The sequence below is a fragment of the Triticum aestivum genome, chromosome 6B (genome assembly GCF_018294505.1).
Source record: "Triticum aestivum cultivar Chinese Spring chromosome 6B, IWGSC CS RefSeq v2.1, whole genome shotgun sequence".
NCBI classification, from domain to species: Eukaryota; Viridiplantae; Streptophyta; class Magnoliopsida; order Poales; family Poaceae; genus Triticum; species Triticum aestivum.
The window spans coordinates 566,803,940-566,876,028 of record NC_057810.1 but is presented as its reverse complement, the minus strand read 5'-3'; the positions used below and the strand labels follow the sequence as shown (position 1 = coordinate 566,876,028).

At 44.6% G+C, this 72,089-nt stretch overlaps 2 protein-coding genes and 1 long non-coding RNA gene across 3 annotated transcripts; all 3 read right to left on the bottom strand.

Moving 5' to 3' along the window:
- Positions 1–40,122: 40,122 nt before the first annotated feature.
- Positions 40,123–40,914, bottom strand: LOC123134427 (protein FAR-RED IMPAIRED RESPONSE 1-like). The gene is made up of 2 exons (XM_044553684.1): positions 40,640–40,914; positions 40,123–40,543 (listed from the first exon to the last, which is right to left on the bottom strand). The coding sequence occupies exons 1-2, from the start codon at positions 40,859–40,861 to the stop codon at positions 40,247–40,249; spliced, it is 519 nt and encodes a 172-aa protein (XP_044409619.1). The 5' UTR covers positions 40,862–40,914; the 3' UTR covers positions 40,123–40,246.
- Positions 40,915–42,396: 1,482 nt separating this feature from the next.
- Positions 42,397–43,989, bottom strand: LOC123134426 (uncharacterized). The gene is made up of 3 exons (XR_006465643.1): positions 43,691–43,989; positions 43,347–43,574; positions 42,397–42,616 (listed from the first exon to the last, which is right to left on the bottom strand). It is a non-coding gene; the product is annotated as an uncharacterized lncRNA (long non-coding RNA).
- A 10,359-nt stretch (positions 43,990–54,348) lies between these two features.
- On the bottom strand, positions 54,349–55,179 carry LOC123139384 (ubiquitin-conjugating enzyme E2 11-like). Its single transcript, XM_044559191.1, has 2 exons — positions 54,946–55,179; positions 54,349–54,809 (listed from the first exon to the last, which is right to left on the bottom strand). Exons 1-2 carry the CDS (start codon positions 55,177–55,179, stop codon positions 54,435–54,437), a joined length of 609 nt encoding a protein of 202 aa, XP_044415126.1. The 3' UTR covers positions 54,349–54,434.
- Positions 55,180–72,089: the final 16,910 nt, after the last annotated feature.

Here is a 72,089-nt window from a genome sequence, read left to right as displayed (position 1 = left end):
CAAACTATGACACCGGAGGAATACATAAGAGAGACCTTCCAGAACACTCCAGAACCCTAAAAGGAATAGGTATGTGATTACAGTAAGTAAACCGACTCCAAAAATTCCATAAAAATATTTTCTGTCAGTTTTGGAATATTAGAAAAAAATACAAAAATAAGAAACAACCGAGGGAACCCACGAGCTGCCTAGGAGGCACCACGGCGCACCCACCACCCTGGGCACACCATGGTGGCTCTTGGGCCCCTCATGAGCCTTCCCGACTCCATTTTATTCTGGAATACTTGTTTTGCAAGATAAAAATTCTTTATATATACTCCGAGACGTTTTGACCACCATATCGCAAAAATACCCTCTGTTGTTGTTTTGTGCTATTTTCTGTTAGATTTCCTAGGCTAGGCATCATGTCTTCTTCCTCCTCCAAGAACGTAGAATACAATGCTTGGGTGTTGTATATGGACTTAAGGCGAGAGGGAACTGAGGAGGTTGCCATGGAAGACGGGGGACAAGCCTACACCACCATCATCACCGAAGAAAGAAACTTGAGTACGAGGTTATGGGCACTCTCCTTGGCTTGTGCCAAGCTTGGGGGCGGTGCCCTGGTATCGTATCACCATCACTTTTATTATCTTTACCTTTTTTAGTTTGATCCTTAGCTATTTCATGATTCAGTTGAATAAAATTTTAGTATGATCTATTTTCGAGTGCTAGTTTCTTGATCTATCTATCTACGTAATCGAGTTGAGAGTTATATAATAAAGAGTAGTTTGAGTTTTTGCTTCTTTACTTTTATGTTTCAATTTTAGCAATAAAAATAATGGAAAGATCATATGCTAATCTTATGGAAAGTAATGACATTACATAAGGAAAAGTGTAAGTGGTAAAATTTGTTGGAAGTTAACAAACATAACATTGGTCAATGATGCAATTCATGAAAGAATTAATAAGGAAGAGAAGATTCACATATAAATATACTATCTTGGACATCTTTTATGATTGTGAGCCCTCATTAAGTATTTTATGTCAAATTGTTGACGTTGGACAAGGAAGACAATGTAATGCGTGTGTTTGCTTATATTCACATAGAAGTTATATTGTTATAGATACTCCAACATGTGGTGCTTGCTCAATACCTTTGCTAGCCAAACATTTGCACCAAATAGAGATACTACTTGTGCATCCAAAAACCCTTAAACCGAGTTTCATGTCATGAGAGTCTACGATACCTACTTATGGATTGAATAGAAATTGCTTCTAAATATGTATGAACTTTTATTGTAAGGGAAAATAAGCTTTGTATGATCTTGTGATGGTAAAGAAATAAAAGCGATGGGCTACATAATAAAGGTTGCTATCACAAGGGCAATATAAAGTGACATTCCTTTACATTGAGAGCTTGCACATACAAAAATCAAAAGCGCATGACAACCTCTGCTTCCCTCTGCGAAGGGACTATCTTTAACTTTTGATTTATTTACTTTTCATGCAAGAGTCAATAATTTTCTCCTCTATTCCTTTTTATTTTTCTCTTTTGCAAGCATCATGTGTTGGGGAAAGATCTAGGCATATATATCTAGTTGAATATGAGTGATCATGAGTGATTATTGTTGACATTACACTTGAGGTAAATGAGTTGGGAGGCAAAATTATAAGCCCCTATCTTTCTATCTATCTGGCTGAAACTTTTGCTCGATGTATGTATGTCGTGAGTGTCAGCAATCATATAATACTAAATGATAGTTGAGTATGTGGACTTGCTAAACAAAAGCTCCCACATGAGACCCTTCCTGAAAAGATGATGAATTGTAATTGCCTTGTTGACTGAGAACATAGTTTGTTAGTTTTACCAAATAAACCAACGAGCATCAACTACAAGATGTAATCAACACTACTAGCAACCAGGGGCAAAGCCAAGATTTGGGCATGAGGGGGGCGAGCAAGATGTAATCAACACTACTAGCAACCAGGGGCAAAGCCAAGATTTGGGCATGAGGGGGTCGAGCAAGATAATTTTCGTTTTAGAGACACAATACAAAATATAGTCTCGAAACTGTACCATGATTTCTCTTATATTTTGTGCTTCCAATTCTAGTTTGTCATGAAATTTCTAGTGGTACCACAATATGCTGATCATCTGTTTGCGTAGCAACTGGATTGTGGTTAGAAATATCATCTACAATAGGTTGCCCCTCAAGTTGGCTTGCATACTCAGTAATATTTGAGCCGCTTGAAAAAATGTTTCTTTTTTTTGTTTTTGTTCTTCCTCCTCATCCGCCAGTTATTGAAACATTAAAGAATAAGTGAAATTAGATTTCTAAATCACAATCTCCCTGCATCTAATTATTAAACTAAGCATTGCTTCAAACAAAGCGTACTAATTCATAAAGATTTAACAGTCACGTACCTTGATTCTTTGAAGTTAACAGGTTGATGTATATGATGCCAAAGCGGATAAGCAGGTATGGTCTCTCTTGTGGATTCAATTACGGCTGGCGTAGAGCATTGGACCCCTCCGCGGCTCATCCCCACGACGGCGGTAGCAGCGAGAGGCGACGAGCAATGGCGCAGGACGTTCGGAGCCAACAGACCTAGAAGCCACGAACGTGATTACGGGAAGGATAGAAAATTTTCCTACTTGATCTAACAGATGCACATAATTTGGGCCTTTGGGATGGAAAGTCCAGATGTCATTAGCGTGACTACTTCCCCTTTGGGCTAGAGTAGTAATACTACCTGGCAACAAAACTTTACAAGGGGGCGAGGCGATGGGGGGTGTCTGACCCCTGCTCGCACCCCCTGTCTCCGCCCCTGCTAGCAACCCACAAGTACCAATCTGGGGTTTTGATACAAAGATTGAATACAAAAGATGAACTAGGGTTTGAGATGAGATGGTGTTGGTGAAGATGTTGATGAAGATTGGTTCTCCCATGATGAGAGGGTTGGTGGTGATGATAATGGCTGATGTCTACTAAACAACTTTATTCTTTTAGAGTCATGTTGAGCCTCCAAATACAGACTTTTGTAGGACAATAGCAATTTCCCTCAAGTGGATGATCTAAGATTTATCAATACGTGGGAGGCGTAGGATGAATATGGTCTCTCTCAAACAACCTGCAATCAAATAACAAAAAGTCTCTTGTGTCCCCAACACACCAAATACAATGGTAAATTGTATAGGTGCACTAGTTCGGCGAAGAGATGACTGAGCCATTTTTATACCTCGGCATTTGATGATGTAGTATAAACCCAAGAAGGTTTGAGGATCGATCACTTCGAGGTTGTAGATGACCACATAGAAGTCGCAAGTTAGTAACCCAACTGAAGGTTCGAGCCAGCAGTAGAAGCCGATTTTTTTTGGCAAAACTGGAATTTTTCGGAGGCCAAGCTGGTACTTTTAGAAGGCAAGCTGGCACTTTTTGAAGGCGAAGTCAGATTTTTCGAAGGCAAAGCTGGCACTTTCCGAAGGTGAAGCCGACATTTTTTGAAGGCAAAGTCGACACTTTTCGAAGGCGAAGCCAAAATTTTCAAAGGCAAAGCCGACACTTTTCGAAGGCAAAGGCGGAATTTTTCAGAGGTGAAGTTGCAATTTTTCGTAGGCGAAGCCAAAACTTTTTGGAGGTGAAGCCAGATTTTTTGAAGGCAAAGCTAACACTTTTCAAAGGGGAAGCCAGTTTATTTAATTTTTTTCTCTCCTCCAGGTCCAACTCCTCTATGGCCGTCTCTCCTTATGCCGCATTTCCTCCGATGAAGCCTACAAAGTTATTGATTTTGCTGAAGGGTGACCCGGAATCCTAACTCTGGCGAGTCGGTCTTGGGACCCCAAGTTGAGTCGTCAATTGGCTCTTCCTCACCCGGATGTCTACGAGCTTTCTCAATCCCTGGGAGGTCTCCCTCTAAGAAGACAACACCTTTGTACGCAAGGCACATGGTGGGCGCCAACTGGCATGATTTTGTCACGGCAGATGTTGTCATAGGAGAACTAAGTTGTGATGGCATAGCTGCTAGGTGAAAGGTTGGACGGTTTGATCGTAATGAGAGACACGAGTTTACCCAGGTTCGACCCCTTTGGTGAGGTAAAAGCCTACTCCTTCTAGATTGCTATTGATGATGATGATCTCAATTACAAGGGTGCTATTTCGCTACCTAAGTCCCAAGAGCTATCAAAATTTATGTCCTTTTGATGACCCAAGAACCCCCTTTTATATAATAGGCCGGGTCCCCTTGTTTACAACAGTTTTTGGGTTCTACTCGCCTAAGGAGTCCTAAACTAGACCTTATGTGTCTTTTACGTTTAGTTGTATCCAACTTAAGCATGACCTCCGATAAGCCGACCTTTGACCACCTGGGCCGGGTTTTCTTCTGGCCCATCACAAGCCGGCTTTGGTGATTCCAGAGATAATTTATCTCGAGCACTGACTTGTCTCTAGAGCTGACTTATCACGAGAGCCGACTTATCTCGAGAGCCAACTTATCTCCAGAGCCGACTTACCACTAGAGCCGACTTATCTCCAGGTCGGGTATTCTCCTCAAGCGAGGTCTTCAGGCACCTGCTGGTTTCTCTTTGTCTTGTTGGTCTACCCGGTTGGGTATTCCCCGACACTAACCACTAAATTAATATCACTAGCTTGCATGTGGTTTGCAAGGGGCATACATATTCTAGTGATCCTTCCATCCACCGTTTGATGATATTTTTCCATAATAAATGTGATCCTTTGGTCCAACAGTCGATGATACTTATCATAATTAATCAGATTCTCCCATCCAAAGAATAATAATTTTCATAATTATCGTGATCCTTCTTCCAAAGAATGATACTCTTCATAATTAACATGATTAACATGATCCTCCCATTCACCGCTTGATGACACTTTCCATAATTAACATGGTCCTTCCTAATAAACTACACATATAATTAAATTTCTAGGTAATTAACACACACAATTAATAGCCTAGATAATTAATTGCATGTAGTTGTGCACGAGGCAGAGATTGGGAAAAAGATAGTTGGACAATTTTTGGCATCAATGCATGTCTGTCAAATGTACGAAACAAATACAGACCCCCCTTTAATAGTAGATATTAAGTATGAAACTATAGTTAAAGAAAATCATGAAACTACTGATTTTAAAATCCAAAATCCGCAAGAGCAAGTTCGTACCATGAGCCAATAGTATGTAGGAACAACTTAGTCTGATAGGTGACAATGAGTGTAGTTAGTCCACCCACGTCCGTGTTTAGTTTCGTGTAATATCTTTTATATTAGAAATTGTCATAAAAAGAAATCATGTATTCAGAAGAGCATATCTAAGGAAAAATTTATACGTATTTAAAATTAAATCGATGACATGTTATACTTGTCGGTAGTTGGTGTTATTTCAGTGTTATGTATGGAGCATGCACATATTGGCAAAATATTACTGAACCTAACCTAACATGTAACACATTTACACATGGTTCAATTTTATAGTCTGGAAGATTCTATAAATAAACCAAACAGTACACTAGAAAACACTTTTCAGATACTAGTTAGACATTAAGCTTTAGATATCTCTATCTTTATAGTTAATGATATTAAAATATACATGAAAAAAAACACACACACACACACACACACACACACACACTTTATGAAATTTACATAAGTTATTCAAAGATAATTTTGCTACAACACACAATTTAAATTTATTCAAATCAAAGTTTCAATTGATTTATATTACAATTTTGTTTTGCATGAATATATAAGAGAGAACAATAAAATTAACAAAAAACATTGCTATGTGGTTCTACCACACAAAGAACTTCGTTATGTGGTTAACTATGTCAACTAAATAATAGAAATTATACTCAATAGATTTTAACACAATAAAAACACATTTTAATAAGTAAAAATGTTTGGTATAAAAATATGAACAAAATAGGGTGACATGGTGTCTGTCAAAATAAATATGATCAACAAATATGTGTTGATTTTTAGAAATAAGACATGATCTGAAAATGTAACACTATGATGCTTGCACTTGGAGTGTTTATTACTATGTTAAAGAATGACATTCCAAACCAAGCAGTCATCGCATAGACCTGCACATGGGATGTTGTATGATTCAAGCCATGCTGGGAGTATTACAGGCATAAAAAAAGAATATATGTAGCTCTAACATGTAATGTTGTCTGGAAAAGAATTCCTCCTAAGTTTGCCCCTCCCACACCCAGCCATGTCGAGGACACCGTATGCGAAATATTTGCATTAAAGAGATCAATTACAGACACCCACGGCATTTTGCATTCCTATGGTATGGATTTATCAGGCAAGAATAGGTTCAATCTCGTTCAGTATCACGTGCTCCAGGGGCTGGGGTGCTCCCAGGCTAGGGAGCAACAAGGATTAGACATCCAATCCAATGGTGGCTTATGGACCCCCTCAGCATGCATGTAATTTTAGAACTCATGAGTATGTTTCAAGTTGGGATTTGTCAATCTAAAATAGACTACTACACACAACTATTTAGTTTTTTTGCCGCTCCAATTGCAAGATTGATAGTATTATTGACACTATGAAAGATATGTGGCCCTGAAGTGAAAAGATAAACTAGTTTTTGAAAGGCCAAATATGCGAGCAAGCCGCACTTTGGAATATCGGGCTATTCCTGAAGATCATATTGTAAGGATAACAGAAAGGTATGTTATTGTCGATGATACGGTACATGGTGAGGCCATCGACAAAATTATTCAAATACTTGAATAATTTGACCCTAAGAAAAGGGTCTTCTCGTTCAAATTTATGCATGGTAACTGAAAAGGCAATGGGTATAGATTCGGCGAGATGTTAAAACACATATTCTTGGTCAAGAAAATGCATATTTACATGATAGAGAATGCAAATTTTAGTTAACAAAGGTACACACACTACAACGAAAACACCACGTACAATCGATTTTCTGGGCGCTATTTCATTCGTCTCTATGTCCATAAATACTGGCAACCTAAAGACATTTCTCAAGACGTTTACATAATGCCACAATTTTTTGTTATTAGCCTTTTAGAAAATAACTATGTAATTTTAATTAACTTAGAGACAATTTGTGAGAGTGTGCGACTCTATTTTTATCTTATATTTAAAACCTTAAATAATCATATTTTCAACTTGAATAATTATTAAAATAGTTGTGCTAAACTTTGGATAATCATACTACGTTATTTTTTTTGCAGGGGGAAAGCATTTCATTTCATTTAATCAATAGCGGGAGTACATTCATTTGAAATGACAGTGCTAATCTCCTGGGGGGAATTTGCTAACCAATAAGTCGTACGATGTTGACCACGACCCATCGCTGCCATAGCATGTGCAACCTTATTATTTGATCTACCTATTTTTGTGACTTGCGTTGAACTTTTTTGCAACATCTTCGAGACGGCCGCCACTTGAAACATATTCCTTGATCTTTCCTTGGAATCTAATTCAAGGAGCTTCAAGATCTCTACATAGTCTTTCTCCACCTGGATAGGCAAGGGAGTCCAGTGCAACGCCAGCTTTAGGCCCTCCTCATATGCCGATATCTCTGCCTCCAGTGTGCCCGGATAGTTCCGGATCCATCTGCATGCCACGTAGATAACCGCACATGTGTGATCACGTAGGATCATACCGGCACCGACCGTTCCATCTGCCTATACAAACGAACCGTCAAAATTGAGATTTGCAACACCGCATGGGGGAGGAATCCAACTGGGTTGTACACTAGGCTCCAGCTTATGTTGAGCACCATTGTTGGATAAAAGAGCTGGTTGCTTCTCCTTGATGATGTCCACCTCTGGCCCCTGTTTGATGAGTAGCAAGGAATCGACATAACTATATAGAAATTTCTTTGATGCCTCGACCGGGATCAGTGGTTTGTCATGGGTAAGTTCGTTTCGAACATGCCATACACGCCATAGTAGCATAAGCAGGAGCATACACTGGGTCTCATCTAATTGCTGGAGGCAAAGAAGGAGCCATTCCGGTTCCACACCTTTGAGTGAGTCATCAGCAGGAAGGTCCCGAACTAATCTCATCACAGTCCAGAGATTACATACATGTGGGCATTGAACGAGTGCGTGAAGTCGTCTCACTCTCTTGCCCACAGATGGTACAGATCGCATCATGATCAAGGTGATGGCGCAACTTAGGGGCTGTTTGGTTTGAGACTAAGGTTGCCATACCTAAGCTTAGGCAAGTTTGACCAGCTTATGTGTGTGTTTGGTTCAAACCACATCTTAGGCAAGCCACACTAGGATCCCACATCACATGCACTCAAAAAGTGTGGCAAGATTCCCTTAGGCTTGCCAACTTGTGGCTCTCATTTTAAAGAATTAACCTTGGGCAAGTTTGGCAACATTGTATGGCAAAGTGTGGCACTCCTAGGCCTAGAACCAAACAACCCCTTATTTTCCCTGGTGGCCAAGGCCCCTCTGGCAGCCTTCCACGCGAACACCCGAACTTTAGGTGGGGCGCCACAACTCCACATCAACTTCCAAGCCAGTCTTGACCCATCTGGATGGCCACTCGACTCGCCAATCTCCTGTGTTGCCATGAGACGATCTTGAGCCATTCTATATGCTGATCTGACAGAGAACATTCCATGCTTGTCTGGCTGCGAAGCAACACAGTCTTTTTCCGTTCTACTAGAGGGTTTGGTTTTCAGTATTTCATCAACGTCGACCGGAAAGAAATGTTGTCAAAGGAGCGTGATGTTCCATGAACCGTCAGTTTGCATAAAATCAACAACCCACTTCGGTCTGCACCTTCTCTTTGGAGTGATCGGCCTGAACGCCAGCCCTCTTAGGATCCATGGGTCTCGACACACGCGTATGCTAGCGCCGTCGCCCACTCGCCATATATATCTTTGCTTTAGCAGTTCCAAGCCATGCTCGATAGCTGCCAAGAAGTTGGTCTGTTTCCAGTGAACGCCGTGCCAGTGATATCTCCTTGGGGATCATACTTTGTTATTTGATTGTGACCATAGTCATGCCCTCTATAATATTCACATATGTAATATTCATCTATGTATATTATATGGCAGCCGCTAGGCGTCATCCGGATGCCATGCAACGAAACAACATCCGCCTAGTCAGCCGTTGCATGCACGCCATCTCAGCCATCCGTTCAAGCTCCTACACCCACGAGCCCATGACTAAGTCGTCTTTTCTCTAGCTAAGTTTGTTCACAACAAACAGCACGACAGCATCCCAGCGGCACCAGATCGAAGCTTCGTCGGAGCCTCGCCGGAGTGTCGCCGCACGGTTTGCAGCATCGGCCTTGCGGCACGGCGGCACCGTCGCAGCACTGCCCCACAACACGCCGCCGGTTGTCGAAGGCTCGCAACATCGGCTTGAAGCACGACGGCGTTGTTGCAGCACATCGCCGGTCCTCGCAGCACCATGTCCGGTCACAACATCGCTGGAGTATCTCGAACCGCCGTCGCAGCACTGTCGTGCTGCTTGTTGAGTCGCTGTCGCAGCACTGGTTCGCAACATGGTGGCTCTGTCACAGCATCGTCGAACCAGCCCGAGCCACCATCGCAAACATCGCAGTCGCTGCCAAAGCCACCGTCGCAGCATCCATCGCGTAGTTGAGCCCCACCGTCGCAACATTATTTTACGACTCGGCGGCGCCGTCGCAGCAACGCCGGACGAGCCTCATGCTGCCACCGCGACAGTATCCTGGCTGCATTGATGATTCTACAATGACATGCTTTGACGACTGCAGTGATGCTACGAGACATGTTACGAAGACCGTGGCGATGGCACGACGACATGCTTTGAACGCCCGTGGTGTGCTTCGACGACCGTGGCGATGCAGTAATGACATGCTTTGATGGCCGCGGTGATGGTACGATGCGTGTTCTGACGGTCGCAACAACCCCATGGTGACATGCTTTGAATACCCGTGGTCTGCTTCGACGATCGTGGCGATGCAGTGACAACATGCTTCGATGGCCGCGGCGATGCTATGATGCGTGTTGTGACGGCCGCGACGACGGCACGGTGACATGTTCGAATGCCCGTGGTGTGCTTCGACGACTGATGAATGCTACGACGTCATGCTCTGACGAACAACAATCATGGCGATGCTGCGATGTCGTGCTTTGACGACCTCGGCGATGCTACGACGGAGGCCCGACTACTTCCGCGGTGTTGAGATGGCATTCTTCGTGATCACGACAGTGTTGCGACGACAACATGGCTGCTTCGACGATGTTGCGACGCCATTCTTTGACGACCGTGACGATGTGGCAATGACGACCCGCCTGCCTCTAGTGATGTTGCGATGGCAATGACGGCCCACGGGCGGCAGCGTTAGGACGCTGCTCTGAGTATTGCTAGAGGGGTGGGGATGTAAGAAAGGAGCCACAAATTTATGCGGAATTGTGGTAGCGCTAAATCCAAACAACCTTACTACATGAGCTTGCTAGTATCAGGTCAAACCAACACCTGTGAAGATGGCGTTCTACAATCCTCATTTGGTGCTTGCTATGCGCCCCTCTTGAGATTATTTGTTTCATTATATGTACTAGTAGAATGCCCGTGCGTTGCCACGGACTTTTCAAATATTTTAAAGAGTTATGTAAACAATTATTATGTACAATTTCACATGTAGAGAAAAGATAGTACGACCACAATCGTATAGGAGTTTAAACCACTTCCCTTGCAACGTAAATTGATAACAAAAAGGCAATTTGACAATGAATACAATATAGAATGATGATCCAATTAAAAATCGGTTACAAATTAAGATCTATTTGATGCTCTTAAAAAAATTCTTGCACAATATCAGAAATGTTGACTTTATTCATTGGCACAATATTTGAGCAAGTATAATAAAAAACGACTTCCTCAACTCATACATGTCATGCACAAGCAATATATGCAGTTGGCACGAATAATTCACGTCGAAGGTCTTAAAATGTATAACAGAGAATACTCGTCGTACAAATTGGGTTTACTAATTCTTTACCATTCCACGTGAGCATAAAAAAGGAGCCAGAAAAATCTCTCCAATTTTGTAAATTAATGTTATCTCGAATATACTGATAGTACAAATAAAATGTATTATTATGGTCCCAATGCATGGAAATTTGAAAGGAGTGCCTAAGCGAACTAAAAGAAATTTATGTTTTAGTCAAACTCGCTTGCCGCTGTTCTTCCTCCAAATGTTTTCCTTCTTTCTTCATCCGTTGATCCAACCACCTCCACTACACCCCACCTGAGAGTATCTACATCCCGAGCACCCCAAACCGCCCTTATAAGACTGGTTGCATGGCTCGGTCACTAACGGGTCAAAAAGACGACGCTGACCGATGCCTCATAACAACCCTATACGCCTGGCAGTCCCGCATCCATCATATCCAACCCAAATCTGGAAAAAATATAGGGAGGCCTGGGCGCACCCAGACGTGTACACCACATCAGCCCAGTCCATGTTGGCCCACATCGACTCCACTCCGTCCCACTAAAATCCCCACCCGGAACAAATCCTAGTTCCACTTCACTTTCGATCCACACTCCATTGATTCCCCTCCAGCCCATGTCCATCCTGTTGTCCTTCCTAATGTCGAGCAGCGGTATTGGAGGCGACAGATCTGCCAAAGAGGACGACTGGGAACGCCTTCATTCGCGAGACGGAGGGCGACATGGGCGGCAGCTCGGGCTCAACTCCACCACCTGTAACCTGCCATTTTAGCGTGGATGCCAGCACGGGCTCGTTCGGCACCACGCAGAGTTTCGCGCGCTCATCCAGCTCCGCGCCATTGGACCGTCGCCCTCCTAACCCTCATCTCCATAGCTCCTAAAGGTTATCAGTGGGTGCTCGTTCTCGCCCCACCGGCGACACGCACGCGGATGTCCAAAAAAGAGGCACCAGCAGCCCGCCGCGAGAGGCAACGTGCAAAGGAGAGGCCGCCGACATAGGAGGCGGTCGCGTAGTCCTCTCAGTGTCGTCGCCGATTGTCAGTGATGACCGATGAGTAGCTCCTGATAGATATCTACAGACAGCTCCCTGATGACGACAGAGATAGACACCCGTCGGATCCATCAGAAGAACGCCAAGGCCCTCCGCCTCGGGCTCGATCAGTCGGTGCGCGAGGCGGAGAAGAGCGCGGCAACAGATGCGAAAGTGGCGAAGCTCGTGAGGCAGCAAAACAGCGTCGTTCGAAGGATGGTTGGCTAGATTGACTCCCCCAATATCATCGACGGCTGCGAGGCCCCCTCTCCTACCATGGACGCCTACATTGACGGCTACATCCATAGCAACGAGGAAGTGGCGAAGAAGTGCGTCCTTCTCTTCGACTTTGTTACAATTTTTAGTAACATTTGTTTAGAACTATGTTCATCGGCTAACTGTGGTGCTCTTTTGATCTATGTCAGATTATGTGGATATCTATGTCCCGATTATGTAGAATTATATGTCTGTTTGTTTCGTTGATGGTCAAAGTAGTTTGTTTCATGTTGCATGCATAGTATGGATTTGGGGTATCATATATGAAGATCGAGGCTATGGACGCGACGATTCGAGAGGTGACCTGTCATTGTCCGGGACACGCCCACGAACGTATAGCGTGCCTAATTTGATGACCCCTGCAACCCATAGTTGAACCCACCAACCCCCTGCATTGCTTCTCCTCCACTCGGCATTTCCAGAATCTTCTTGATAAATGTTGATCTCGTTAATCATTGATGGTTTTAATTGAAGAGCTAAAGATGCAAAGTTCACGAACTAATCTTTCCTCAAGAAGTCTTGAACCAAGTATCGAGAGCACTCATAATTGTAAATGTATGTTATACTATATCAATGCCAACATCGTCCTTCAGAACATTGGGAAGAACAAAACATATTTGATCCTCTTAGAAGAAATGAAAAATATTACAAAATATGTATGTCCCATGTAGTCAAGAACTGCAAATTTTGAATAAGCTTATGCTTGTACTCATCTTTCACTACTATATGATGAGCCATGATAACTAACCATCCTCCATCACCTCTTGCAAATCTCAGAACCTCCCATCCTTGATGCACTAAACTGACTTTCAACATGACCAGTTCTGTCCCTCACCACCCTGCTCAGATGAAATGGAGACTAAAAAGAACACGATATAAGTACATCAAGCAATCAAATGAGGCTATTGACAATCCATAAATCCCGAGTCCTACTGGTGTTATACATGAACGACCAAATGCCATTTACAATTATCCTGAAGGTGGCTAGATAGAAGGGCTACTGGTGGTACTAATTATTCTGTTGTTAGTAGAAAATCCTTTTGGAGATCATGGATGACTAACACGATGTTGCAATAAATTTAGGCTGGCGTATATGGAAAATCAAAGCTAAAAATGACTCGTTAAGTTAGGGATACATAAAAAATATTGTAAAAAGTGATAAAAACAAATCTGCAGCAACTCGCGACCCCACGAACTCGTATTCGCAGTGGGCAAGTTAGTGAGGCCGCCACGGTAGGCTAGCACCAAGGGACAAGGGCAACAACCGCCTTCCCATCCAACCTACTGATTCTATTGGCGCTACTTTCCTCCTAAGCCCATCAGTACCGCTAGTGTGTTGGCACATACAGAGAAACTATGAATTGAAATTTTCATCCAAAGCATGAAAAATGTTAATGTTCCTCTCCTCTCCCATCCCTCGTGTGAACATACCCAATTCGTGGTTGCCTCGCTACATTCAGCGTACCTCTGATGTGCAATGTTGTCTCCTCCAACTTCTTAACAAATTCATTGTAGCTCACAACTGGATGGGCCTTGCGGGTTGAAGAAAATCCAAACCTAAATAGAAGCAACAAAATGAGGACAACTTATAAGAAAGGGAAAAGCGAGGAAGCACACACCTACATGCCCAAACAAAATATAAGATGCAACTACACTATGATTTACTCATTAAAGAGAGTTAAAAAAGCACACCAATCAGTTAAAAGAGGCATCATTCCCTGTTCAAGTCTACACTGTAATTTAGATTCGACAATAATAATGCAAACCGTTACATTGAATTTATGGTATCGAGACAAAATAATATGCACTAATAACTGGTAATTATATCCATCTATATTGTATTATTAGCATGCAAAAGCAAAATCACTCGACTATACGGAAGCCTCGAGTAACATCCTCCGGGACTCGACCTTCAAAAAAGATTACTACACCAACAAACATAAGCATCAAACAGTAAGCTATTTAGTAATAGGATTTTCATACTATACCGGTGTTGGGGGTGGGAGAGAAGTAGAGCTCCAGGAGGCATCCTTTGTGGAGAAACCATTAGAGTGTTGCCCTAGGTTGGCATAATTCGTACTTACACAACTCCTGATAAAGCACACGATAATGTGTAATCCAATCCAATTCATTTCATAATGGGCGGTGGCTCTATCAAACAATATCGTCCCCGTTCCAGGTGTGCCATAGAGCACATGAATGAGTATAGTAGTTAGGAGGACATCTCAGGATGGTGATAACTGTATCGTTGTATCCCTGAGCTAACTGCATAATATGGTACTTCAAAGCACATTTTTCTTGAAACTTCCATGGCGGCTTAATACTAACACGAAGAAACAGTTACAGATAAAGTAGAGGCGTAAATTCACCTTCTCCGGCGATGATCCTTCACCATAAAAGGTTCAGTTTTTACTTCCCGGACTCTAGCACCATTAAAAAACATTTCTTGAATCTAGGTACTATGACAATCGCATACATGTAGCAGAGAGGTATATTCTCAATGATCGGTACCAATGCTCCTATGAAACACCATATAAGCTTGACTATCTTTTGTACGGAAGATTCAGACACTTGAAATCTGAAAAGTAGTGTAGTCCAGAAAAGAAAGACACTGAAATGTACATCTATATATGATATCCAGAGAGCTCAAAAATAGTAAATTACTGCATGGTTGGTTGCAGGAGGTTGATATTTTCCTCACTGTACTCTAAATAGAGAAATAGGCGGCAGTGTGATTAAAAAGACAATATATCAAGTCACCAGTACAACATGGACATGATAAATCTGATAAAAATGCATGTTTATCCACTTAGAAAACAATCTATTTTCACCCAGAAAAGACAATATATCAAGTCACCGGTACAACATGGACATGATAAATCTGATAAAAATGCATGTTTATCCACTTAGAAAACAATCTATTTTCACCCAGAAAAGGCAAACCATCCAATAAACATTTATTGTTTTAGGAATAAAGGTCAACGCCGGATGGAAAAATGTATGGCGGTGCGATCAATAACAAAACAGAAGGGCAAACAATACTAAAATGAAAACAAATATCAAGAGTAGAAGTAAACATTATAATAAACTACATGCATCGACTCATGAAAGCACACACGCGTCCTTGGAAAGGTAACAATGATGTAAAACTGAGATGAAAAAAGCTCACCGGCGATCTTTATGCCGCTGGCCTCCTGCTTTGCCTCAGTGCCATCACATCCACACTTCTCCTATACACGAGATGGAAACAAGTAAAAAGGTAAGAGGGGGAGGAAGGAGGTTGTGATCCCTGGTGGCCGAAATTCAAATCATAGAGCCCCAAAAGAGGAGCATTAGCTTACTATGTACATTGTTCCCTGTCGTCGTCGCTGTCGTCGTCCTTGTCGGTGTTGAATTAGACCACGTACCCCAATGAATTTGTCACCGGCATTAGCTTACTATGTATCTTAATCTCACTCAAATAGCAGTGCAATTTCAATGCTGAAGTACACCACGTACCACAGTGAATTTGTCACCGGCATACACAAAACCGAGCGAAACCCGGAACAACAAGGGCCAAGCCCACTCCAAAGACTGCAACACACAGGGCAAAGCACACCCTCAACAACATGTTGAATACCACAGCAAATGTCAACCAACCAAAGCACACACCAACATGGGGAGGAGGGGAGCTCCACCGATCAAGCTGACCTTTCATCACTGCCGAAAAGAAGTCATGACTGCTAAGGGAGGAGCAGACCGGGGACTCACCCGCAGAGATGAAAAGGCAAGCACTCCATAGCCCTGCGGTAGGTGCAACAACCAACATGCTGACGACCAACACCGATGGCAACCACGTCGCCCACACGACACAAGGTCCATGCCCTCGAAGCTGAAAATCTCTCAAGGCTGCCGCCTCGACATCCACTGCTTCGCCACGGCCTACGCACTCTACCGACGCCACCTTTCGGCACCACAACCCCAACATGCCACCACTCTTCCTGGAGCAGCAACACTGCATGATACAACTAACCGTAGCCCACGCTGCTCATGACAGCCGCACATAGACCACGAATGCCGCACCACCTTCCGGCGCCGCCACCCGGACATGCCACCGCTGTCCCTCGAGCACTAACGCCGAACGATACAGTTACCCGCAGCTCATGCTGCTCAGGCCAACCCCACGTAGACCACGAACGCTACACCACATCCTGGGCCGCTGCCCTGACATGTCGTCCGACAGTCCCCACTCCCCACTGGGGCGCATCGACGGAGCTGACAGCCTTGCTGCTTCCGCACCTCAAGGTCCTCCCCCAAGCCATGCCAACAAGCAGCCCTACCTCCTGGAGCTGTCGTCGCACTACTGCCCGAGGCCGTAGCCTCGACACGTAATAGAAGATCCCGGAGCCGCAGCCCCGACATACACCGCCCTTGAAAACGGAAGAGCCCCACACGACATCCAAAGGCTGGCCCTCCAAGGCGACGCCTCCGAAGATGGTTACGACGTAAATGCCGCCGCCACCCACTCTAGAAAGCTGGAGTTTAGGTTCTCACCTAGAGAGCCCAAGCACATGAAAGGATAGGAAGATGTCTACGACTATGCCTCTAAGAAGGTCACGGAGATTTCGCCCAAGTCCTTGATCTCCTATCAGTGAGCTTGCTTGCAGATCTGGTCATGCAACGATACCCAGGCCATCAGAGCTAAGCACATTGTGTAGGGCACCCCCTGCCGTCAGCCGGCATGGCCCTCACGCGACGACCGCTGCAACAACTCATGCTATATAGAAACGACGCGGTTGCCAGTGCATCGCTCCAAATCCACCATCTTGAGCCGCTGCAGCAGCCCATGCCATAGCATCCATCAGCCCGAGGCCGCTGCCCCAGCATTCTATGGCACCGCAGCCACCGGCTGCCCCGCTGCAGATCCACGAAACGAGGAGGACAATGTCATCAATCTACAGAGCAGCACAGTCACACCTCCCGCCAAGAAGAAACGCACCAACGCCCATCTGTCCTCCCTCGCGCATGCTAGGCGCCAGATCCACACCCACCTCGCACCTCCGCCACGGACCAACGCACCCAGCCGGCCGGAGCACCTCTGCGCCTTACTTCGCCAGCAAACATTCCAGATCCGCTCGCACCCTGGCCGAACCCGCGGTTGCGCGCACCAACGCGCCATGCCGCCGCCAGCTCGCCCTCACCAATAAATATAAATCAAAAGTGAAATTATGTAGTCTTAATTGCACAATCAAATCATCCTCAAGCAAATAAAGAGGTAGTTGTTCATCTAAGGCTGCATACCTAGTAGTTGGAACTTGGAAGCACTTAGAAATAAGCATAACATATCAGAAACACCATTTTCTTTTCTATCAGTGATCTCCACCACATGAGAAGAAGATAGTATGCTCAAAAATCATTATTCGTCACAAAGGATGTATTTAACTAAAATGCATAAGACCAAACAATGCACAAAAATGGTAATAGTAGGCATAATTGTTATCCGAGTAGTGCTAACCAGAAACTACGTACGTCCATTGTGTCGATCATCCATACGCTCGGATAAAATATAATTTGGTCAAACCAAGAAATAAAATGAAAAACATTTTTTACTTATGCTAACAGACTACCTTGAGTTTCCATATTCCTGCAAACTCATGAATAATGATTCCTTTTCTCTTCTCTTTGTAAGATTAATTCCCAAATTCCATCTGGTACTAATTAAAACATATAAAAGTACCTTGAGAATACTCGTACATGTCTAGAATACCAGTTGCAAACTGTCCAAAGGCCTAGTAGCGCAAGTATGTAAATTGGTATCAAGGAGAACTTATGCAGCAATTGGTGCAGACTAATCCTATATAATGAAAACAGTTAACTTCCCGTGTCTAGTACAGTCAATAAAGTATCACGTTCAAGACAAATCTGATATAGTGTGAATAAATCAATAAGTAAATCAATATGGTGCATACTCTAAAAGGTCAGATCTTTGATGTCGTAGAAGTTACTAATCTTCTGCTCGTTTCGAAAATCCCTACAGAAAAAGGAATACATTTCAAGCTCCAGCATGAACCAGCAATATATTAAGTGAAATAGTTCTTATCGGCAATATATATTTTCAGATCAAAAAATAGTATCCAATCTTATAAGTAACTCTATATTATGAAGCTCCCACTCATAGGTGTTAATACGAGACCTTCATGAAATAGATCTAAACCGAGGGAGTATTTCATATCAGTTATTTTACCATATGAACTTGATACTATTACTATCATCGACGGCAAAACTGACACAATTTATTTTTATAAAAAATAACCATAAGGAAGGCCATACATCAGTGCCAGCAAAAATATGATCATATATCCAGCACAAACTTATATGCCCAACAAAACCGCAACCCCAATCAAACAAAAGATCAGATGTGCTGATCCCTGAGATCGTGAAGATATCCTATTCTTCGCAGCTGCAATTGTTGGCCATCCAAACTGGCGGGACTGGACTAATTATAGGCATGTAAATAGTCCTAACATGTATTTTTCAGAGCAGCATCAGGTATGACTGAACTTTCTTAAAAATAGCTCTGCAGCATGCTAAGTTTACCAAACCAACATACAAATGAAATATTAGAAAAGACTACGGGAATTTTTTTACCTTGATGATTAGTGTGGCCTCTCATGGTTTTTGCTTTTTGGCGATGTAATTGGACATGGATATTCTTCACATCTGCAAATGCCTTGGGCCGTGGGTGGAGGCTGACTGACCCTTGAGGAGCTTGTGGCGGGTCTTGCACTCCAGGCAGTTCCCTCGTGGTGCTCGTACTTGTAGCATGTTTGGTAGACGGAGAAGGCCACACCCATTGCAGGTGAAGTGCTCGACGTGAGCCTCACGTCGTCCCCGCAAATGAAATATTTGATTTACAGAAGGGGTTGAGTTCATACTGTTTGGTAACGTTCAGTGCCCATCTCCATATTAAAGACAAAGAGGAATTATTTCAGTTTGAAGTAGAAAGGCAATAACTTCGGAATTGCCAACCTGCAAATATAAAATCCAAAGCAAAGGAAATATTCTTATGATTTGGAAAACCGACATCCTATACAAGAAACAATATAAGTTCTAATAAATCGCTGGTTCGGTCCAAACATAAACACACATAACAGTGGCACTGATTCGCCATGAAACTGTGCTATTGAGTATTGAGAGATATGGCAGCAGATGCATTTAGATATATCTAGGCACAACCGCACAAGGATTCACAATAGTGATTATACGGGGAGTAAAAAAACATTTAAGCTACATCTGGAGCTATCTATGTATGTCCAAATTTTGATCTAGCGACAGTAAGTTTAAAGATACACATACACACATGTTACTACCAATAATTATGAATGGATTGTACCTTACAAATACACCATACTAAAACATTATATTCAAGCTATCAAGGTCTATATAGAGTTTCTTGAAAATAAAGGAACACATCAGCTGAGTTCTGGACAACAACTTTCCCGAAAAGGAGATGCTCTAGAAAAGAAATGTTGATCCTAGCATTTGGCAATTTGTTTCAGACCAAGCTTCCTTTTCTATGTGCCACCACGGTCGTAAATGTGCAATCTCAGAAGTGGTGCTGACTGCTGACTACTGAGATAATCCTACTTGTTGCTCGGAGCTTGACACCATTCATCCTTCTATAGGCTAGTGTTACAGAAAAGGGAAAAGAGCTAACAAAGGGCATACTCATAGTGCAGTGTTCCTTCCTACAACCCCTCATTCGTAGTCAGTAAAAGGCTTACAACAATTTATCTTGGCTCCGCATTTACTTTAGCTTGTCTGTCGAGTAAAACAAGGATTGAGCTGCAGGTGGTTGTCACCTACTTTGGTAGTTTTGTACAACTCAAGGCCTAAAGCTATCATGGCACAGTCAACAAATAGAACTTGCAAGTATTAATGTACATTTAAGTAGCAGATGTTTCTCAACACAAAATGCAAGCAACTGTGCAAGTAGGATCTAAAATTCATGCAAGTAGTCAGAATATTTCTGAAGCAAATCGTGCATGTAGCAGGAAGAAACAAATAAATGTAAATAAAGAATAGTTACATTTAGTAAATTAAATTGGTTTCTCCTAAGAAGGCAGGCAAGATGAATAGACTATGTAGCCGCAATAATGGGCCTGATGAATTAACAACTTAGCAACAATGGGCAACGTCGCGTGGACAGAGGAAGGGAACTATGAGTCGAGCAAATTGGTGAAACAATCACTGGTGCCCTGCTCCGCCAGTCTGTCATGCATCCTCGGGACGGTGATCGGTGAGAGGTCGATGCAAGTGATGCCGCAGGTGATGCCCTCCCGCCGAAGCTCTTCCCGGAGTTGCAAAATCGCTGCAGCCAATATTAACACAGCAGGATGCAATAAACATTGGAATTCAGGAACTTGCAGATCAGGTGTCAATCTCCTCTACCTTTTTCCTTGTTGCTTCCTTTTCCTCGTCTGTTAATTAGATCCCCATATAGGAGGCTGACATGTGGCACATATGCTGCAATGGTGTGAAAAAACCATGAACTGATTTTCATCAATTTGTCAAAGTTTTGGAATCAAAATACATGTAGTCAGGTACTACACTCACGGGTTGATGCCGGAAACCAAAGTGGACGCAGAAGTAGTCTTTTTTTTGAAAGATCGATGCAGACGCAGAAGTGGTCGATCATGTAGATCACCCACGACATTCATATAACTTGTATAAGCAGAAGTGTAGAGCAAATAATCCAATCGTTGAGGAAACCAAACCCCTCTCAGAACTCAGAACTCATCAACCTCTTGATTCGCACTTGGGGAGGAGGGATTAAAGCTAGGGCTGACCTCAGGGGTGGGTTTGAGCAGGAGGCGTCGTCCTTGAGGGTAGGGTTTGGGGCGTCTCCGTCCGTCCATGGCTGCTGCCGGGCCGGGTCGTGAAGGAAATATGCCCTAGGCAATAATAAAGTTATTATTTATTTCCTCATATCATGATAAATGTTTATTATTCATGCTAGAATTGTATTAACCGAAAACATGATACATGTGTGAATACATAGACAAACTTACTGTCACTAGTATGCCTTTACTTGACTAGCTCATTAATCAAAGATGGTTATGTTTCCTAACCATAGACATGAGTTGTCATTTGATTAACGGGATCACATCATTAGGAGAATGATGTGATTGACATGACCCATTCCGTTAGCTTAGCACTTGATCGTTTAGTATGTTGCTATTGCTTTCTTCATGACTTATACATGTTCCTACAACTATGAGATTATGAAACTCCCGTTTACCGAAGGAACACTTTGTGTGCTACCAAACGTCACAATGTAACTGGGTGATTAAAAAGGAGCTCTACAGGTGTCTCCAAAGGTACATGTTGAGTTGGCGTATTTCGAGATTAGGTTTTGTCACTCCGATTGTCGGAGAGGTATCTCTGGGCCCTCTCGGTAATGCACATCACTATAAGCCTTGCAAGCAATGTAGCTAAAGAGTTAGTTACGGAATGATGCATTACGTAACGAGTAAAGAGACTTGCCGGTAACGAGATTGAACTAGGTATTGAGATACCGACGATCAAACCTCGGGCAAGTAACAAACTGATGACAAAGGGAACAACGTATGTTGTTATGCGGTTTGACCGATAAAGATCTTCGTAGAATATGTGGGAGCCAATATGGGCATCCAGGTCCCGCTATTGGTTATTGACCGGAAACGTGTCTTGGTCATGTCTACATAGTTCTCAAACCTGTAGGGTCAGCATGCTTAACGTTTCATTGACGATATAGTATTATATGAGTTATGTATGTTGGTAACCGATTGTTGCTCGGAGTCCCGGATGAGATCATGGACATGATGAGGAACTCCGGAATGGTCCAGAGATAAAGTTTGATATATGGGATAATAGTGTTTGATCTCCGGAAGGGTTTCGAAATTCACCGGAAGGGGTTCCGGGTGTTTCCCGAAATGTTTGGGTACGAGAACACGTTATTTGGGCCAAAGGGGAAAGCCCACAAGGTTTTTGGAAAGCGCAAAAAGGAAGTTTTGCGGAGTCCAGGGGCCAGACGCCAGGGTCCCTGGCGTCTGGGTCTAGACGCCGGGAACCCTGGCGTCTGGCCCTGGAGTCCGAGAAGGACTCTTGCCTTTGGGTGAAACCGACTTTATGGAGGCTTTTACTCCAAGTTTCGACCCCAAGGCTCAACATATAAATAGAGGGGCAGATCTAGCACCAAAGACACATCAAGAAACACCAAGCTGTGTGCCGTCAATCCCGTCCCCTCTAGTTTATCCTCCATCATAGTTTCCGTAGTGCTTAGGCGAAGCCCTGCAGAGATTGTTCTTCACCAACACCGTCATCACGCTGTCATGCTGCCGGAACTCATCTACTACTTTGCTTGTCTTGCTGGAGCAAGAAGGCGAGGACGTCATCGAGTAGAACGTGTGCAGAACTCGGAGGTGCCATGTGTTCGGTACTTGGATCGGTCGGATCATGAAGACGTACGACTACATCAACCTCGTTGATAAACGCTTCCGCTTAGCGATCTTCAAGGGTATGAAGATACACTTCCCCTCTCGTTGCTATGCATCACCATGATCTTGAATGTGCGTAGGATTTTTTTTGAAATTACAACATTCCCCAACAGTGGCATCCGAGCCAGGTTTTATGTGTAGATGTCATATGCACGAGTAGAACACAAGTGAGTTGTGGGTGATATAAGTCATACTGCTTACCAGCATGTCATACTTTGGTTCAGCGGCATTGTGAGATGATGCGGCCCGGACCGACATTACGCGTACGCTTACACGAGACTGGTTTCACCGCTACGAGCACTCGTTGCTTAAAGGTGACCGGCGGGTGTCTGTCTCCCTCACTTTAGTTGAACCGAGTGTGGCTACACCCGGTCCTTGCGAAGGTTAAAACAGCATCAACTTGACAAACTATCATTGTGGTTTTGATGCGTAGGTAAGAACGGTTCTTGCTAAGCCCGTAGCAGCCACGTAAAATTTGCAACAACAAAGTAGAGGACGTCTAACTTGTTTTAGCAGGGCATGTTGTGATGTGATATGGTCAAGACGTGATGCTATATTTTATTGTATGAGATGATCATGTTTTGTAACCGAGTTATCGGCAACTGGCAGGAGCCATATGGTTGTCGCTTTATTATATGAAATGCAAATGTGTTGTTAATTGCTTTACTTTATCACTAAGCGGTAGCGATAGTCGTAGAAGCAATAGATGGCGTAACGACAACGATGCTACGATGGAGATCAAGGTGTCGCGCCGGTGACGATGGTGATCACGACGGTGCTTCGGAGATGGAGATCACAAGCACAAGATGATGATGGCCATATCATATCACTTATATTGATTGCATGTGATGTTTATCCTTTATGCATCTTATCTTGCTTTGATTGACGGTAGCATTTTAAGATGATCTCTCACTAAATTATCAAGAAGTGTTCTCCCTGAGTATGCACCATTGTGAAAGTTCTTCGTGCTGAGATACCACGTGATGATCGGGTGTGATAGGATCTACGTTCAAATACAACGGGTGCAAAACAGTTGCACACGCGGAATACTCAGGTTAAACTTGACGAGCCTAGCATATACATATATGGCCTCGGAACACGGAGACCGAAAGGTCGAACGTGAATCATATAGTGGATATGATCAACATAGTGATGTTCACCATTGAAACTACTCCATCTCACGTGATGATCGGACATGGTTTAGTTGATTTGGATCACGTGATCAGTTAGATGACTAGAGAGATGTCTGTCTAAGTGGGGGTTCTTAAGTAATATGATTAATTGAACTTAAATTTATCATGAACTTAGTACCTGATAGTATTTTGCTTTTCTATGTTTGTTGTAGATAGATGGCTTGTGCTGTTGTCCCGTTGAATTTTAATGCGTTCCTTGAGAAAGCTAAGTTGAAAGATGATGGTAGCAATTACACAGACTGGGTCCGTAACCTTAGGATTATCCTCATTGCTGCACAAAAGAATTACGTCCTGGAAGCACCGCTGGGTGCCAGGCCTGCTGTAGATGCAACTGACGACGTTAAGAACGTCTGGCAGAGCAAAGCTGATGACTACTCGATAGTTTAGTGTGCCATGCTTTACGCCTTGGAACCGGGTCTTCAACGATGTTTTGAATGTCATGGAGCATATGAGATGTTCCAGGAGTTGAAGTTAATATTTCAAGCAAATGCCGGGATTGAGAGACATGAAGTCTCCAATAAGTTCTATAGCTGTAAGATGGAGGAGAATAGTTCTGTTAGTGAACATATACTCAAAATGTCTGGGTATAATAATCACTTGATTCAACTGGGAGTTAATCTTCCTGATGATAGTGTCATTGACAGAATTCTTCAATCACTGCCACCAAGCTATAAGAGCTTCATGATGAACTATAATATGCAAGGGATGGACAAGACTATTCCCGAGCTCTTCGCAATGCTAAAAGCCACGGAGGTAGAAATCAAGAAGGAGCATCAAGTGTTGATGGTCAATAAGACCACCAGTTTCAAGAAGAAGGGCAAAGGGAAGAAGAAGGGGAACTTCAAGAAGAATAGCAAGCAAGTTGCTGCTCAAGAGAAGAAACCCAAGTTTGGACCTAAGCCTGAGACTGAGTGCTTCTACTGCAAGCAGACTGGACACTGGAAGCGGAACTGCCCCAAGTATTTGGCGGATAAGAAGGATGGCAAAGTGAACAAAGGTATATGTGATATACATGTTATTGATGTGTACCTTACTAATGCTCGCAGTAGCACCTGGGTATTTGATACTGGTTCTGTTGCTAATATTTACAACTCGAAATAGGGACTATGGATTAAGCGAAGACTGGCTAAGGACGAGATGACGATGCGCGTGGAAAATGGTTCCAAAGTCGATGTGATCGCGGTCGGCACGCTACCTCTACATCTACCAACAGGATTAGTTTTAGACCTAAATAATTGTTATTTGGTGCCAGCGTTAAGCATGAACATTATATCTGGATCTTGTTTGATGCGAGACGGTTATTCATTTAAATCAGAGAATAATGGTTGTTCTATTTATATGAGTAATATCTTTTATGGTCATGCATCCTTGAAGAGTGGTCTATTTTAATTGAATCTCGATAGTAGTGATACACATATTCATAATGTTGAAACCAAAAGATGCAGAGTTGATAATGATAGTGCAACTTATTTGTGGCACTGCCGTTTGGGTCATATTTGTATAAAGCGCATGAAGAAACTCCATACTGATGGACTTCTGGAATCACTTGATTATGAATCACTTGGTACTTGCGAACCGTGCCTCATGGGCAAGATGACTAAAACGCCGTTCTCCGGAACTATGGAGCGAGCAACTAATTTGTTGGAAATCATACATACTGATGTATGTGGTCCAATGAATATTGAGGCTCGTGGCGGGTATCATTATTTTCTCACCTTCACAGATGATTTGAGCAGATATGGGTATATCTAATTGATGAAACACAAGTCTGAAACATTTGAAAAGTTCAAAGAATTTCAGAGTGAAGTGGAAAATCATCGTAACAAGCTCTGTTGGAAAAGGCAGTGCCTAGGAGGCGCTTAGGCACGCCTAGGCGCTAGGCAATGGCCAAACGCCTCGCCTAGGGCATAAATGGAGGTCTAGGCAGGGCAAGCAAGGAATTGCCTACGCAAGCAAGAAATCATGCCACAGACTGCACTAGTATGCCAAACGGGTTATATTCCAATGGTAGTAGATGGTAATTAACTTACTTATATGCCCTAAACAAATATCAACACCCATATAATAATCACGAATACACTACGAGTAAAAACTATATTATCGCCTAGGCCACGCCTAGGGCGCTTAGGCACCGCCTAGGCACTAGGCGAAAGCCAACCGCCTCGCGTACGCCTACCTCTTTTTCCAATCTTGTAACAAGAAAATAAAATTTCTACGATCTGATCGTGGAGGAGAATATTTGAGTTACGAGTTCGGTTTACATTTGAAGCAATGCGGAATAGTTTCGCAACTCACGCCACCCGGAACACCGCAACGAAATGGTGTGTCCAAACGTCGTAATCGCACTTTACTAGATATGGTGCGATCTATGATGTCTCTTACTGATTTACCGCTATCATTTTGGGGTTATGCTTTAGAGACGGCCGCATTCACATTAAATAGGGCACCATCAAAATCCGTTGAGACGACGCCTTATGACTATGGTTTGGCAAGAAACCAAAGTTGTCGTTTCTTAAAGTTTGGGGCTGCGATGCTTATGTAAATAAACTTCAATCAGATAAGCTCGAACCCAAATCGGAGAAATGTATCTTCATAGGATACCCAAAAGAGATTATTGGGTACACGTTCTATCATAGATCTGAGGGCAAAATTTTTGTTGCTAAATTCGGATCCTTTCTAGAGAAGGAGTTTCTCTCGAAAGAAGTGAGTGGGAGGAAAGTAGAACTTGATGAGGTAACTGTACCTGCTCCCTTATTGGAAAGTAGTTCATCACAAGAACCAGTTCCTATGACAACTACACCAATCAGTGAGGAAGCAAGTGATATTGATCATGAAACTTCAGATCAAGTTACTACCGAACCTCGTAGGTCTACCAGAGTAAGATCCGCACCAGAGTGGTACGGTAATCCTATTCTAGAAGTCATGTTACTTGACCATGGCGAACCTACGAAATATGAGGAAGCGATGATGAGCCCAGATTCCGCAAAATGGCTTGAGGCCATGAAATCCGAGATGGGATCCATGTATGGGAAAAAAGTATGGACTTTGGTTGACTTGCCCGATGATCGGCAAGCCATCGAGAATAAATGGATCTTCAAGAAGAAGACTGACGCTGATGGTAATATAACTGTCTACAAAGCTCTACTTGTTGTGAAAGGTTTTCGACAAGTTCAAGGGGTTGACTACGATGAGACTTGCTCACCCGTAGCGATGCTTAAGTCTGTCCGAATCATGTTAGCAATTGCCGCATTTTATGATTATGAAATTTGGCAAATGGATGTCAAAACTACATTCCTGAATGGATTTCTAGAAGAAGAGTTGTATATGATGCAGCCGGAAGGTTTTGTCAATCCAAAAGGTGCTAACAAAGTGTGCAAGCTCCAGCGATCCATTTATGGACTGGTGCAAGCATCTCGGAGTTGGAATAAACGCTTTGATAGTGTGATCAAAGCATATGGTTTTATAGAGACTTTTGGAGAAGCCTGTATTTACAAGAAAGTGAGTGGGAGCTCTGTAGCATTTCTGATATTATATGTAGATGACATATTATTAATTGGAAATGATATAGAATTTCTGTATAGCATAAAGGGATACTTGAATAAAAGTTTTTCGATGAAAGACCTCGGTGAAGCTGCTTACATATTGGGCATCAAGATCTATAGAGATAGATCAAGACGCTTAATTGGACTTTCACAAAGCACATACCTTGATAAAGTTTTGAAAAAGTTCAAAATGGATCAGGCAAAGAAAGGGTTCTTGCCTGTATTACAAGGTGTGAAGTTGAGTCAGACTCAATGCCCGACCACAACAGAAGATAGAGAGAAAAAGAAAGATGTTCCCTATGCTTCAGCCATAGGCTCTATCATGTTTGCAATGTTGTGTACCAGACCTGATGTATGCTTAGCAATAAGTTTAGCGGGGAGGTACCAAAGTGATCCAGGAGTGGATCACTGGGTAGTGGTCAAGAATATCCTGAAATACCTGAAAAGGACTAAGGATATGTTTCTCGTTTATGGAGGTGACAAAGAGCTAGTCGTAAATGGTTACGTCGATGCAAGTTTTGACACTGATCCGGACGATTCTAAATCGCAAACCGGATACGTGTTTATATTGAACGGTGGAGCTGTCAGTTGGTGCAGTTCTAAACGAAGCGTCGTGGCGGGATCTACATGCGAAGTGGAGTACATAGCTGCTTCGGAAGCAGCAAATGAAGGAGTCTGGATGAAAGAGTCCATTTCCGATCTAGGTGTCGTACCTAGTGCATCGGGACCAATGAAGATCTTCTGTGACAATACTGGTGCAATTGCCTTGGCAAAGGAATCCAAATTTCACAAGAGGACCAAGCACATCAAGAGACGCTTCAATTCCATCCGGGACCAAGTCCAGGTGGGAGACATAGAGATTTGCAAGATACATACGGATCTGAATGTTGCAGACCCGTTGACTAAGCCTCTTCCACGAGCAAAACATGATCAGCACCAAGACTCCATGGGTGTTAGAATCATTACTGTGTAATCTAGATTACTGACTCTAGTGCAAGTGGGAGACTGAAGGAAATATGCCCTCTAGGCAACAATAAAGTTATTATTTATTTCCTCATATCATGATAAATGTTTATTATTCATGCTAGAATTGTATTAACCGGAAACATGATGCATGTGTGAATACATAGACAAACTTAATGTCACTAGTATGCCTCTACTTGACTAGCTCATTAATCAAAGATGGTTATGTTTCCTAACCATAGACATGAGTTGTCATTTGATTAACGGGATCACATCATTAGGAGAATGATGTGATTGACATGACCCATTCCGTTAGCTTAGCACTTGATCGTTTAGTATGTTGCTATTGCTTTCTTCATGACTTATACATGTTCCTACAACTATGAGATTATGCAACTCCCGTTTACCGGAGGAACACTGTGTGTGCTACCAAACGTCACAACGTAACTGGGTGATTATAAAGGAGCGCTACAGGTGTCTCCAAAGGTACATGTTGAGTTGGCGTATTTCGAGATTAGGTTTTGTCACTTTGATTGTCGGAGAGGTATCTCTGGGCCCTCTCAGTAATGCACATCACTATAAGCCTTGCAAGCAATGTAGCTAAAGAGTTAGTTACAGAATGATGCATTACATAACGAGTAAAGAGACTTGCCGGTAACGAGATTGAACTAGGTATTGAGATACCGATGATCAAATCTCGGGCAAGTAACATACTGATGACAAAGGGAACAACGTATGTTGTTATGCGGTTTGACCGATAAAGATCTTCGTAGAATATGTGGGAGCCAATATGGGCATCCAGGTCCCGCTATTGGTTATTGACCGGAAACGTGTCTCGGTCATGTCTACATAGTTCTCGAACCCGTAGGGTCATCATGCTTAACGTTTCATTGACGATATAGTATTATATGAGTTATGTATGTTGGTAACCGAATGTTGTTCGGAGTCCGGGATGAGATCATGGACATGAAGAGGAACTCCGGAATGGTCCGAAGATAAAGTTTGATATATGGGATAATAGTGTTTGATCTCCGGAAGGGTTCCGGAATTCACCGGAAGGGGTTCCGGATGTTTCTCAAAATTCTTGGGTACGAGAACACGTTATTTGGGCCAAAGGGGAAAGCCCACAAGGTTTTTGGTAAGTGCAAAAAGGAAGTTTTGCGGAGTCCAGGGGCTAGACGCCAGGGTCCCTGGCGTCTGGGTCCAGACGCCGGGAACCCTGGCGTCTGGCCCTGGAGTCCGAGAAGGACTCTTGCCTTTCGGGTGAAACCGACTTTGTGGAGGCTTTTACTCCAAGTTTCGACCCCAAGGCTCAACATATAAATAGAGGGGAAGGGCTAGCACCAAAGACACATCAAGAAATACCAAGCCGTGTGCCGGCAACCCCGTCCCCTCTAGTTTATCCTCCGTCATAGTTTCTGTAGTGCTTAGGCGAAGCCCTGCAGAGATTGTTCTTCACCAACACCTTCACCACGCCATCGTGCTGCCGGAACTCATCTACTACTTCGCACGTCTTGCTGGATCAAGAAGGCGAGGATGTCATCGAGCTGAACATGTGCAGAACTCGGAGGTGCCGTGCGTTCGGTACTTGGATTGGTCGGATCGTGAAGACGTACGACTACATCAACCGCGTTGATAAACGCTTGCACTTAGCAGTCTTCAAGGGTATGAAGATAGACTTCCCCTCTCGTTGCTATGCATCACCATGATCTTGCGTGTGTGTAGGATTTTTTTTGAAATTACTATGTTCCCCAACAGGTCGGACCTCCATGACCGGCCTCCCTCGAGGACGGACGCGGATCTGGTCGACGATGGCTTGCTGATGCCGCCGTGGATCTGGGCGCTCCCTCTCCCTTCCCTTCCCTTCCCTTCCCTTCCCTTGGGATTCCCTTGGGAGAGGAATAAAAGGTTGGGGGCGGCGGCGCAGGGGGGCGAGGAGATTGCCGGCGTTCCCTTCCCTTGGGTTTCCCTTGGGAGAGGAATAGAAGGTTGGGGGCGGCGGCGCAGGGGGGCGAGGAGATCGCCGGCGGCGGGGTTGGATTGGGGTGCGGCGGCAGCTGCGACTGGACACGGGAGACGAGGTAGGGCTAGCGAGGGATTAGTTCTGTCGCGACGGTAAAACCAGCGGAGGAGAGGTGGTGGACTAAAAAAATCTACGAAGGTTAATCTAGGAAAAAAACCCGGACGAAAGTGATGGGACGAAAATTGACCGGTGGAGACTACCAACTGCTTCGTTAGGAGTAGAGATAGGTACGTGCAAGCATTGCCTGTGAAGTATAGGTGTAAAAAAGGACAAAAGGCTGTCACGGGGACCACTCAGCTTCATGCGGGTGGCAAAGAGTAAGATAGATGCACTACCTTCACGTGCCAGACACAGGGGCGCTGCGCCACACGATCGGGTGGGATCGGATGGCGCAGGACCCGGCTGGCAACGCCTGAAAATCATCCGACTGTTTTAAAGCATTTTCCATATATATTCTCCTATTAAAAGTAAACCTCAAAAATACAGATTGATCTATTAAAAGTAACCTCAAAATACTATTTATTTAATCATATATGGCTATTAGCGCTTCTGAAAAAAATCGTTAATCAAATTTTGCGTTCCCGGATTATTTTTCTCTTAAGAAATTTTGGCGCTCCAAATTTTATTTTCTTTACCGCCTAATAATCCCCACGTCTGACTTGAAATTTGGCTCCAATATATTCCCACGCCGCCATCTCCCCACCTCCCCTCTCCAACCTCCCGATCCAATCTGCGCCGGCATCACCCACCCCACGCGCCGCCCATTCCCGCACCCCGTGCGGTGGCAGCCTAACCAAGCTCCGCCCTTTGTCGGTAGCTCCACCAGCCGCCGACGCCCCTTCTCCTCCATCAGGAATCTCAGCAGTTGGAGCCTCGTCGGCGTCCATCGTCCCTGTGGCATGTCAGGCCTGGTAACTGTTGGTGATCACCTGATGAAGCACAGTGACATTGAGTTTGCCTGGTTGCGTGTCAGCCGTTGATATATGATCCAACGAAGCTTAGAAGAACTTACCGCTTCACTGCCGAGCTGCGATTTCAGCCGTAGATCTCCATCTAGACGGTTCAGATCGTTGTCAACTTACTTTTAAAAAGTTACTGCTTTTCTTTACCTGTTGAACCTGTCGCTTTCTACTTTTAGCTCTGAATTCTCTTTATAAACCCTCCTCCGGCTTGTGGAGAGGGCATTGAGATTAATCTGGGCTTGGCCCTTGTAGCCGCCGCGTACCGGCTGGCAAGAACCCTAGCTACCCTGCTCTGGATCTGGGTGAATCGATCTCAAAATTTCCACCTAAGTTGCTTGTTTTTTTCTCTGTTCGAGTAGAATTCCATGACAGCCACCAGTAGGGTCTGTCAAGTGGTATACAGAGCGTAGGTTCTAGTCCTTGGAGGCGAGATCTGAGTCCCAGATCCAATCGGGGCTCCGATCGGGTGCGGCGGCGGTGTTTGGTGGCGATTGGCGGCGGAGATCGTCGGCAGCAGAAGATTGAGCAGTTGTTTCTAAAGAAAACTTCTTCAGTATAAAATCCCACCCAACCCTGCCTTCTGTGCTGTTCCTTTCGGCGACGCAGTTCTACACCGAGCGGATGGAGAAATTCAAGATTGTGTGGTTGGTTGCTGGGCACCCGGCGTAAAATCCCTCCCACTCCCTCCCAGTTTCATCCTCGGTCCGGATCTTCAGGAATGACCAACAAAATACCTGAAGACATGGTAGGTGAGACGCAAGATACTGATTGCTTGGAGCTTGAATTGCTGCAACTTGACATAAAAACACTCCGGCAAGAACGCGAAGATGACAGGAAGGAGTTCTACCATTTCACAGAATCTGTCAACAAGAACTTCGCTAGCATACAGAAGAATTTCAAGAAAATTCAGATCTCCTTGATAAAGTTAACAACAGAGCAGTCAGTTGACAAAGAAGAAGAGGAGGAAGAAATACCAGATCCGCTGTGAGGGCAAGGAAGCACGGCTGTCCCTCCATGAAGGCCAAAGCAGCTACCAAACAACCACCTTGCCACTGAGAAATATGAACCTGCTACTGGGGGATCTGCTGTTCTTGTTGACAAAGCAACAGGCAGAGAGCTAAACATGGATGGCACTCCAAAGGTCCCTTACAGGCACCCTAATCATACAGCAAACAAGCAAGACTTCCACACCCCTCAGCAACAACAAGGTCAAGGCACCAAACATATCCTGATAGTGGACGAATTACCTGAAGCAGAGGTCAGAAGAGAAAGGAACATAACTTATACACCTGAAGTTAGAAGAAATATCCTTTGTGTTAAACCTGCTAAGTTAAACATTGCTGAGTTTGATGGAGTTGATGCAGACTCTTGGATACAAAATATTGAACAATATTTTTCAGCTGCAAGAACCCCAATTGAGCAAAGAACTGAGATAGCAGTTTCATACTTAAAAGGAGAAGCTATCCAATTGTAGAGAGGTACAGGGTTTATTGTTCACCATACTCCATGGCACAAGTTCTGCTCTGCGATCACACAAAGATTTGCGGTAACATCTGTGTGTGAGAATGTGAAGGCCTTTCACAAGTTAACACAACAAACTTCAGTTGCTCAGTATATTATAGAGTTTGAACAACACATGAACTTGATGAGGAGGGACAATCCTGCAGTACCTGATGACTATTATATGCATAGTTTCATTGCTGGGCTACACCCTTACATCCAAAGTCACCTGGAATGTGAACCTACGGACATGAACAAAGCTATGTGGTTAGCCACACGAATTGAAAAGTCCTGTCCCCCTGCCATCACTCAGAAGCCTTATGTGCCCAACTACAGAAGAGGAACTACAGGAGAAATATCTAAACCTGTCCTTCCTGCCAGCACATCTCCTGCTGCTGTTATACAACAAGCTAGAGAAAAAGGCATTTGTTATAAATGCAAAGAACCATGGTTTCCAGGGCACAAGCAAGTGTGCAAGATGTCACCAAAAGCACAAGTTCTGGCACTGCAAGAGCAAGGAGAAAACCCTGAAATTATCTACATAGTAGATGCAGAGGAGCTACATTCAGATGGGGATGAAGAACCTCCTGATAACCAAGAACTAAAAATCTCCATGCATGCAGCTACAGGAGTACCTGAAGATAAAAAGAAACACACTTTTACACTCCAGGTCCAAATTGGAAAAACAGTGGGCCTAGCCTTGGTGGATAGTGGAAGCACTACCACTTTCATCTCCCCTGCTCTTGCCTTACAATCTGGTTGCCCTGTCACACCGGTAAAACAAGTCCAAGTGACAGTAGCTAATGGGGGCAAATTATACAGTGATTTTTCTCTACACAAAATCAAGTACAACATCCAAGGAGTAGAATTGGTGTCTGATTTCAGGCTGTTGAAACTCACTGGATATGATATCATATTGGGAGCTGACTGGATGTATTAGCACAGCCCTGTCACTTTTGATCTGCCTAATATGAGGTTGGGGATCAGACAACCGAATGGGCAACAAACCATCTTCCTGGATGAGAGTTTACCCACTAGTTCTTGCACTCCTATACTGCAAGACATGGAAAACATACTTGATAACATGCTCACTGGAGCTTTGATGTGGATGCAACCAGTGCAGTTGGAAACCACACATGACTCTGTCCAAAAACCTGGAATTACTACCTTATTGGAAAACTTCAAAGATGTTTTTGCAGAGCCCACTGGGTTACCTCCACAAAGAGAATGTGACCATGCAATCAACCTTGAACCTGGAGCTCTAGTTATAAATCAGAGAGGATACAGATTACCACATCATCAGAAAAATGCCTTGAAAGAAATCATTAAAGATCTTCTCCATAAAGGAATTATCAGATTAAGTCACAGTCCATATTCCTCCCTTGCTATTTTGGTTAAGAAAAAGGACATGCCTTGGAGGTTATGTATTGATTACAGGAAACTAAATGCACACACAATCAAAAACAAATATCCCATACCCATGATAGAAGACCTCTTGGATGAATTGAATGGACCAAAAATCTTCACCAAACTTGATCTGAGAAGTGGGTATCATCAAATCAGAATGAAAGAAGGGGACATAGAGAAAATTGCTTTTAGCACACACATTGGTCTGTTTGAATTCTTAATCATGCCTTTTGGAGTGACAAATGGGCCTCCCTCCTTTACAGAACTCATGCAGACTGTATTGGGGTCATTACTGAGACACTGTGTGCTAGTTTTCTTTGATGATATCCTCATCTTTAGCAAGACCTACAAAGAACACTTGGAACATGTAGCCCTAGTATTAGAAGCACTCAGGAAACATCAGCTCTATGCTAAGCTCTCTAAGTGCACCTTTGCACAAAACAAAGTGGAGTATTTGGGTTATGTGGTGACAGACAAGGGAGTATCCACAGATCCTGCAAAAATAGAAGCCATAGTAAACTGGCCCACACCTCAGAATGTGACACACCTGAGGAGTTTCTTGGGACTAGCAGGGTACTACAAGAGGTTTATTCAGAATTATGGATTGATTTGCAAGCCACCGTTTGTTGCATTGAAAAAGGAAGGATTTCAATGGACTGACAGGAAAATGACTGCTTTCCAACAACTAAAGACCAGGATGACTTCTGCACCAGTCCTGGCCTTGCCTGATTTCTCCCTCCCCTTTGTCCTCGAAGCTGATGCTTCTGGATATGGAATTGGAGCAGTGTTAATGCAGAAGGGACAGCCCATTGCTTATATGAGCAAAGCTCTAGGCCCTAAAGCTGCTGCTTGGTCCACATATGACAAAGAAGCACTAGCCATCATTGAAGCACTTAAGAAGTGGAAACATTACTTTGCTTCATCCTCTCTAATCATCAGAACTGACCAGCAGAGTTTAAAGTACATACAGGAGCAAAAGATAACTGAAGGGGTGCAGCACAAACTTCTCATTAAACTCATGGGGTACAAATTCACAGTGGAGTATAAGAAAGGCAAGGAAAATAGAGTAGCTGATGCTCTCTCTAGAGTTAAATATGCCCTGAATGCCCTGGGCTCTAGCTCTGCAATTCCTTCTTGGATTTCTGAAGTGGTGAACAGTTACAAAGGAGACACTAAATGTGCTGATCTAATTGCTAAGCTAGCACTAGATCCTACTGGCAAACCTCCTTATACTTGGATCTGTCAAGGGCATCGACAATCCCACTCAACAGAAGGAGAATGGTTCGAGCTCTAGCAAGGTCTCTTGGTATTCCCCGCTCGACCCTACATAGGAGGTTCAAGTTAGGTGAGCTGAAGCGTGTCACTAGCACCGTGAAGCCTACCATCAAGCCAAATAATAAGATTGCAAGACTGAAATTTTGCATGTCCATGCTCGATGAGCTTTGGATCTCAACTCCATCTCCTCTTTTCAAGCCAATGACAGACATGGTCCATATAGATGAGAAATGGTATGATATGACACGAGTGAAGAATACGTACTATCTACTCCCAAAAGAACGTACACCCGAGCGCCCCGTGCCGAATACGAACTGCATTGGCAAGGTCATGTTCCTGACAGCCGTGGCCAAGCCAAGATATAGTGATGATGGGGAGGTCATATTTGATGGCAAGATCGGGACTTGGGCCTTCGTCGAAGAGAAGGCGGCAGTCAGAACGAGTCAAAACAGAATTAGAGGAACTAAAGAACTGAAAAATGTGAAAGTGACCAGAAATGTGATGAGGGATTATCTATGCAACAAGGTGATCCCTGCTATACAAGACAAATGGCCTGACGAAGATATTGGAAGAACCATCTATATACGGCAGGATAATGCCAAGCCACATGTCCTGCCTAATGACGTGGGTTTTCAAGAGGCTGTAGCACAAACGGATCTTGATATTCGGTTGTTGCAACAACCACCCAACAGCCCCGATATGAACGTTTTAGACCTATGCTTGCACAATTCTCTTCAATCCCTAACTGATAGCTTATCACCTAAAACTATTCAGGAATTGGTAGAAGGTGTGGAGGAATAGTTCGAGAACTATGAGGTTCAGAAGTTGTTTAGAAGCTTCGTGACACTCCAGGTAGTTATGATTGAGGTTATGAAAAATAAAGGAGGCAATGAGTATACACTCCCGCATTTGCATAAAGATCGCCATCAAAATGAAGGAAGGCCAGCAATCTTTCTATCTTGCGATGCTCGGCTAGTTGCTGAGACCAAGACCCTTATAGAGGAAGGAGAGAGAGAGAGGAGTGAGGGAATGAGAGATTGAGAGGAGTGAGGGAAGGAGAGAGAGAGAGGAGTTTTATCTTGTGTATTGTCGTATTCAGATAATTGGAGAAATGTGGAGCATTGTGCATGTCTTGTCTTGTTTATTTGAATTTATTTAAATTTGTTGGAATTTATTAGAATTTGGAGTATTGGATATTGATGATTATCTACTCATGGACAGTGCTACTCCATGGAACTTACTCATATAAACAGAGCATCCAGGAGCAGCAGCATTGCACACAGTAATTAGCCTAGTAATTGTACTCATCCAGGAGTAAACAGAAGATCCACCACACAAGGCCATCATAGCAGTACACACAAACCTAAAAAGTGAACTCCCTCCCTACATGTCGCTGGACCAGCTCAAGGAGCTGGGCTGGGCCAAGCGGTGGAGCTCGCAGCCCTACATGTCGCGCCGCACGGTCAGTCGCCGCCACGCGCCACTACTTGCATCATCAAACATTTGGAATTTGCAGTTGCAGGTGTTTGATCAATGTGGTGGTGTGGCGCTGGAGTTGATAAACTTATCCTTGCTATCCTGCCAACTGAACCATTCTGTACTTTGCAAAAGTACGTCATGTTCTACTGAGCTTAATGGACCGCGAATAGATCGTCTGAACTTCAGAAAATTGTACTCCCATTCCTCCCTATATTATCCCCCATGTAATCTTTCTTCCTTGTGCAAATGAATGGAGCCAAAATATACTGAAAACTGGCAGGTCAGTTTGTGGTTTTGAAACTGAATGTTGCCGATTTCTTCAGTTTCATTTTTAGGGTGGTGTGGACGTATGCAGGTAGCAGCAATTAACTTGATTGTGCTAGCAGCAACTAGGAGTAAACAAAGCATCCTAGGTACACCAGCAGCAGCAGTACTCAGCAGAAGCAGTAGTGCATAAACAGGAGCAGCAGCACATGAGTTCGAGCCATAGAACAGAGGAGTGGGAGGAAGAACTTACCAACAGTGGCTGTAGCCGATGCAGAACACAGATCGGCCGCGCCACCAGCAGCAACACCAGCAGTAGCCATGAACAGAGAGAGCACCGCCGCCGTCCCTGCACGGCGAGGAGGAGGTGACTGCATCACGCCAACACCACGGGCGTCGAGGAGGACCACCAGGAAGCGCCGAGTACGCGCCACCGGATCGAGCTTCCCGCCACCGGATCTACAACGCCGCCACAGGATCTGGCACTTCCGCCACCGGATGCGCCGAAAAATTGAAGCTTTTTCAGCCACCAAGTGCTGGAGGTGGAGCACGAGGCGAGGTGAGGTGAGGTGGGGGCGAGGTGCAGCTCCACAGAGCCATGAGGGGAGGAGGCGGGGAGGAGGAAGGAGGCGAGGAGGACGGGAGGACGGCGGGGAGGAGGACGCCGGCGAGGAGGACGGGAAGAGGACGGAAAAAAATTCGGTGGAGAACGGCTGCAAACCTCCTCCTGTGCAGCCCCACCTTCGATGTGCGCCACGTGGACAAGCTCAGCATCGTATGGATCGTCTCCTCCCCATCAGTTCCCAAGCGTTGCGCAGCTCCCGGCTCGGCTCGGCTCCTTTGTTAGCGTTGGGGATTCGATCCTCACTGCCGCGACCGGTTCACGAGCGCGCCGCCGCTGCCTGGATTCGCCTCCTCTGCCGCCTGGCTTTGGCCCCGCCATCGCCTGCAGTCGCCTCCATCAACGCCGCCCATCTCGGAAACTCCCACCGGCAAGGATTGTTTCCCCACCCAGCTGTCCACCTTCCGTACTCAAGTGCTTGCTATGTATATATGCCGCTGTTGCGAAAGTGATCTTCTGAGCGCGAGCACATGTGGTCGCGGTATCCCCCTGCTCGCTCGCCTCGTGATCCAGAAACACGAGCGTACAGGCCCAGGTATTATTCACGTATAGTGTTTTTTGAACAGTTCACATGGCCCACGTCTGCCCGCACGGCCTTCCAACGCCGTGAGGCACCTGGGCTCTGGCTTAGACGTACGCAAATGGGGTGGGTCGTTTTTGCACCGATTCTGGGCCAACGCTGGCTGCTGCTCTTTTACTATTGTGCCACTTCACTACCTTACCCATCACGATTCATTCATCCCCTTCCCTCTCGCTCATTCTACGCTGCACTTAATTTAGTGCAGTGTTAGAAATAGCTTGCTTCCAATGCTTGCTAAACTTAGATTAGATCAAGGAGAAACTAACCTCTGCGGATACTCCATCCACCTCGTCACTTGGATCTGATTTTGTAAGCCCAGTCAACAAGAGAGATAGCATGATTGGAGCCATGGCGAGAGCTGCCTTCTAATGGTCAGTCTCTATTTTACCAGTACATAGGAATGGCTCAACCCAGGCAGTCTGCTCCGCTCCTTATCTACTTGCTGCTGCTCGTCTTCCCGCTCACAGACTTTGAAATTTGAAAGGGATTGCCACAACAATGGGCGCGTGGCATCCCAGACAGCACGCACCTGTCTACTTTGCATAGTGGTACTACATGTCAATCACTCACCTGTGTGGAATATCTCAACGGGCAAGCATGCCAAAATTTATCTCAGATTTGATTTTCTTATCAACACACACTATACTCCGGATGGGTAATGTAGTTCTCACAATACATAATCCAGACCGGTTATTAAATTCATGCACCACATTGTGATTATACTCAGCAATTCTGAATGCACTCCCCGGTCTCTACGAAATTTCAGACTTTCATGGTTGTGCTCTTGAAGAAACCATAATGCAAGCAATTATCTTCAAAAATTCAGAAAGCAAGACACATTTGACAGTCATGAGTTTATGTCTGTGCTCTTCAAGAGACCATAATGCAAGCAATGATCTACAAAAATTCAGAAAGCAAGACGTTTGATAGTCATCAAATTGCAATAATGCATGATCACATTGGAACAAAATTCAGAAATACAGACACCAAAATTTCAGAAACCAAGACTCATTTTCACAGTCATCCAATGTCCATAATGCATCCTCACATTGCAACATAATCCAGAAATCATTACAGTGCAAGAGTTCTATTGTGGAACATAATTCAGAAACCAAGACATGTTTCATAGTAATCAAAATTCCATAATGCATCATCACATTGGAACAAAATTCAGAAAATCATGACAGTCCAGAAGCTCCATTGTGGCACAAAATTCAGAAATCATGACAGTAGATGAGTTATACTAACGGAACTACCGACGAACCCTCATACACACAGTTCCAAACCATTTGTAGCATACAGTAGCTTCAGATTATACATAGTTGGCACAACAACAGCTGAATACACCTAGCAAGCATGGAAATAAAGAAGTTCTAGTGATGGAACTACCAACGCACACATGAAATTCTACAGGTTCATAGTCTAAATAAACAAATTCTTGCAATTGCTCACAACCCAATCATCCGCAGATCACCCACTTTGTTGCAGTTGTTTCACCTGTGCCCTTCGATTCCACAATTTTTGCCCCTTGCAGTTGTTTCACCAGCGAGTCTGTTACCACTCTCATTTGCAGAAGTAGCATCATGATTCACCGTAGCCATAACTGCACCGCCACTTGCTGCAGCAAGAGGTATTTGTACTGGTAGTTGATTAACAACATCTCCATGTTCAGCTACCCTGTCCTCCAAACCCAGCCATCCCTAATTTCTGCAAATGGTTGCATTTCCACCATGCAGTTCTTAATGAGAACAATGAATTTCTCATATGCTTCGACACTTGCATCACCCATCCGCACCAACTCCATGGCATGCATATACATATTAAAATGCTTGAAGCTGAATGGATTTTTATGTGCATTATCTCTTTGATATTGAGTAAGGTGAGGTGGTAATACGTCACGCGCGTCCTTGGTCCACCGTTTGATAATGTGCTTCTGTGGTATTTTCGTAATACAGATGAAATCCAGCACCTGTATTTTTCAAATTGCTCATTTAGTGCATCACAGACTGCACATAGTGTATACACATCTCAAAAGCATATTCTTCATTTTTTTCAGAAACCATACCTTCAGAACATGGCTGCAAAGGAGCCCCATGTGTGCAAATTGCCCGCACTCGCAGTAAAATTCCTCATCTCCTTCAAGAACATTCACCTTATATGATACCCTACACCATTTTTCTCTCCGTGCGGCTTCCATATGAATTGCAAGATACAATTTCCCTTTCTCGAGCTCCTCCACTTGGTACGCGCCGCACTCATAGAGAATATGCCCAAACTGCTCAAACATAGCTCGTGTGTATATCTTGCCAGCATGTCTCTCAATAGCTAAGTTTGCTTTCTACAGTGATCTACACTGAAATATTAGATGTACCAAATTAGTGACCAAAAATTACTACTGCACATCTGGTGCCAAATTATGAAAAAGATCTTACTATTCGTGTCCGCTTCTCCTCGTAGTTCTCCTCAGCTTCCCTGTCAAACTGAAGCCTCATGTATTTCTTCACAAACAAATGCATTGGACAACCAGGCAGGACATAGTTCTTCAGCATGTGATTCGCACTTTCGCTACGCTGGGTGCTGGTCATCTTAGCACAGAAAACACCTTTAAAATATGGCTTCGCCCACTTGTGTCTTATGTCATACAGTTGTATCATGTAGTCGTGTGTCTTCAGGTTATATTTCTCCACCAATATCCTCCAACCTTCCTCGAATTCATCGATTGTAAGCATGTGATTTACTACCTTGTGGAACTGCCCTGAACTCGCTCTTCTTGGTGTACAACAAGCCGAGTGATTCCTTCGCCTTCTTCAGCACATGCCACTTGCACCATCGGTGTGCCGTTTGAGGCATCACATTTTTAATGGCAACCTCCATCGCTCCGTTTTGATCTGCACAACATCACCAGATTATATTAGACAAGCATGCTTTTGTAACATCAATACAAACATTTGTCATACATAGAGTATGTACAGTATGGATTCACACCTATCAGAATGGTTTTTGGTGCACTTCCACCCATCATCCTAACAAATTCTGTGAAAACCCACTCAAATGTCTCGATCTTCTCACTACGGACCAAAACCCCAGATAGGATGATGCACTGGAAATGATTATCACACCTACAAACAGACCAAATGGCATGTTGTATAGGTTTGTTCTATATGTCGTATCGAAGGTAACAACATCTTCGAAGAATGTGTACTGCAGCCTGCTACTCCCATTTGCCCACATAAGAGTCGTTATCCGCCCATCCTGGTCCGCCTGGACACGATACGCGAAGTGTGGATCTCTTGAACCCAGATCTGCAAAAACCTCCATCGTTTTCCTCACATCATCCTCTACCTGCTCTCTACTGATTTTACCACACAAATTTTTCAGAGCCCTTTTTGTGAAAGGCACCTTTTCCATTGAACCAAAAAAGCTCCCAATTATACTGTGTACTTTGGCTAAATTCACATTGTTCTGCCGTAACTGCTCTACCAAGTCTCTGCTATAGGCATCAATGTGATTGTGGGACGGCCAGTGAATCGTGTGCCCATATGTTGGAGATAGCGAATGATTGTGTTGTTCACGATGTTCAGATATGTACCAACCATTGTCCTTCAAATAGAGCAACCTTATTAATGCTGGGCATTCGCATCGGCACGATCTCGTGTTCTCCACCCCTGCTTTGCCCTGCAAAACACCAATCATACAAGCACATGCAAAAATCAGGTTTCACAGACTCAAGAAGCAGACCAAATTTATGAAATAATCCAGGAGGGTACAAATACATACCGTACATCCACAAACGATTTCCTGCATGCAATTTGTTCTCTCCACATTCAGCCTACTCTTCCCGTACCTTATTCCAAATCCCTTCTCCCATGAGTAGAGATTGTAAAAAGCATAGGTCTCCCCAAGTGTATCAAAGCTTGTCCCCGGTGCTGGCATGATTACAATGCTGCCTGGCTTGTCAGCAAACCCCCTTATTGCCTTCTCAAGGGCGCTGGGTGGCCCAGGGCAAGGCGCCCTCCCAGGAGCATCAGCTCCAATTCTAACCCTGCATTTTTTATAGATCAATATGTCACAACTTGTATGTGTACTGGAATGAAGTCAACGATATCCTGCTTATGCCTACATCCTGAGTTTTCAACATTTCAATCTCATACTCATTCGCTTTATCCACAATCCACTATCCCTAGCATTTCTTTGTCCCCCTCAAGCTGCATATCAGAAACCTTCCCAACGAAATTGTGGTATCCTGATCCAGGACTGCTTTGCCTTTTTGTTATCCTAGTATACCTACTGGTAGGCACCAAGGTTAAGGCTGCCAACATGACATGTTTACCAAATTTAAATTATATTTATGTTTCATGAATGGCCAATTTTTATTTATCATGTCAAACAAGCCCGCCTTTTAGTCCATGCTCTAACTTATATTCTTACTTTCCCTATATTCCATGATCTAATTTTCGAACTACTAGTTCCCAGCTCAATTCCGCTATCTATCCCCTAGTATCAGAATCCAGTATCCATAAACAAATAGCAACACTGCTATGCTTTATATTAACCATCTGTCCCTGCTAGTTTGCAAAGTACTACCTATGAGGGAAGCACACAAGCGTTTTCCAAAATGTTGTATACAACTATTCCAATTTTCAGAGCATCTTCTTTATCCAAAAAATCCATATACAACCTACTGCTAAACTGGCCTGACTACACACAAGTCAGAATGTGGCACTTGCAAAGTATACTTCAAAGTGGACAAACACCATTAGCCAATAGATTACCTGCGAGTCTAGCCAGGAGTTTTTGGATCAATTTGACCTATGGATTGCTTAGATGCTTGCGGTTCATCACCCCCCTCTGCCGCGACTGTCACATCCGCCGCACAAATCCGCCCGTCAGTGCTACCTGTGGCCATTGGGGGCAGCTCTTCGGCTCCTATCGCCACAGCTGGGTAGAGCAGAGGCTCCATTGGTAGCTCGTTGTCGTTCACCTCCTCCATCACCGCGGTCCTGCAGTCCACCAAATCCATGGATGAGAGGCACATATCCACCAACAGGAACTCTATTGAGATGGGGAGGGGCGGGGTGGTGGTGGGGGTGGAACGAAGCTAGGGGATTTGGATTACCTCCTAATCGGTTGCATGAGGAACTCCATTCGGGAATCGCCGCCGCATTTTCCTTCCGCCGCAGACCTCGGCGGGCGTCAATGGCGCTGCAGGATAACGTGGCCACGGGCGGGAGAGAGCTCCTTCTTCCATCTTACTTGTCATTTATTACGCTGCCCACTGCCCCCTACCGGAGATCCATTACCTGAGCCACGGATCGGGAGTAGAACGCAGACTCGAGCCACGGCTTAGGGAATCTCCCGTCACGGCCCCAACCACGGCCTCCGTCACCGACGGTTCGTACGCCGCAGACCCATACGGTATTCTTTCCTCCCGTGAATTAATAAGGAAGGAACATCTGGCGAGAGACAAATCTCAAAGCCCTATCGAGCCGTCCTGATAACGCGAGCACCTGTGCTCGCGACCAGAACAACCGCGTCCCCGCTGTTGTTGCTTTTGCTGGCGCTGGCTTGTCTAGTATATCCATACAACACTTGTCAGAGCAAATACCTTTATATCGATTATGGACACAACTGTGAACATAGTTTTAGTTATAGGAAATGTAAACAAGTAATGTCAATATCTCATAATTCGTGAACGGAAAGAAAAAGTTGCCACACTTAATGGCAGAAAGAGACAATTAGAAGCACAAGTTAATCATCTACATGACCAAAATATGTATGTAAATATTCTTACTTGTACACTTATTATATCATCACTGAATTTTGATAATGCATTAGTTATCACTTGCACTGCACACTCAAACTTCCTTCTAAGGGACAGCTTTTCACTGCAATGAAGCAAAGAAATCTGCTATGGGTTCAAAGTCAAGGTGTGATTTATACTACTGTTGGTCCAGAAAATGGTCGAACTTATGGTTTGCGGAAGGTATGTTGTGTCCAGTCTGGGTTCTCCAAGCCACCGACTATTTGCAACTTCACCTACAGAGGGAGACATTGTGGATCAAGCCTGCTGATATATTGATCAAATAGTATAGATAATTTTTTTTGTCGAGATCAAATTATACATGTACAGAGATTTCTTATTGACAGGTTGAAATGTCAACGTACGATGTATGCAATGAGCTATTTGTAGATTGGGTCACAGGATCAAGTTTCAAGATTTGTGAACTGATGGTTTAGAAGATATGTATTCCAAGTTGGTTGTCCTGAAAGGCTGACATGATTCATAGTTGAGTCTTGCTCTTAGCCATCTTAATGAGGTTTCCTCAAGACAAAAATATTTATAGAGTAATATAGGACGAAAAGGTTCTTGCTCCAGTAAAATTGTATGATTTTTGTGCTTTTGGTTTGGAAGCTACAAAAACAATGAAGGAAAATTGTCTGAATTTTCAAACAGATTGTGTTCTTTTACTTGAGTTGAAGTCCTACTTAATCAAAAGACAAGAATAATATCCTCCATAAAGTTGTAGCTCATTTTGCGAAGTTTCGAAAAAATGTATTTATTTGGAATCTTGATTCTATAGATTAAAAGATACTCCCTCTGTAAAGAAATATAAGAGCGTTTAGATCACTACTAAAAGTACTTCTATATGTATAGCAGATCAGAGAAACAATCACACTTTTTACCATCAAATTGAAGATTTCAAATCATTCATATATATGTGTTAGATAAGAAAATACATTGTACATTGCCAGGGAGAGAAATCAACTCTAGATTCCTACAATATTTGTCATAATTCAACTCCAAAGTTGCAAGACTTAACATTTAGTCTATCTAAAAGTTGACGAAATCAACAATAATTCCATCTTCTCCAATGGTTTCCACGACAGTTTTGTACTTGAGGGTCTTCGTCTAGGAGACGGACGGTGGAGCTTTGTTGTTGCGCAGCGAGGAGGCCTCCCCTTTGTTCTTCCGTCGCCGAGGCTCCTGCCTCTAGGGAGGGCTCCGTCGATGTCAAAGATAGCCACCCTGCTTACATATGCTTTCATCCTTGGGCCAAGAGTAGAATCTTGAGAAACCTTTTATATCTCGGCCTCGAGCTCACTTTGATTCATTCAAAAGATGTCCTTCCAACCAGGCTTAAACATCTTGTAACTCCAGTCAAGGTTTTTCTCAAATTGACTTTATACAGGGCAAAGAGAAGAAAATGTCAGCGAAATAAAAATCCGATCCTCAAAACTGTACCATGCTAAGAAAACATTGGGTCCATATTGTCAGTTTTAGTTGTTGCAAAGAAACACATTTCATACTCTTGCCATCTTCTTTGCCCTAAGCTGAAATCTACTCTAATATTTCCCCTTATCCATGTAAACCATCGAACCAACATGCGACTTGTCAATGCAAACTGTAATCTTGTAAATTCTATACAAAGGTTCCTCTTTAAAGAACTCAACAAAATGTATTTTAACGATACTTCATGGGTATCTGAAAATGAATCTATAATAGCTCTCTTTTTATTTATGATACAGTTACAAATGCAGTATTTCCTGAAGGCCCAATTTAACTACACCAACTACCTGTATGCTGATTTGTTGCTTAGTATTGGAAGCACAGGAAGTTCCTCACATGTATATGTTCATTATCACCTACAAAAATGTGTTACCTATCCAATGCTTACCTACAACCGGGTCAGGGCAGTGCTTGTCTCCTGACGCAACACTATATAACAACAGCAGTTCATCAGCAAGAACAATAGAAGTTGAACCGAAATACGAATCAACAAACCAAACCCAGCAATGGACAGATCAACTGCATAGCACCCAAATGAATCTCGAAAAGAATCAATGGGCAAACCAAAGGGACAAGGAACTGAAGCCGCATCTGCGTCGTGTGGCCGGCGGCCGCTGTCACTACCCCGTGGCAGACGAGGGGGCGGGGCAGAAGAGGTGACCGCGGTAGCGAATGGGGGTGCGAAAGTTCCAACTGTGGAAGCGGACGAGGGAGCCGGCGGCGGCGGGCCGCGGAGGCGATTGCGGCGGCGGCGGACGAACGGAGCGAGCGACTGGGAGAAGGGAAAGGAGCGCGCCTGAGCCGACTCATCTGGAGCCGAGAGTCAGCGCGAGAGCCGAGGGAACGCGTGGAGCGGGTGGGACGAGGGATACCGTCGGATGTTGGGTACGTACAGGTGTCAGCAGATGCGATCGGGTACGCACGGGAGGAGGTTTGCAGGAGGTCTCTGTTAGGAATTAATTAATTAGTTTAGTTAAAGGGTTAATCCCTGCTTATGTCGGTTTCACTATTGGCAACCGCTCTTTGTAACCGCCTTTGTATCCGGGTATATATACCCCAAACTTCATCAATGAAAGTAACTATTCCATCATTTGCTCCTGCCTCTCTCATTTTACTTTCACACGTTATCAGCACGCCTATGCCGAGAGCCTCGACGAAGAACTCCGATGAATTCGTTTCTCCGGATACGCTGGAACAACCTTCTCCTCGTTTCTTCTTTTCGTCGACCCCGTCGTCCTCTACGACGATCTATCCATCAATCATCAACCAATTAAATTGGCAGTTCCTTCTCAATCTTAGATTCCTTTTCATCGCAGATGCAAAGAGTAAGAAGGCCACCATGAGAAGAAAGCACAAAATCCTGAGAATTTACAATTTCTTGCATCTACCATGACGAACACACATCTGAAGAACAATAACTGGAAGAGCGGAAAAACAGTCGAACAAGAATCAGGAAGCACAACGCAAAGATCAAGAGATAAAGTCACAAACAGCAAGCATCCCGAATCAGCCTTAAAGACCAGAACTCTTGATCTTAATCGTTACATCATCAGGTGATCCTATTCCAAATTTTGTTCTTAGACAAATACGTACTAGTAACCTCCAATCCAGGCGACGTACCTGCTTGCAGCGGAGAGCCCAGCCTCGACGTCGCACCGGTGCACGACGTGCAAGACACCCGGCCAACGGCCAACTCCCTTACCAACAGCCGACGCCAATCGGCCATGGCCACTGACGAGTGACGACGCAGCGGCCAGCCGAGACGGTGTTTGTGAGGCACCCCTCCTGTTCCGGCTCCTTGCACTACGGCGCGCAGCGCTCAGCCCACGGCCCGGCCACCCTCGGAACCACTGCTTCCCGCGGCAGGACCAGATCTCGACGCCGGCGGCGCCCTCCGGTGCACCAGGCCGCGACCATATGCATGGCGCTTCCCGTACCGCAGCACTGCAGACGCCCACGACCCTCTCAGCGTGGTGGCTGCTCCTCCAAGCGACGGCACGACTGGCCCCTCTCAGCGTGGAGGCGCCGTGCCTTAGCAAGCAACGGCGAGGTTGGTTTCAATGGCTAGAAATCACACGCACCCACGGGATGGGAATTGGGCAAACCTTATCTGTTTGTTTTTTCTCAATTTAGCCCTTACAGTTTACTTATTCACGGATTAGGCACTACCTACAGATCCTGTGCTAATCATGTATAAGTCAAGTGATTTTGTTTTTCATACCTCTGGCTTAATAGATTTTTTTAAGCTAGCTTAATAGAACTTTGTAGTGCAGCCGTTTGCCTCACTATATTTTACTGAAATTACGAATGTCGGACGATCATGTCTTCAAATTGCATAAAATATAATTATACATCAATTTACATGATATAAAGATACCTTTTGAAGCTCACATATCTTCATAGGTTACATGAATGTGTATAATTTTATATTTACATGTATTACCTCAGTAATACTATTGTGGTATGATACTTTACTTATATCTAAGACCCTATTCCTACGGAATTGAAGACATCATCTATATCTTTACCCTTAGCATTGCATGCAAATCTACATGCGATTTGTGACAACAACTACGTTTTTGCAATAGAAATCCATTTTCTTGCAAATCTTAATGAAATTCTAATAAGAATTATAAATTGTCATACTTAATATGACTAGCCCAAAATTTTATTTGTGAATCACAAGGTATGAGTGGCATCTACTGCACGGTTTGCAGATTATCCACCACTACTGTGAGGTCTACATCTTGTCACTTTAACAAGATGACTACCTTCAAAGTGCTCTTCCAAATAATTTAATTTTTTTTGCGGGGTCTCTTCCAAATATTAATAATAGATGTGACTACTTCAAGATATCATAAGGTAATATTGGCATCTACTGCAAAATTTTGCAGACTATCCACTATTACTGCAAGGTCTACATCATGTCACTCTGTCAGATGATTACCTTCAAAGTGATTTTCTTAATTATAGCATAACATAAGGTAATAGAGATATGAACATCTACTGACAAAAGTCAGACTATGTTTTCTATTACTGTGAGATCTACACCATATTGGTGATTATCTTCAAATTGTTACCCTATATAAATTGAGGTCTACACATATGGTTATAAAAGCACCAGCTTTCTATAAAAAAACAAAAATTGCTCCTCTGAAGCAATTGTTGTTGTTCACTAAAATGATTTACTATCATAGCAAATTCATGCATGGTCATTACATGTTGAATGATATTATCTATCAATATCAATTATTCAAGCCTCATTTTGCTTGGATAAGTCGTAGAGAATTGCGCAAATATATGCATACCACGGTAATATCTTCTATTATATTGGTTATTAAATACATGGCAGTTGAGCCTATGTCACTATTTCTAATTATAGTGTCATCCATCCATCAAGATGGATACAATAATTTATTGCAACGATCGAGTGTCTCAAACATGATTGCAAGATCCACATCACATTGTGGTTGTTATTTACATACTACCTAACCAATGTTAAAATTACAAAGTCCATGTTTTGGTCGTGACTCTAAAGTCACACCTTTTTCCTCAAGAAAGAAGCCCAAAACACTAGTAACGATTTCGTCGCATGCACTTGAAGGTTTACACCCCATGTTCACCAAGCATCACCTTGGCGGATTGTTCTCAACAAGATCATTTCATCCATATAGATCTTTTACTCCAAGAAGTAAATTAAATAGTGCATCATCATTTCATGTAACACATGGCTATTCTATTGATAGCTAAATATGCACATATGGAATTTATAAGTCACCAACTTCACTTAGTTCTCAAACTAAGTACACAATGGATGAATATTTATTCATCTCGAATATTTTACTTAAGAGAAACATGCTGCCATGAGCACATCGCGAATGATCACCCATTCATTTTTCAAGACCTCAAGTCTATCACAGCTCACAATTCTGTCATTTAATCAACTTCATGTTGAGATCCTATGTTCAAATATTTTCATATGTAAATCCGGTTGAAAAGCCCTTAATACCTTTTACATCCTCATATGATGATATTACCATTTTCCATGATGGAGAAACATGTAATTTCTTAAAATCATCAGATTCACCCAACGGGTTCTATTCCATTATTTGTAGTTCTTGCTAGTATTTACTATTTTGTGCAACTTGGTGCTCACAAAATAGAACCATGAGGAATTCAAAGTAAAGTGGAGGCAACTGAAGACAAAATTACCTCTAATAGGGAATAAATCGTTTTCAAACAATCAGAAAGACAACCCTCAAGTTTGTCAAATGTGTGGTTATACAAACATTGTACCTATGATTACCAAACCCTCAAATACATAGTCAAACCACACCACACATTTGGGATAAATTTTAAGATTTGCAAACTTACAACCAGAAAATGTTCTGGTAAATGATTGTTTTCAAATCTTCATCAGAAGGTGACAACCAAAAATCTAGTGCAATAAAAAGGATGGTGAATTCCATTGCAACGACGATATGTTTGTATAAATTTTTCAATAATATTGGAGACCTCATGTAATCTCTTAATTATCCCAAAATATTATTAACCTATACTTGTTGTACTGCAAGTAGTGTGATGTTCAATATCTTATTTTTCGGACATGATATTCGATAAATTTTGAATGTATGAGTCAAGTCATACTCAATATTGTTGCGTACACAATAATTTTCTAGATCTTAATAAATTAAATATTTGGCTTGGTAGCCTTAACTATCCTGGTTTGGGGATGATTAGAAAATTATTGACAATCCTGTTGGTCACAACTTATCAAGTTACAAATTTCCCCAAATCATCAGATTTTATGTGCACCGCATGTGCCATAGGGGAAATAAGTTTTAAGGCACTCTCACCTTAAAATTCTAAGAAGGACACTTCTTCTTCTTGAACACATTCACAAGATATGTCTGGATTGCTTAACCATTATCTGGGGTTATTTAGATACTTCATGGTACTCATATACACATTGATAAAATGTTTTTCAGTGTGTCTCTTATCACACACAACCATGCATGATCTTACTAAATAAATTGCTCAACTTATCAAAGTAAGAGCAAATTCTCCTGAAAACAGGATCTATAAACCCATTCGAATGAACAATGTTGTTGAACTCATTCAATGAGCATATTTTTTTTGCATTAATTACTTTATGTGCATACCAAGATGGTTTAGCTAAATTTCTTATCAAAGAGAGTTAAATGAATTACATGACCACTTTTAAAGAATTGTAAATTTACCAGCCTCCTGCTGGACACATACGGCCTTACACACCGTAAATATGATCTAAATCATACTAACTGCAGATCATACTACTTTCCCCTTGTAGTTCCTACGTGGAAATCAACAAAGTATTTCCCATCTGCGATAATTCGGTTACATACCGATATCACCACTCCAGCGTACATCAATGGGCACTCACGAAAATTAGGGATCTATGTGAGGAATAACAATTTATCTATCAATCAAAATCATTCATAGCCCGTATGCTGATTGCATCAGCAATAAGGATATTTTTCGGCATTAGGGGGAGATAAGTACCACAAAGAATGCCGAGAAATAAATTAGAAATGTTATTGACATTCAATCCTTATATCCACGTACTCAAAGAATCTGAACTAGAAGTTTAGAGAATCATATATTTGCAACACACTGCAAATTTGCCACATACATTTACTGATGACAAGGTGTCACTAAATTCTACATTCCTGCAGTTAAGTGTCAGAAAGAGTGGAGGTACCTGATAAACCACTCTTATCCCCAAATGAGAGCAAGAGGGGGAGAAAATCTGACAACACGAGATATAACTTCTCATATGCTTCCGCGGAAACAGAGGAAATCAAAAATCCTCAACCAGTAAATGTAATTCAACATCAAGTTGAAAGACACCTCATTGGATGCTCATCATCCAAAGCCCGGCATAAATGTGCACAAATGTTTTGGTGCCGGGACATCGGAACACCTTGACTCCATTTGTTGTAGGAAATCACAAGGAGTTAAAAAGGAATAAATATTTTATCCACAAACTTCAATTATTCCATCAGAATCATATAAACTAAATACTACATTTGTCGACATATATTTCTTCTCAAATTGCTAAAATCTTTTGGGCCCTGAACCAAAATCATGGTAGAGTGCCTCTTGCACTCATATTGGTTCACATAAAAGGAAGCAAGTAAGGAAGAATAGCACTCGCTCTGCAAACGAGTGGTATTTACCATAGTAATACCTACTCCTCATAAGTATCTTCCATATGGAATACTAAAATTTCTCATTCATATACAAAGTCAATGAGGTGGTGAGAAAGTGAGGCTTGTAGCAAAAGGGTTCACGCAGAGACCCGACATCAATTATGATGTAACATACCTTCTTGGTATGGGTGGATTTATGTTTCGATACTGAATATCAATGGCAATAAAATAATAATAATAATATCCATGCAGTTAATGGATGCAGTGACTACATACTCATATGAGTCGCTCATTTCGGAAATCTCTATTGAAGTCCCTGAAGGGCTTATACTTCCGAATCCAAAAGTAAATCGCAACAAGTTTTGTGTAATACTTCATAAGTCACTCTATGACTTGAAATAGCTGGAAATCATATGGTACTACCGACTAAATGAGTTTCTTCTTCAAAAGGATTACTCGAATAATGATGATTATTTACATGTGTAATAAAGGAATCCCAAATTTCATTTCCTTTCATCACCTCAATGTATATTGATGACCTCATCATCAATGTCTATACAAGACTTAAACATGCACAAAATCATCTCAAGACGGGAAATTTGGATTCAACCAAATTTAGCTTAAGTTTACAACTTGAGCATTCTCTCAAGAATACATATCAGTTTACATATATCCAAACATATATGAGAAGTTCAATGTGGATATATCATACCAATAAAAGGTATATGGTCGATATAAGAAATATTAACTTATATCTCAAGCTCACAATAAATCTTTGGCAATTCCATCAGGAAAATCAAGATATGACCATGATATATGAAATGATATTGGCTCTTTATTTGATCCCAACAATACCACATCAATGACTGAATTCGTCAGAATAGTCTTCTCATGTAAGTCATCTAAATTGACTCTAATGACTACTTCCACTTATCATTCTAGCATAATTGCTTTATCTAAAAGCATTGCAAAATATGCATGGCTCAGCAGAATGATAAACCACACTCTATATCATGTGGTTGACATTCATCAGAATCACATAACTTGATTTATTAAGATGCTTCCACTTGTGTTACTCAATACCTACAGGTTATATGAAGAGCAATATCATAAAAACACATTGCTCGAAATTACTTATCCTCACGAACTATAGAAAAGTGAGGAAATAATCTTATAGATTGTTCACAATGTCATGATCATGTCAATGAAATTGGTATGACACATCCTCCAGATTTGCAAAGTTCAGGGGGAGTAATCTCCCAAATTATAACCTGTTAACAATCATCAAATTGCATATATTGTACTCTTTTTTTCTCTTTGATGAGTTTTTCCCTAATGGTTTCTCATAAAAGGTTTTATGAGACAATATAAACACAAGTGTATGTATATGCCATATCATTTTCTCCTTATATTTTCCCACTGGGTTTTAAGAGAGTTTTCAGTGGCATATCAGATTGCGCTCTTTTCCCTTATGAGTTTTCTCTCAAAGTTTCTCATAACGGTTCTTAATGAGGCAACATCATTTTAAGATCATATGCTATACTTTCAATTTTTTCCATCGGGTTTTTAAAAGAAAGTATACAAAGCATATTTACTGTTCTCTACACTCACCAATGAGTTTTATCCTTCCTCGAAGGTTTTCCTTGTATGAGTTATCAAGAGACAATAATCATTATATGTTGCATAATTTTTCTCCTTATTAATTTTTCCCAATGGGTTTAAAGGAGTTTTAGCAACATATCTACACTATTCTCCTCATATTTTTCCCATAGGGTTTTTGGAGGAGACTTTAAGGATTATACAAGTCTTTCTCAAGATGAAGATGATGAACATTTTCAAAGGCAAACACTTACAAGGACGGTTCTTTATCAAGATGGTGTATATTCACAAAGACAAGCATTGATTAGGGGGAGTGTTAGGAATTAATTAATTAGTTTAATTAAAGGGTTAATCCCTGCTTATGTCGGTTCCACTATTGGCAACCGCTCTTTGTAACCGCCTTTGTATCCGGGTATATATACCCCAAACTTCATCAATGGAAGTAACTATTCCATCATTTGCTCCTCTCTCTCATTTTACTTTCACAGTCTTCACCGAATTTTTTTCCGAAGAGGACACGGGGGCGAGGACTGACGAAGGGGAAGAGGAGTGACGCAGGAAGGAGAGGAGTGACTGCAGGGGTGGAGGAACTCGTTCGTGGTTAAGTCAAACAGCGGGGTTGTTTTTGCAAATACACCGTCGCTTCATTTAATTCGGGACGGAGGGAGGTACTAGATACTCAGTGGACATCGTCCAAGCATTCTTCCGGTGAACTTAACTTGTGCTCAATAGTCTTATTCAGCGATCATCGCCGTGCATGCATGGCTGAACACATGCGCGTACTAGATGGCGCCGAGGCGGCGGCCCCCGAAGAAACGCCATTTCCCTGCTCCACAAGAACGACGGCGTGCCACTGCCCCACTGGTCGCCGCCTCCTCCAGCTGCTCCTCAAACAGCTCGGTCCCTGCCGGATAGAAGGAGACGGCCGGCGCCGAGGCGTACCTGCGAGTCCAGCGCCTGGCCTTCTGCTCGAAGAGACCCCGCTCGCGCTTGTACAGCCGGGAGGCGTCGTGGCGGACGGGGAGGTCGAGCAGGGGGTCGTAGAGGACGGAGACGACGGACATGAGGACCGTCCTTATCGTGAGAGAAGGCCACCACCCCCTCCCGAAGATGTCCAGCGCCATCTTCCCCTCCGGGCCGATGTTGGGATGGTACACCTGCAGTGCAGAGACGCGTACGTCTGGGTATCGTTTGGTATGAACACGAGCGGTCAAACAAATGCCGGTCGATCGATCGAGCGATCTTGTTTGGAGGAAGCATGCATGCAGCTAGAGGCGGCCAGTGCCGATTCACCTTAGTTTTGAAGGTGAGCTTGATGGGCTTGAAGGGGTAGTCCTTGGGGTAGGCGACGTCGACGGGGAACGTGCCGCCGGCGTAGGGGCTGCCGTGGGGGCCATCGATGATCACCTCCCAGTGGAACAGGTCCGTCACGGGCGACGCGCCCGGCCGGCAGAACGCCGGCGGGTCCATCCAGAGCTGTTTCAGCTCCTTGCGGATCCGCCTGATCACCGGGGCAGGCTCCGGCATGGTCGGTGCCGGCGGTCGTGCGCACCTCCTCCCTATTCCCGTGTGCCCAGCCTCCGTGGGCTAGCTGTCAGCTTTGTGGCGCAAGGAAATCGACACTTGCTAGTTAGATGCTTACAGCTCCGGCTCGGATGCTTTATATGGATGGCTTTGGCCACTCGCGACTTCGGGAGACAGAACGCTGCCGCATGTTAAACATCGTTGTAATTCTGTGTAGGCAACATGTTAAAACACCTCCAGCTCTTCCTCTAAAATTTTAACCCTTCCAACAACTCCTTAAACTTGAGGGGTCATTCGTCCAGTTTGTTTGTCATAGCCAAGTACAGATGACCTCTCTAAGCAGATTCAGGCAAAGGTTTAGGAGGCATTCCGTAGCTAGTTGCTGTTGTTTCTCTCTTCCTTTTGGCTAAAACTTTCCGTAATAATATGGTGGAAACAGAAACATATGCTATACCGTCGTTGCAGATCCTGACGGCAAAAAATCTTGTTTAAATCATGGATGAAAATCAGCTTTCTGGTGTTTTCCGCTTGATCTGATGGCTGTTGATCGGGAAATGGTATCTCCGTTCATATCTGACTCGCCGTTCTATGGAAAAGTGCCATGTGTAGGCGTACCTGTAATATAATATACTTGTATAGAGCTTGTGTCAATTAATTCGGATCGGTGGGAGTAGCTTATTTCTTTGCAGGAAATTATAGAGGTGAAAATTGGCTCCTACAGTTAAGAAAACTAAATGCTACCTTGCGTGTTATTACGTAAATTGGTTGCAATATATTCTAATGAGAATTGATTATATGAAATATCATGAGAACTAAAACTAAAATAAATTATATTTATTAAATACAAGTAACATAATAGAATAGAAATGCTTGGGTATTTTCACATGCATGATTGCTTGTAGTGGCAGACTTTTTCTTATAAAAAATAACTTCAGGAGTGACTCTCAAGTCATTGTCATATACTCATTGGGAGAGTCATGTTGATAGTGTTAGGGCTATAAGGATTCAGCTACCAGAAATAAGGGAGGCTTTACTACAAGTGGCTGGAAATGATAAAGATCCATGGACAAGTAGTGAAGCTCAATCATTGGCACAAAATGATCTTTGTGACTTTGAATTCTTAGTGTCAATAATCATATGGTATGAAATAATATGAACTGTTAATTTGATCAACAAAGAGTTACAGTCAAAGGATATGCTTATTGATATTGCAATTGAGTTTGTAAAGGGCTTGATTTCCTTCTTCACTATGTATAGAGAAACTAGCTTTTCAAAAGCATTGGAAGGTGCAAAAAAAGCAATGGAGATGAATATTAATCCAGAGTTCCACAAGCGTAAAATTAAGAGAAAAAGGCAATATGATGAGGGCGCAGATGATCCATCTAGTGTTTCACAATTAGCAGAGGAGTCATTTATGGTCAATTATTTTTTCATATTATTAATCAAGCTATAGTTTCACTTAACACGAGTGTTTGACACGAGAAAAATCTTATAAGCACTCCGTGAGAAGGGAAGAGATGAGTATGAATTTCTCTCATGCGCCGGGGAAAAGAAAAGTGTGCGGGCGTGCCAGTGTACATAGTACACAAAAAAATGGTATGGGAAGCAAGTATTTCATTAATCTCATCGGATAAACAAAATTACAAGATCCCATAAAAAAGGAATGCGCTCCATGGCCTACTAGCGCGGCCTGCCTGACTATGGCGATGTGCGGTCTCCTGGTTTCCGGGGCCTCGAAAAGCTCCCGGTTAATTACTCCCGCGGGTTGCTCCGCGAGATACCTCCGATTAAGCGTGTGGTTGTCTTCGTCGTCTTCGCTTCGAGTTCTCCATGCATGATGATGCTGGTGTGTGTGTGTGGTGTGGGCGGCGGCAAAGCCGTGTCCTCGTCGGTACACGTGCCGCTCAAAAAAAGGCTTTGTGCTGGCCACATTCCCCTCACCGTTGCGCCTCGTCGGTCTTGACAACGTTGATTTAGTCGGTGTTGAAGTTGCATGGGTCCTGCTCTGCTCGGACTTCTTGACGATGTAGCGGCTTCGTCGGGTATGCAAGGGGTTCGCCTCGCGGAAGTATTCTTATGGAGACCGGTGTTGGTGTAAATCCAACGCTCGCTCGTATCGGCAATGCCGGTGTGGTTGGCGCCTCGTCTCTGCTGGACGCCGTGTTTACGGTGGTCCTCCAAGACAAGGGCGCCGCCTCATGGGGCCATCGGAAGTTAGTGTTGGCAAAGTCACGTTGCCTCCTCGCCATCATGCCTCATCTTCATGGGCTCCGGGTCGTGGAGACCGTCATATGGCACCATCTTCTCCTCCAGGTCACGGACAGCACCGCATCCCGGCTCCGTGTTGCAGACAGCATCAAGGGTGTGTGTTATCTTCTTGGCTCCGTGTCGCGGGCTCCATCTTGACGAGGTGATGTCCCGCGAGCTCCATGCCTCCGTCGTCCTTCGCGGCACGCGGTGGCATCCTCGGGAGCTCCATGCCTCCGGTCCAGCTTGATGATGTTGACGTTGGTGGTGTCCTCATTGCGAGCTCCACGCCACGATTCTCTGCGGTACCGGGTGTTGGCGATGGGCGTCCTCTTGGCGAGCTCCGCGCCGCCATCCAAGGCGGCACGGTGGCGGCATCGTTGCGAGCCTCCATGCCTTTGTCCTCCATGGCGCCGACTTGATAAAGAAGAGGACGGGCGTCGTCCTAGCGAGCTCCATCTCGCCATCCTCCACAGCACGCGGCACCATCCCTGCAAGCTCCGCGCCTTCGGGCTCCAGCTTGACGAAGTAGATGTCGGCGGCATCCTCAATGGGCGCCACGTCTCCGTCCTCTAGCTCCAACATGACGAGGTGGATGGCCGACGTCCTTCTTGTGAGCTCCCCGTCACGATCCTTGCGGCACCAGGTTGATGATGTTGACATTGGCGTCATTTTGGCGAACTCCATGGCGCCATCCACCGCGTTACGGAGGCGGCATCCTCCCTAGCCTCCATGTCTTCATCCTCCATGGCGCTGGCTTGATGAAGTTGACACCGGCGTCATCTTGGCGAACTCCGCGCCGCGATCCACTGCGGCACGACGGCGGCATCCTCCGCGCACATGGCGGAATCCTTGCGAGCTCCGCGCCTCCGGGACTGGGTTGATGATGTTGGCTATGGGCCTGACGGTGTTGATGCAGTCTCCTTGTCCTGCGTCGCCCGCCGTCTTCATTGCATCTGGTACGAGAAAGAGTGTCGCTTCGTCGGCGGCCACCACCGCCGGGCACGTCGTCCGCCGCCTCGACAACATCTAGTACGAGAAAAGCGCCTCTTCATCCATGGCCACCTCCGTTGGGCTGTCGTTCGCCTCCTCAAATCGGAGAAGAGTGCTCCATCGTCCTCGGGCACCTCTGCTAGGCGCGTGTGCGGAGGTCATCTCCAAAATAGATGATAACCATAGAAAATGAAAGATTATTGCACTGCCGGAAGTTCTCCCGCGGGCACGTTCATCTGCTTGTCGATGCTCTGCTTCCATGTGAGGATGTCGTCACTGCGTCCCCTTGGCATACGCGCCGTCACATGGGTGCGCCCTCCGATCTCCTCGACATTGTGGCCAGGGGCGCGTCTCCTCGTCTTCTCTGCGCGTGCGGGAGCCTGCGGATGTGTGCTTGTTGCTGGCTTTCGTGGATGTGTTCTCGCCTCGCCGCAAGACCGTAGTGATGCATACGTACATCATGAACTCAACATGTCCTTTGGCCATCCTGCAATAACACATAGAGAAACAACAAGACTATTGCACCGCCGGAAGTCCTCCCGCGGGCACTTTCATCTGCTCGTCTCTGCTTTGCTTCCGTGTGAGGATGTCGTCGCCGCATGCCTGCATCCCCTTGGCGCACGCGCCGCTGCATGGGCGCGCTCTCCGATCTTCTCGACGCTGCCGCCAGGGGCGCGTCTCCTCGTCTTTCTATGTGTGCAGGAGCCTACGGGAGGTGCTTTTGCCTCGCCGGCTGCCTCTGTCTCCCTCTTTTGCTCTCTTTGTGCGGCACCTTCTCGCCTGGATGGCTCCGTCCTCCTGCTGCTTGATGGATGTGTCATCTCTTTGGTGCGCAAGTTGCACTAGCTCGTCCGTTCCATCCTTCTAATGCGTGCGTTCTTTGAAACCTGATAAAACAAAGAAACAAAACATAGTTGATGCCTGCAGCGAGAAACACCTCCTGCATGCATCCAGTCATCTCGGCCGCCGCTTCTGATCAGCTGCGGCGCCTCCTGCCTATCTTCGTCGACGATGCTGCCGCTAGGGGCGCGTCTTCTCCACCTCGACGCTGCCGCCGGGGCACGTCACCAGGTTCTGGTCCTAGCCTGCGACGTGCGTGGCTAGCTTGTTCTTCATCCGGTTGGTCCCCGCCCGTGAGCCCTCGTCTTCTCTTCGTCTTGCGCGTGCGTATGTGAGGTCTTGACTGCCTTCTTGGTGCGTGGCGCCGCCCCATTGCACCTGATACATCAGATAAAACATATGCGTACCATAAACCCACCATGCATAATAACGATGCATATATGTATATGGATGTCCTGAAGATCTCCATCGTCGTCGTTGCTGGTGTATCCACCGAGCTTAACATGCATCCTTGTCGTCCATGGGCGTGTGTGCGAGGGCGCCATTGCGCTCCTCTGGTTTCCTCCGCTAGGCGCGTCGTCTTCTCTGCCGCCACGGGTGCGTCTCCTCCTGGGTCTACCTCCTTGTTCTTGCCGCGGCGGCCGATGGGTTTTTCTGGTGCTCCCGTTGCCTCCTCGGCTTTGCTTTATATAGCCAGCCGGGAGTGTTGGATTGGTGCCAACGCTGAACACGGCCGCAGTTTTCCCTTCTTGATTCCCAAGTCTGTACAAAGAAAGGAAACAAAACTGATACACATCCAATAATCGAAGACTTGCCAACTCTCTGTATCGTGCTGCACAAGGATGTGCTGGCTTTCCTTTCATTCACTTCCCATGTACGCATGAAGATCAAATAAAATCCATAAAAATCACGTATTGTGGGTACAGAGACATGTACGAGGGTGCTTGCCGGCCGGCCACAGATAACCGAATACGCATACATATGGTGTATGTATATATAGGATATACAAATACATACCGATTATGAGGTTGCTGGCTGGCTGCACATACTTGAATATACGTACGTATACACTGGTGTACAAATTTTAAACCGCGTTCAGCCCCGCCAGGACGTGCACCAGAATGTGTTGCATGCATGTACTAGTACGTACGTGCATGGGAATCTTGGCAATGCATGCAATGCTAAAATGTTAATCAACTCATCTAGTCCATTTGAACTAACGAGATGTTTCAATACACCTGTGGTATTTAGGTACGTACGCGAGCTTTATATTTTGACTTGCCATTGTTTATCTAGCCTGCGTTAAAACTCAATTAAAAATATATTTTATGCAATAGTGCACAAAAACTCGTCAAACAAATGCCCCCTCGTCGAGTTGAGCTTGAGTGTGAAGCAAATCGAGCTTGACTCGACGAAAATTTCTCTCTCTTTTCTTGGCGCATGATTCATATGCAGCCTGAAGAACCAGTTCAGAGTTCACATCTCCATGACGAGGTGTGCGCCAATCCGAAGATGATTCATTAGTAACAACATGTCTTAGTGTAGGTATGTCCATCCACAAGTGTGTTCTTTAGGGAGCTCGTTGGATCGTATAACAAGCACGATACTAGTTAACGAAGCAACCCTGTCTCGTCTTCATTCCATGGCAAAATAACATGGCTTGTCCTGAAAACTAAAAATAAAATTTTACCAATCTCGCCGCGACCGTCTAGCTGCTACGGTGCCAGCCGACTAGATTGGAGAGTTTCACAGATTCACGCTGGCCGCACTGGCGCGTTGCACTGCTCCCGTGACCTCTTTGCGTTGATGTAGGCGAGGCACCGGTAGACCGTCGATAGCTCTTCGTTGAGCGAACCGTCACACCATCTATGGTGTGACAATTCTGGTGGTGCACCGGGACGCCATCGGCCTTACGAATAATCGAGGAGTTGACGTTGCCCCCATGCTTCATTGTTGTTGGAGACGGGGTTGCGGAGACGAATCGGCTCCACCTTTGTGAGCGTCAGTGTTGACTTCCGGCGCCCATCATGCGTGTCGGTGTAGACCATTGGTTGTCGGGCTGGCATCGGTGTTGTCAGGGACGCATGGGTATTGCTGCACCCAAACACCCAAGACGTAGTTTGATGTAGTGGTTATTGTCGGAAAGCCGTCGACGATGACAGGAAGTGCCTCTCCATGGCTGCAAAGATGTTGGAGGAGCACAACCAGGAACACCAAACAAAAATCGGCGACAAAGAGACAGAGAAAAAAAATTATTTGCGGGTTTTAAAATGTTGGCTTTCCCGTTATACACCAGCTATAGGCGTGATATCCGAGAAGACTACCGAAGGACTTGTCATTGGGAACCGTCGAAAGACCTTAACGATTGCAACTCAACAAATTAAATAGTTTTGGTGTACGTGTAGGAAGACACCGTGTTTCGGGATGCTTCTGAGAGGCAACAAAAATTCATACTCTAGCCCATCATCATACCGAGGCCCCCCACAGCTCAACATGCCCCCTGCACACGCCCCATGAGCCCAGCGACTTGGGTGTGATAAGTTTAGGGTAAATGGTTTTGGGACAACAGCTTGGTGATTTTTCTTCATGCATACTGAGGGCTGATGAACAGCTACCTCCCGCCTTCCTTCCAGTGGGTCCCTTACTGCTTGGGACCACTTGATTGCTTCTTGGACTGTTGGGATTTTCTTTGTTGAATTTGCTTCTTGGACTTTCGGAATTTCATCTTGATTGCTCACACGGATGATTGATTGGCCGCGGACTTCATGGACTTTTTTTTGACATTCAGCTCGAACTTCTTGGGGGCTCTTCTTCCAGGATTCTTTGGGACCCACCTTGGGAACTTGGAAGGGAACTGTTCACCTCCGTGGACTAGGAAAAACCCTCTAGCACTTTATCTGGGGCTTCTAGTAGCGCACCCCAGGGTTGCCATGTGACTACGCACCGAAACAACTTGTGTTGGGTCAGGCAGCCCTCCATGATCTTTTCCTATGGTCTTCCCTGGAGTGCGAGCCTCTGTGAACATGAGGCATGCCGGGAAACATGAAGAGCGCGGGGTCTCAATACTCAGAAGTGCCCAAGTAATCATCTCCGCTGCCTCCGGAAGCATACACCTGGTACGTGTCGTGCATTGTGGGTGTAGGAGCCGCTCCACCTGCAAATCGACACATTGTGCCGCCCTCCAACAAGTCCTAGGGTAGCCTAAACTTCAATCAATAGCATAGTGCGATAGGGGGAAGCCATTTTTTTGTTGGACTTAGTCCGTAAAAATTGGGGAAAACTAGATATATCCACGAAATGCTAAGGAGAATGCATCATGGATCCGATAGCCCACAGAAAAAGTTTCCCCAATGAAAATCCAAAAGGCAGCAAAAGAGGCAAAATTTTAAGAAAAATATTTTTTGAGGAACCTTCCATTGATTGGGGGCATAGGTCGGATTCCATGGGAATTGACGAGCTGGTATGCTCCCCCGTCGTAGACTTGCTCGATGACGTATGGCCCTTCCCACTTTTGCTCGAACTTGCCCTTCATCTTGTGCGTCATGACAATCGGTCGCCTGAGCACAAGAACCAACTCGCCTTTTCGGAAGACGCGTTGCTTGACGAGCTTGTCGTAAGCTCTCACCATATTCTGGCGGTAAAGCTCCAGGTTCTGTAGGGCATGAAGCCACCCCTCTTCAAGGGCGTCGAGCTCCTGAAACCGCAGTTGTACCTATTCATCGTGGGTGATTTCTGTTGGGGAACGTTGCAGAAAATTAAAATTTTTCCTACGGTTTCACCAAGATCCATCTATGAGTTCATCTAAGCAACGAGTCAAGGGAGTGAGTTTGCATCTACATACCACTTGTAGATCGTGTACAGAAGCGTTCGAGGGAGCGGTGATGATGGAGTCGTACTCGACGTGATTCAGATCACCGATGACCAAGTGCTGAACGGACATCACCTCCGCGTTCAACACATGTACGGTACGGGCGACGTCTCCTCCGTCTTGATCCAGCAAGGAGGAAGGAGAGGTTGAGGAAGACAGCTCCACCGACAGCACGACGGCGTGATGATGGTGGAGAAGCAGCACTCCGACAGGGCTTCGCCAAGCACGTGGAGGAGGAGAGGTGTTGGGGAGGGGAGGGGCTGCGCCTTGGCTTATGGTGCGGCTGCCCTCCCCTCACCCCTCTATTTATAGGGGAAGGGGCAAGGGGGCCGGCCCCTCTAGATGGGATCTAGAGGGGGCGGCGGCCAGGGAGGGGTGGCTTGCCCCCCAAGCAAGGGGGCTGCGCCCCCCTTAGGGTTTCCCCCCCAACCCTAGGCGCATGGGCCCAAGGGGGGGGGGGGCGCCCAGCCCACCAGGGGCTGGCTGCTATCCCCACGCAGCCCATGTGGCCCCCCGGGAGGGGTGGCCCCTCCCGGTGGACCCCCGGAACCTCTCCGGTGGTCCCGGTACAATACCGGTATGACCCTGAAACTTTCCGGTGTCCGTTGACAACTTCCCATATACAAATCTTTACCTCCGGACCCTTCCGGAACTCCTCGTGACGTCCGGGATCTCATCCGAGACTCCAAACAACATTCGGTAGTCACATACAAGTCTTCCTAATAACCCTAGCGTCACCGAACCTTAAGTGTGTAGACCCTACGGGTTCGAGAGACACGTAGACATGACCGAGACGGCTCTCGGGCAATAACCAACAGCGGGATCTAGATACCCATGTTGTCTCCCACATGCTCCTCGATGATTTCATCAGATGAACCACGATGTCGAGGATTCAATCAACCCCGTATGCAATTCCCTTTGTCAGTCGGTATGTTACTTGCCCGAGACTCGATCGTCGGTATCCCAATACCTCGTTCAGTCTCGTTACCGGCAAGTCACTTTACTCGTGCCGTAATGCATGATCCCGTGACCAAACACTTGGTCACTTTGAGCTCATTATGATGATGCACTACCGAGTGGGCCCAGTGATACCTCTCCGTAATCCGGAGTGACAAATCCCAGTCTCGATCCGTGTCAACCCAACAGACACTTTCGAAGATACCTGTAATGCACCTTTATAGTCACCCAGTTACGTTGTGACATTTGGTACACCCAAAGCACTCTTACGGTATCCGGGAGTTACACGATCTCATGGTCTAAGGAAGAGATACTTGACATTGAAAAAGCTCTAGCAAAACGAACTACATGATCTTGTGCTATGCGTAGGATTGGGTCTTGTCCATCACGTCATTCTCCTAATGACGTGATCCTGTTGTCAATGACATCTAATGTCCATAGTCAGGAAACCGTGACTATCTGTTGACCAACGAGCTAGTCAACTAGAGGCTCACTAGGGACATGTTATGGTCTATGTATTCACACGTGTATTACGATTTCCGGATAATACAGTTATAGCATGAATAAAAGACAAATATCACGAACAAGGAAATATAATAATAACACTTTTATTATTGCCTCTAGGGCATATTTCCAACAGTCTCCCACTTGCACTAGAGTAAATAATCTAGTTACATTGTGATGAATTGAACACCCATAGAGTTCTGGTGTTGATCATGTTTTGCTCGCGAGAGAGGTTTAGTCAACGGATCTGCGACATTCATATCCGTATGTACTTTGCAAATATCTATGTCTCCATCTTGAACATTTTCACGGATGGAGTTGAAACGACGCTTGACGTGCCTGGTCTTCTTGTGAAACCTGGGCTCCTTGGCAAGGGCAATAGCTCCAGTGTTGTCACAGAAGAGTTTGATCGGCCCCGACGCATTGGGTATGACTCCTAGGTCGGTGATGAACTCCTTCACCCAAATAGCTTCATGCGCTGCCTCCGAGGCTGCCATGTACTCCGCTTCACATGTAGATCCCGCCACGACGCTCTGCTTGCAGCTGCACCAGCTTACTGCTCCACCATTCAACATATACACGTATCCGGTTTGTGACTTAGAGTCATCCAGATCTGTGTCGAAGCTAGCGTCGACGTAACCCTTTACGACGAGCTCTTTGTCACCTCCATAAACGAGAAACATGTCCTTTGTCCTTTTCAGGTACTTCAGGATATTCTTGACCGCTGTCCAGTGTTCCTTGCCAGGATTACTTTGGTACCTTCCTACCAAACTTACGGCAAGGTTTACATCAGGTCTGGTACATAGCATGGCATACATAATAGATCCTATGGCTGAAGCATAGGGGATGACACTCATCTCTTCTTTATCTTTTGCCGTGGTCGGGCATTGAGCCGAGCTCAATCTCACACCTTGCAATACAGGCAAGAACCCCTTTTGGACTGATCCATTTTGAACTTCATCAAAATCTTATCAAGGTATGTGCTTTGTGAAAGACCTATGAGGCGTCTCGATCTATTTCTATAGATCTTGATGCCTAATATATAAGCAGCTTCTCCAAGGTCCTTCATTGAAAAACACTTATTCAAGTAGGCCTTAATGCTGTCCAAGAATTCTATATCATTTCCCATCAAAAGTATGTCATCTACATATAATATGAGAAATGCTACAGAGCTCCCACTCACTTTCTTGTAAACGCAGGCTTCTGCATAAGTCTGCATAAACCCAAACGCTTTGATCATCTTATCAAAGCGAATGTTCCAACTCCGAGATGCTTGCACCAGCCCATAAATGGATCGCTGGAGCTTGCATACTTTGTTAGCGTTCTTAGGATCGACAAAACCTTCTGGCTGCATCATATACAACTCTTCCTTAAGATAACCGTCAAGGAATGCTGTTTTGACGTCCATCTGCCATATCTCATAATCATAGTATGCGGCAATTGCTAACATGATTCGGACGGACTTAAGCTTCGCTACGGGAGAGAAAGTCTCATCGTAGTCAATCCCTTGAACTTGCCGATAACCCTTAGCGACAAGTCGAGCTTTATAGATGGTGACATTACCATCCGCGCCCGTCTTCTTCTTAAAGATCCATTTGTTTTCTATCGCTCGCCGATCATCGGGCAAGTCAGTCAAAGTCCATACTTTGTTTTCATACATGGATTCTATCTCGGATTTCATGGCTTCAAGCCATTTGTTGGAATCTGGGCCCGCCATCGCTTCTTCATAGTTCGAAGGTTCACCGTTTTCTAACAACATGATTTCCAGGACAGGGTTGCCGTACCACTCTGGTGCGGAATGTGTCCTTGTGGACCTACGAAGTTCAGTAGCAACTTGATCCGAAGTACCTTGATCATCATCATTATTTTCTTCTTCAGTTGGTGTAGGCATCACGGGAACATCTTCCTGAGCTGCACTACTATCCCGCTCAAGAGGTAGTACTTCATCGAGTTCTACTTTCCTCCCACTTACTTCTTTCGAGAGAAACTCTTTTTCCAGAAAGGATCCGTTCTTGGCAACAAAGATCTTGCCTTCGGATCTTAAGTAGAAGGTATACCCAATAGTTTCCTTAGGGTATCCTATGAAGACGCATTTTTCCGACTTGGGTTCGAGCTTTTCAGGTTGAAGTTTCTTGACATAAGCATCGCATCCCCAAACTTTCAGAAACGACAGCTTAGGTTTCTTCCCAAACCATAATTCATACGGTGTCGTCTCAACGGATTTAGACGGTGCCCTATTTAAAGTGAATGTAGCTGTCTCTAGAGCGTATCCCCAAAATGATAGCGGTAAATCGGTAAGAGACATCATAGACCGCACCATATCCAATAAAGTGCGATTACGATGTTCGGACACACCGTTACGCTGAGGTGTTCCAGGCGGCGTGAGTTGTGAAACGATCTCACAATTCCTTAAGTGTGTACCAAATTCGTGACTTAAGTATTCTCCTCCATGATCTGATCGCAGGAATTTTATCATTCGGTCACGTTGATTCTCTACCTCATTCTGAAATTCCTTGAACTTTTCAAAGGTTTCAGACTTGTGTTTCATTAAGTAGACATACCCATATCTACTTAAGTCATCAGTGAGAGTGAGAACATAACGATATCCTCCGCGAGCCTCAACGCTCATTGGACCGCACACATCGGTATGTATGATTTCCAACAAGTTGGTTGCTCGCTCCATTGTTCCGGAGAACGGAGTCTTTGTCATCTTGCCCATGAGGCATGGTTCGCATGTGTCAAATGATTCATAATCGAGAGACTCCAAAAGTCCATCAACATGGAGCTTCTTCATGCGCTTGACACCAATGTGACCAAGGCGGCAGTGCCACAAGTATGTGGGACTATCGTTATCAACTTTACATCTTTTGGTATTCACACTATGAATATGTGTAACATTACGCTCGAGATTCATTAAGAATAAACCATTGACCATAGGGGCATGACCATAAAACATATCTCTCATATAAATAGAACAACCATTATTCTCGGATTTAAATGAGTAGCCATCTCGTATCAAACGAGATCCAGATACAATGTTCATGCTCAAACTTGGCACAAAATAACAATTATTAAGGTTCATAACTAATCCCGTAGGTAAATGTAGAGGTAGCGTGCCGACGGCGATCACATCGACCTTGGAACCGTTCCCGACGTGCATCGTCACCTCGTCCTTCGCCAGTCTCCGCTTATTCCGCAGCTCCTGCTGTGAGTTACAAATATGAGCAACGGCACCGATATCAAATACCCAGGAGTTACTACGAGTACTGGTAAGGTACACATCAATTACATGTATATCAAATATACCTTTAGTGTTTCCGGCCTTCTTATCCGCTAAGTATTTGGGGCAGTTCCGCTTCCAGTGACCCTTCCCCTTGCAATAAAAGCACTCAGTTTCAGGCTTGGGTCCATTCTTTGACTTCTTCCCGGCAGCTGGCTTACCGGGCGCGGCAACATCTTTGCCGTCCTTCTTGAAGTTTTTCTTACCCTTGCCCTTCTTGAACTTAGTGGTCTTATTGACCATCAACACTTGATGTTCTTTCTTGATTTCAACCTCTACTGACTTCAGCATTGAGAATACTTCAGGAATGGTCTTCACCATCCCCTGCATATTATAGTTCATCATAAAGCTCTTGTAGCTTGGTGGGAGCGACTGAAGGATTCTATCAATGACCGCCTCGTCCGGGAGGTTAATGTCCAGCTGGGACAGGCGGTTGTGCAACCCAGACATTTTGAGTATGTGCTCACTGACAGAACTGTTTTCCTCCATCTTACAACTATAGAACTTGTCGGAGACTTCATATCTCTCGACCCAGGCATGAGCTTGGAAAACTAGTTTCAGCTCCTCGAACATCTCATATGCTCCGTGTTGCTCAAAACGCTTTTGGAGCCCCGGTTCTAAGCTGTAAAGCATGCCGCACTGAACGAGGGAGTAATCATCAGCACGAGACTGCCAAGCATTCATAATGTCTTGGTTCTCTGGGACGGGAGCATCACCTAGCGGTCCTTCTAGGACATATTGTTTCCTGGCAGCTATGAGGATGATCCTCAGGTTCCGGACCCAGTCCGTATAGTTACTGCCATCATCTTTCAGCTTGGTTTTCTCTAGGAACGCGTTGAAGTTCATGTTGACATGAGCGTTGGCCATTTGATCTACAAGACATATTTACAAAAAGGTTTTAGACTAAGTTCATGATAATTAAGTTCATCTAATCAAATTATTGAATGAACTCCCACTCAGATTTGACATCCCTCTAGTCATCTAAGTGTTACACGATCCGAGTCGACTAGGCCGTGTCCGATCATCACGTGAGACGGACTAGTCATCATCGGTGAACATTCTCATGTTGATCGTATCTTCCATACGACTCGTGTTCGACCTTTCGGTCTCCGTGTTCCGAGGCCATGTCTGTACATGCTAGGCTCGTCAAGTTGACCCTAAGTGTTTTGCATGTGTAAAACTGTCTTACACCCATTGTATGTGAACGTAAGGATCTATCACACCCGATCATCACGTGGTGCTTCGAAACGACGAACTTTAGCAACGGTGCACAGTTAGGGGAGAACACTTCTTGAAATTGTTGTAAGGGATCATCTTATTTACTACCGTCGTTCTAAGTAAACAAGATGTATAAACATAATAAACATCACATGCAATTATATAGAGTAGTGACATGATATGGCCAATATCATATAGCTCCTTTGATCTTCATCTTCGGGGCTCCATGATCATCTTTTCACCGGCATGACACCATGATCTCCATCATCATGATCTCCATCATCGTGTCTTCATGAAGTTGTCACGCCAACGACTACTTCTACTTCTATGACTAATGCGTTTAGCAATAAGTAAAGTAGTTTACATGGCGTTCTTCAATGACATGCAGGTCATACAAAAAATAAAGACAACTCCTATGGCTCCTGCCGGTTGTCATACTCATCGACATGCAAGTCGTGATTCCTATTACAAGAACATGATCTCATACATCACAATATATCATTCATCATTCATCACAACTTCTGGCCATATCACATCACATGACAATTGCTGCAAAAACAAGTTAGACGTCCTCTAATTGTTGTTGCATCTTTTACGTGGCTGCAATTGGGTTCTAGGAAGAACGTTTTTCTTACCTACGAATAACCACAACGTGATCTTGTCAACTTCTATTTACCCTTCATAAGGACCCTTTTCATCGAATCCGCTTCAACTAAAGTGGGAGAGACAGACATCCGCCAGCCACCTTATGCAACTAGTGCATGTTAGTCGGTGGAACCGGTCTCACATAAGCGTACGTGTAAGGTTGGTCCGGGCCGCTTCATCCCACAATACCACTGAAGCAAGATAAGACTAGTTGCGGCAAGCAAGTTGACAAGATCTACGCCCACAACCAAATTGTGTTCTACTCGTGCAATAGAGAACTACGCATAGACCTAGCTCATGATGCCACTGTTGGGGAACGTTGCAGAAAATTAAAAAATTTCCTACGGTTTCACTAAGATCCATCTATGAGTTCATCTAAGCAATGAGTCAAGGGAGTGAGTTTGCATCTACATACCACTTGTAGATTGTGTACGGAAGCGTTCGAGGGAGCGGTGATGATGGAGTCGTACTCGACGTGATTCAGATCACCGATGACCAAGTGCTGAACGGACAGCACCTCCGCGTTCAACACACGTACGTACGGGCGACGTCTCCTCCGTCTTGATCCAGCAAGGAGGAAGGAGAGGTTGAGGAAGACAGCTCCACCGGCAGCACGACGGCGTGATGATGGTGGAGAAGCAGCACTCCGAAAGGGCTTCGCCAAGCACGTGGAGGAGGAGAGGTGTTGGGGAGGGGAGGGGCTGCGCCTTGGCTTATGGTGCAGCTGCCCTCCCCTCACCCCTCTATTTATAGGGGAAGGGGCAAGGGGGGGGCCGGCCCCTCTAGATGGGATCTAGAGGGGGCGGCGGCCAGGGAGGGGTGGCTTGCCCCCCAAGCAAGGGGGGTGCGCCCCCCTTAGGGTTTCCCCCCCAACCCTAGGCGCATGGGCCCAAGGGGGGGCGCCCAGCCCACCAAGGGCTGGCTGCTATCCCCACGCAGCCCATGTGGCCCCCCGGGAGGGGTGGCCCCTCCCGGTGGACCCCCGGAACCTCTCCGGTGGTCCCGGTACAATACCGGTATGACCCCGAAACTTTCCGGTGTCCGTTTGACAACTTCCCATATACAAATCTTTACCTCCGGACCCTTCCGGAACTCCTCGTGACGTCCGGGATCTCATCCGAGACTCCGAACAACATTCGGTAGTCACATACAAGTCTTCCTAATAACCCTAGCGTCACCGAACCTTAAGTGTGTAGATCCTACGGGTTCGGGAGACACGTAGACATGACCGAGACGGCTCTCGGGCAATAACCAACAGCGGGATCTGGATACCAATGTTGGCTCCCACATGCTCCTCGATGATGTCATCGGATGAACCACAATGTCGAGGATTCAATCAACCCCGTATGCAATTCCCTTTGTTAGTCGGTATGTTACTTGCCCGAGACTCGATCGTCGGTATCCCAATAACTCGTTCAGTCTCGTTACCGGCAAGTCACTTTACTCATGCCGTAATGCATGATCCCGTGACCAAACACTTGGTCACTTTGAGCTCATTATGATGATGCACTACCGAGTGGGCCCAGTGATACCTCTCCGTAATCCGGAGTGACAAATCCCAGTCTCGATCCGTGTCAACCCAACAGACACTTTCGGAGATACCTGTAATGCACCTTTATAGTCACCCAGTTACGTTGTGACGTTTGGTACACCCAAAGCACTCTTACGGTATCCAGGAGTTACACGATCTCATGGTCTAAGGAAGAGATACTTGACATTGAAAAAGCTCTAGCAAAACGAACTACATGATCTTGTGCTATGCTTAGGATTGGGTCTTGTCCATCACGTCATTCTCCTAATGACGTGATCCTATTGTCAATGACATCTAATGTCCATAATCAGGAAACCGTGACTATCTGTTGACCAACGAGCTAGTCAACTAGAGGCTCACTAGGGACATGTTATGGTCTATGTATACACACGTGTATTACGATTTCCGGATAATACAGTTATAGCATGAATAAAAGACAAATATCACGAACAAGGAAATATAATAATAACACTTTTATTATTGCCTCTAGGGTATATTTCCAACAATTTCATCTTGGATAGCCACCCTCAAAGAGGGTAACTGGACCTCCAGTGGTAGGACTGCCTCACTCCCGTAAACGAGAGAAAATAAAGTCGCCTTTGTTGGGGTACGGACCGTGACGCGGTACGCCCATAAGGACTCGAAGATATGGTCATGATAGTCTCTGTTGTTCCTAGTCACCGTCTTCGTGAGTATCTTGTTGAGCCTCTTGTTGAAAGCTTCGGTTGCCTCATTGGCTTGGCGTAGATGGTGGGGATGTGGTGATGAAGTGAAGGGGAGAGTGGTACGCCCATCGCTCCGGCTATGCTTAGCAATATTCCTCCGCCTTG

Bases quoted from the DNA above. Each gene is read 5' to 3' on its own strand.
- LOC123139384 (XM_044559191.1), bottom strand. From the start codon at position 55,179: ATGCCGGAGCCTGCCCCGGTGATCAGGCGGATCCGCAAGGAGCTGAAA. The intron at 54,810-54,945 runs GTGAATCGGCAC...TCTGCACTGCAG, and splicing joins AGCTCACCTTCAAAACTAAG to GTGTACCATCCCAACATCGG.
- LOC123134427 (XM_044553684.1), bottom strand. From the start codon at position 40,861: ATGTTTGAGCAGTTTGGGCATATTCTCTATGAGTGCGGCGCGTACCAA. The intron at 40,544-40,639 runs GTATGGTTTCTG...TGAAAAATACAG, and splicing joins TTTGCAGCCATGTTCTGAAG to GTGCTGGATTTCATCTGTAT.